Source organism: Amphiura filiformis, chromosome 14 (genome assembly GCF_039555335.1).
Source record: "Amphiura filiformis chromosome 14, Afil_fr2py, whole genome shotgun sequence".
Taxonomy (NCBI): Eukaryota; Metazoa; Echinodermata; class Ophiuroidea; order Amphilepidida; family Amphiuridae; genus Amphiura; species Amphiura filiformis.
Genome location: NC_092641.1, coordinates 53,200,610 through 53,272,698, shown reverse-complemented (window position 1 = coordinate 53,272,698; position 72,089 = coordinate 53,200,610). Strand labels below are relative to the sequence as shown.

At 35.6% G+C, this 72,089-nt stretch overlaps 1 protein-coding gene across 2 annotated transcripts; it reads right to left on the bottom strand.

Moving 5' to 3' along the window:
- Positions 1–12,427: 12,427 nt before the first annotated feature.
- LOC140170294 (uncharacterized) lies at positions 12,428–65,796 on the bottom strand. Of its 2 annotated transcripts, XM_072193664.1 has the most exons (4): positions 65,615–65,796; positions 39,854–40,051; positions 19,915–20,001; positions 12,428–15,399 (listed from the first exon to the last, which is right to left on the bottom strand). In XM_072193664.1, the coding sequence occupies exons 2-4, from the start codon at positions 40,047–40,049 to the stop codon at positions 15,359–15,361; spliced, it is 324 nt and encodes a 107-aa protein (XP_072049765.1). In that variant the 5' UTR covers positions 40,050–40,051; positions 65,615–65,796; the 3' UTR covers positions 12,428–15,358. The 2 variants fall into 2 exon arrangements, with proteins under 2 accessions (XP_072049765.1, XP_072049766.1); XM_072193665.1 differs by lacking the exon at positions 65,615–65,796 and having other exon boundaries at positions 39,854–40,162.
- Between the last annotated feature and the right edge of the window lie 6,293 nt (positions 65,797–72,089).

The window sequence follows — 72,089 nt, the reverse complement described above, 5'->3', positions numbered from 1 at the left end:
AAAATTATTATATTTCATCATGGCATAAGTTTGGTAACATTAATCACTACCAATTTTGAGAAATTTGCTCCAACTCAAAGGTTATCTTTACTACATTGAGCAATACACTGTGTGCATGGAAGCCATGATGGTCCCCGGTTTTTATACTCCCTATGAAATGGACATGGTAGTGAGAAGTGCACGGGGAAGTGCATGATTTGAGATGGGCCGCGGTAGGCTTAAACATTCTTAAATTTCTTAACATCCTACACATTTTGTCTTCATAAATAGTTAAATTTTATGAGTATGTAAGTTTGCTTGTCTGATTCACTCCAAATTCGGAGATAATTGCGTTTGAACACCTGATGCACGGAATGGTGTCACTTCAACCTGTTGTAGTTCTCATCTCATTAAATTTTTCATTAAAAAAGTTGATCTCTTCATGCAGGAAGGTCCTCTCTATTTACTGACCAAACAGGAAAAAGTTTGGTGAATGTTTTCTGGTGGAATCAGGAATTTCTTGAAACACCCTGATATAGGCCTACATTTGGATCAAAACAAGTATGTACGCCATTTAACATGCCTGGGATTTCTTGTATCGATCAGTTTCTCCATAGACAATACGTGTGTGAGTGCACGCACACAGTAAATGAAAAATCGTTCTAGTGGAAACTGTATTGAGAGTGGGCATCCCTAATATTAGTTGCAGATACTGATTTTTAACTTTGGAGAGCAGACCTAAAAACACTCAAAGTAACTTAAATCAAGTATAGTATTGAATTTGGCTTTATCCGGGATTCAACTGTAGCAAGGTTAAAAGATAAAACAAATCGATACTTCTTCAACGAATCTACGTTAACAAAAGCTCTTTACTCGTATTATGAAGCTTATATAGAAATGAAGCTTATTGTAAAACAAGTTATTATATGCGCGAGTTCGGGTTTCATTTTCTTGCGGATACGATGATATCAGCCCGGGACATCAGATCCAATAATTGATAAGGGAACAATGCAAAATTCGTCCGCGCTATATATCGAGGTCAGTAGCACCACTGACCCCATTAGTTATTGTTAGCTATAGCTCACTATTTTGACTGCATCCTGATTACTTTACTAGAGCAAACATAATGATTGAAGACATATAACGTCCAGTTGCAAATATCATTTTCACTTAAAGCAAGAACCGGGGCAAGAACACTTCCACAACAACAACAAAAAATTTGATGTTTTGCCCACAAAATGTAAGTTTTCACTATCAAGATAATAGTTTTAATTTCAATCTGAGCAAAATGGGGTAGCACAAAAAAAAAATCGCTATTTCCGTCGATGCATATATCAACTCGTCGATCGTTACTGAATCATTGGACTATTCCATTTAAAATCCTCAGCTAAAGACTCCCACAGAGGGAGTATGAGTTTCAAATAGAATGGACATTTCGTCGTCCGTATTCCATAGTGGCGTATAGTGGGGCGCCGCGAATAAACACCTTTTCGAGAAAATCGGGTTTGAAGAAATGCCAATTTAAAATCGAGTTGTGTAAATCAGACATTCATTATATTTTGTAAATGATGTGAAATTTCTGTAGTAAACTAAATAGATTTTATTGTTATATATTTTTCAAAAGAAATAAATACATACTATTGCTGGCAAACTGACATTAAAACTATACGTCACTATGGAAAACGAACAAAACGCAATACCCTAACCTTACGTTAACCGTACGCCACCTCGGTCGCCGTGTAATCCATATGGCGTTACTTTTCGTCATTCGTATTCCATAGTGGCGTATAGGTCCGATACGCGTACGCCACTATGACATACGATGTTTTTCATTTTTGCCGATATTTCATAATTATAAAATGTGTATAAAAAGTGGCGTATGGTCGATACGCCACTATGGAATACAAAAATGTCACTTTGTAACTATACGCCACATTTAATTAATTAATTACTAATTAATTAGCTAATTATGACTGACGAGACTTAGAAAAAATGAAAGAGAACATCATTAAAATCATATGTGCCAATTTTCAAAAAAATGACCAAAAATCACTATACGCCACTATGGAATACAGCCGACGATTTGGGTAACTTCCATTTAAAATACTCACTCCAGTTGTGGAAGATATAGGTAAAGCCATAATACAGGGGGAGTATGGGTCTCAAAATGATTAACTCTGACCAATTACATTTGTAAAACATACTCCCCCTGTGGGAGATATTTCCAAAAATCTTCCACAGGGGTAGTGTGGATTTCAACCGGAACCGGGCAATAACCCATTTGTAATTAAGTAAATGAGTCGTAGGTAGCACCCATGTCCATTTTGTAATATATCACCGTTTCAAAGTACCTGTCTTATTCTTTCCGAATAATTTAATGAGAGGAATAGATGCGATGAGTTACTTTTTTACGCCACGTCGCGTAAATTCAATATTAAAATGATTAATGTTAAAAAGACTATTAATATCATCATGAAACTATGCAAGTGTAAAGCATAGTCTGGGTGTTAAAGGAGCTTTTACAGTTTTCGATTGTATTGATAACTTGGTCATGGAATGGTTTGAACAGCATACACTAGACACATACCAAGGTTTACTCCCACGACTATGGATACGCTAGGTAGATGACACCTTTGTTGTCATAAACAGACAAGAACAGGGTAATTTCTTCTCGCACATTAACAGAATTTAAGACATGGTTGAACAAATTCATCAGGATCCGTGGAAAAACTCCAAGGAACTACTTCACCCGAAAGACAAACGTGACCCCAACAAATGTACCTAGGTGTTTACAAGATCCCCTGCATGAACTGTGATCTATCTTACATCGGGAAACTGGGAGAAAGTTTGGTACACGGCTTCAGGAACACAGAAAGGAAGTTGAGAAGGTCAACAGTACAGTGGCTACCAGAACAGGTAGAAAAGAATCCCTGCCAGTAGGAATAACTCATGATCAAGTGTTGACAAAGGCAAAAGTGTTCTGAAACGTACACAAGTGCCATTTCTGGATTAGATACAACGAACTTTGTTTACTGAATATTAGCGACAATATTAAATTAAAAAAGAGACATGCACGCACAACAAACTCGCATTCCTTGAATGCCATGTCCAGATTACCAACGAACGTAAGTTCACCGCAAGCTAGACTATACCATAGTCGAATTTTGATAAATAAAAATATGTTATTATTAATCATGAACGCATTCTGTTGAACTCAAAATTATACTGTTTATACAGCCTGTCAAATGCCCACTTGGGGGTACCCACACTTAGAGAGGGCTTCAGTGATGTGCAACTTCTCTTCGTCACAATCTACCGGATCGGATATAACTATCTCTGCGCGATGAAAATCCGGTAGATTGTGACGAAGAGAAGTTGCACATCACTGAAGCCCCTCTAAGTGTGGGTACCCCCAAGTGGGCATTTGACAGGCTGTATAAACAGTATAATTTTGACAGGCTAAACAAACCAAATGACACAAGTAAACCACCGAAGGACAGTACGAACACCAACAAAGGACAAGTCGTTATCCCTTATGTCAAACGCATCTCCGATGCCTTAAAACGCATTTACAACTCATATGGCATAAGAGTGTGTTTTAAGCCAACGCGCACACTGCGTCAACTGTTAGTTGCGCCTAAGGACAAAACGGAAAAAAAGGACGTCATGCACGGGTCACGTATATCTGATTCCTTGCCAGGGTCAGACCACCCGGGGCCCCTGCTCGGAATCATACATAGGAGAGACTCTAAAAACACGGTTCCGTGAGCATAGGCGGCCCAGCTCTACTTCGTCCGAGGTATCTCAGCATATACACATAGAGTCCTCAGGACAGCACGTGGACCTAGAGAAAGTGCAGATCCTCGACAGAGAACCTCGGTACTTCGAAAGAGGAGTCAAAGAGGCCATCCACATCCGGGCCAACCAACCTTCTCTGAATAAGGACGGGTGGGGGGGGGGGGCGCTACAACTTAGCAAGAGTCTACGATCCAGTTCTGACGTCACAAGTCAAGAGTCGTCAAATCGATCAACGAACTGGATCATTCTGCTGACGAAGGTTGTAGTAATAACAACCGAAAATTTCAGGTGAGCAACTTTATGTGTTGTGAACAAAAGTTCAATTCTTCATTTATAAGAAAATTAATGGTTTTTTTTTCATGTAGTTGGTAAACTAACGCTACCGCTCTGAAATGTGAAGTCCATATGCACAAACGAATACTGATCTTTAAGGACTTGGATAGCGACGTTTTGCCGTATTTTTTGTGGGACCTGAGAGCACATCAAACATATCGAACTGCATATTAAAAACGAGGAATGTCCTTCTGATACCATGTACCAAATAATTTAGATTTTTGAAATTCGCGATATAGTACACATTTCATGGCAAATAATTAAAAATTGACATTTTTGATATTTAACAGTCCTCGAACTTAAATTTATAAATCTAATAAAATGTACTTAAAGTGCATGTAGATGGGATGAAAAGCCGACGATCAATTGAACATTTTGACCTTTCATATTGAAGATGTACATTTTTTCCAAAAAGATCTGAATATTCTGGGTGTTTTTTTTAATATATCCTTTAAAAAAGCCAAATTTGTGAAATTTTGTCCACATTTAAGTCGCAGGTTTGGATTTCTATTAGCATGAAATTACTGTATAGAGTAAGTAAGAGGGAAATTGGAGCACCCAGAGAAAACATGGGGGAGCGAACCAAACTCCTATGTAGCAGCACGGGGAATTGAACCCGGGCCACAGTGGTGAGAAGCGAGTGAGAAGACCACTAACTCATCCTCCCAACTCATCCTCCTCCCGTCAACCCGTATACTCATTAAATGATTACACTTGATCACAAAAAGTACTTTATTACAATGTTTTATTTGCAAAAAATAATTCATCTTTATTTGTGATACATGCAGTTACTGACATTATTTGCCATTCTGTACAATTGTATATGATGATAATGTATTATTGCCAGCAAAATAACGAAACCAATTAAAGAATCCTATAAGGGTTCCTTAAGTAGGGAGTGTTCTCAATTTGTGTTGGTACATATAATTATACTCTTTCTAGGACTTCTGAACCTGTAGCCCTTTAATTTAAAGGACCACCAACAGACCTAATCAAGATTAGAAGAGATTAGCTTGAATCTGATACCCAGGAGTTGAACCCTAGAATCATAATTGACAATGGTTAGCATTGGCTACGCACAGTGTCATCGCCCCGATATCTTCACGGCAAAAATCGCCATGGTAGGTTAAATCCACCGCCACGCATAGCCATTTTATATCGACCTGTTTAATAGTTTTGTGTCGCATAAGAGCCGAAGGACATCTGACTAAGGCTACTGACAATAGCCCCGATTAGCCCGTTACTGTCCTCGCTGTGTGTTAGTCAAGCATGGTACACCATAGGTCATATGGTTTTAGACTACCTTCACGATTGGCCTATACACTGCACTATATAATTCGGCACATATAAATCAAAATTATTGTCAGTTTTTGACTCAAGACGCAAGCTAGTATCTCAAAGCGCAAGCCAGCGACTATCATATCTGTTAAAAATATATATTCAAGTGCAAGGAACCACATCTGGTTTCTTTATACGAAATCATTTACGGGAGATATTCATCATTTTCAAACCCGGTATCCAAAGATTTATCGTCTGAATATCAATCGTGCATAGCACATCCACGTGTATCGATCCCGTGTATTCATTTCAGTGTCTCTTGCTGTATAGTGTAATTATTAACCGGGCGATGTCGGTGTAATTCCTACACTAAACATTGTCACCAATATTGTTAAAGGCCGATATCTCAATTTTATAATACCATAACCTCAATATCTTCGCTTAGGAATGTCCGATTTCATTGGGGAGCATTTTGGAGCTAAATATCTCTATATTTAAGATACGTAAAAATCAAAAAAATTGTACCTGCCCAAAAGTGTCTCCTTTTCACATGACACGTCACAAATATTGCGCCATGGTTAGTAAATTGAGGTTATTAAACTACACCATTAGGGATCATACCATTTGGTCCATACAGGGTAAATGGCTTGTACTAATTTTATTGTCACATATCAGTAATGCTTTCATTAAAGTTCAAATGTGACGTGTATTAGACTTGCTGCATACATCAACATTAATATAAGGTTATAAGGCAACTGTGCTATTCTATTTTAAATCGGCTATACACCTTTCAAACGGAATATTGGATAGAGTTAACTATTTTGAAGCCCATACTCCCCCTGCATATAGTTATACCTATATCTTCCACAAAAGGAGTGAGTATTTCAAATGTAAGTTACCGAATTGTCATAAACAGACAAGAACAGGGTAATTTCTTCTCGCACATTAACAGAATTTAAGACATGGTTGAACAAATTCATCAGGATCCGTGGAAAAACTCCAAGGAACTACTTCACCCGAAAGACAAACGTGACCCCAACAAATGTACCTAGGTGTTTACAAGATCCCCTGCATGAACTGTGATCTATCTTACATCGGGAAACTGGGAGAAAGTTTGGTACACGGCTTCAGGAACACAGAAAGGAAGTTGAGAAGGTCAACAGTACAGTGGCTACCAGAACAGGTAGAAAAGAATCCCTGCCAGTAGGAATAACTCATGATCAAGTGTTGACAAAGGCAAAAGTGTTCTGAAACGTACACAAGTGCCATTTCTGGATTAGATACAACGAACTTTGTTTACTGAATATTAGCGACAATATTAAATTAAAAAAGAGACATGCACGCACAACAAACTCGCATTCCTTGAATGCCATGTCCAGATTACCAACGAACGTAAGTTCACCGCAAGCTAGACTATACCATAGTCGAATTTTGATAAATAAAAATATGTTATTATTAATCATGAACGCATTCTGTTGAACTCAAAATTATACTGTTTATACAGCCTGTCAAATGCCCACTTGGGGGTACCCACACTTAGAGAGGGCTTCAGTGATGTGCAACTTCTCTTCGTCACAATCTACCGGATCGGATATAACTATCTCTGCGCGATGAAAATCCGGTAGATTGTGACGAAGAGAAGTTGCACATCACTGAAGCCCTCTCTAAGTGTGGGTACCCCCAAGTGGGCATTTGACAGGCTGTATAAACAGTATAATTTTGACAGGCTAAACAAACCAAATGACACAAGTAAACCACCGAAGGACAGTACGAACACCAACAAAGGACAAGTCGTTATCCCTTATGTCAAACGCATCTCCGATGCCTTAAAACGCATTTACAACTCATATGGCATAAGAGTGTGTTTTAAGCCAACGCGCACACTGCGTCAACTGTTAGTTGCGCCTAAGGACAAAACGGAAAAAAAGGACGTCATGCACGGGTCCCGTATATCTGATTCCTTGCCAGGGTCAGACCACCCGGGGCCCCTGCTCGGAATCATACATAGGAGAGACTCTAAAAACACGGTTCCGTGAGCATAGGCGGCCCAGCTCTACTTCGTCCGAGGTATCTCAGCATATACACATAGAGTCCTCAGGACAGCACGTGGACCTAGAGAAAGTGCAGATCCTCGACAGAGAACCTCGGTACTTCGAAAGAGGAGTCAAAGAGGCCATCCACATCCGGGCCAACCAACCTTCTCTGAATAAGGACGGGTGGGGGGGCGCTACAACTTATCAAGAGTGTACGATCCAGTTCTGACGTCACAAGTCAAGAGTCGTCAAATCGATCAACGAACTGGATCATTCTGCTGACGAAGGTTGTAGTAATAACAACCGAAAATTTCAGGTGAGCAACTTTATGTGTTGTGAACAAAAGTTCAATTCTTCATTTATAAGAAAATTAATGGTTTTTTTTCATGTAGTTGGTAAACTAACGCTACCGCTCTGAAATGTGAAGTCCATATGCACAAACGAATACTGATCTTTAAGGACTTGGATAGCGACGTTTTGCCGTATTTTTTGTGGGACCTGAGAGCACATCAAACATATCGAACTGCATATTAAAAACGAGGAATGTCCTTCTGATACCATGTACCAAATAATTTAGATTTTTTGAAATTCGCGATATAGTACACATTTCATGGCAAATAATTAAAAATTGACATTTTTGATATTTAACAGTCCTCGAACTTAAATTTATAAATCTAATAAAATGTACTTAAAGTGCATGTAGATGGGATGAAAAGCCGACGATCAATTGAACATTTTGACCTTTCATATTGAAGATGTACATTTTTTCCAAAAAGATCTGAATATTCTGGGTGTTTTTTTAATATATCCTTTAAAAAAGCCAAATTTGTGAAATTTTGTCCACATTTAAGTCGCAGGTTTGGATTTCTATTAGCATGAAATTACTGTATAGAGTAAGTAAGAGGGAAATTGGAGCACCCAGAGAAAACATGGGGGAGCGAACCAAACTCCTATGTAGCAGCACGGGGAATTGAACCCGGGCCACAGTGGTGAGAAGCGAGTGAGAAGACCACTAACTCATCCTCCCAACTCATCCTCCTCCCGTCAACCCGTATACTCATTAAATGATTACACTTGATCACAAAAAGTACTTTATTACAATGTTTTATTTGCAAAAAATAATTCATCTTTATTTGTGATACATGCAGTTACTGACATTATTTGCCATTCTGTACAATTGTATATGATGATAATGTATTATTGCCAGCAAAATAACGAAACCAATTAAAGAATCCTATAAGGGTTCCTTAAGTAGGGAGTGTTCTCAATTTGTGTTGGTACATATAATTATACTCTTTCTAGGACTTCTGAACCTGTAGCCCTTTAATTTAAAGGACCACCAACAGACCTAATCAAGATTAGAAGAGATTAGCTTGAATCTGATACCCAGGAGTTGAACCCTAGAATCATAATTGACAATGGTTAGCATTGGCTACGCACAGTGTCATCGCCCCGATATCTTCACGGCAAAAATCGCCATGGTAGGTTAAATCCACCGCCACGCATAGCCATTTTATATCGACCTGTTTAATAGTTTTGTGTCGCATAAGAGCCGAAGGACATCTGACTAAGGCTACTGACAATAGCCCCGATTAGCCCGTTACTGTCCTCGCTGTGTGTTAGTCAAGCATGGTACACCATAGGTCATATGGTTTTAGACTACCTTCACGATTGGCCTATACACTGCACTATATAATTCGGCACATATAAATCAAAATTATTGTCAGTTTTTGACTCAAGACGCAAGCTAGTATCTCAAAGCGCAAGCCAGCGACTATCATATCTGTTAAAATATATATTCAAGTGCAAGGAACCACATCTGGTTTCTTTATACGAAATCATTTACGGGAGATATTCATCATTTTCAAACCCGGTATCCAAAGATTTATCGTCTGAATATCAATCGTGCATAGCACATCCACGTGTATCGATCCCGTGTATTCATTTCAGTGTCTCTTGCTGTATAGTGTAATTATTAACCGGGCGATGTCGGTGTGCTATACGCTGGGTCGATCCCATGTATCTCCCAGAATTTAGTGGAATTATTTAAGGTAAACCTCTGATGTGATGCACTAACATGTTTAATGAGTAGTGCATGAGTAAAGCATCCAGACCCAGATTTAGATCAAGATCCAGATCCTGACTTATACTTTGGTGCATGGCTGTCGAATTTGGCACCCATATGAATTATCAATTTTTCAGAAGATTCGTCCAATAGTTGAAACGTTGAATAAGTATATAAGAAAATGGTATGGAAAACACTGTAAGCCATAGATAATAAAATCAATCAATATATTAAAGGTATTTTGTTAAACAAAAACTATTTTGATGATAAAGAGTCGGCATATATATAGACCACTTTACATCATTGTTTATCAACAAAGGCGAGGGATTGGTCTGTCGATATGCCCGAACGAACCGCTTCACTGTTCAATGGCTTTCTTGTACTATATGAAATGTGGTGGGAGATTTAAAATACACATGCCCTGAGCAGACTACGATGCGCACGCAGACTGCAGGGCAAAGAACAATGGAAAGTACCATAATGCGTGCGCATACTGCCGGGCAATGACGTCACATGTCAAGTGGTCTATATGCGGCGCGGCACAGATATATCACTGTCGCGCGGAATAGGGAGCTTACTATCCTTCTATGATATTAGTCCCAGTTCAGACCTGCCTTCCTAAGGAAAAACACTATATCTGCTATAGCACATAACACATAAGATACTCTCTGACTACCTAGGGCGTAGTTAGTTTGGAATCAGTTTCTCCCAAAGTAATGGACTATATACAAGCAAACAACCACAGACTACTACAGACCATTCGCAACCAGTCAAAGTCCCAGTGCTGTGAATTCTCGTATATTCATGAGGGCCGATTGTTCCATCGTGCCGTGTCTAACAATCGCGCCAGCGTTGTGTGCCTTCGCTTATACGCGATAGAGCTTCGCTGTCTTAGCGTTTAAGCGAAAGACCGTAAAAATACGAGGTATGATGCATTTCATGGAACAAACGGCCCTCATTATCGGGTGATGCCGAGACTTCGACTGGTTGCGAGTGGTCTATAGTAGTCTGCGCAAACAACATTGCGGATACTGTTTTTGTCGAGAGGCAAATATGGTTGAATCAGCTAGTCTTCTACAAAGCAACAGACAGTATCTAATGGTAGGTATCAAAACAGATACATCGTTTTTGCTTGGGAGGACAGATGTGATAAATTGAAAATTAAACCGGAAATTGTGACGTCAAACTAGTAGATACATTTTATTGCTTCTATTTCTACTGATCGATATTAATGCGTAATACAGTTTATTTGTACAATTTTTTTAATTTCCTTACTTATTAGTTGATAAAACAATATTACGTAAGGTAGTTCCATTATGACAATATCGGGGTTTAAAAATATCATACCACTTGCCAGTTGAAATTGATTATTTGTAATTTGAAAAAATTTGGCATTGCATGTTAATCTAGTCTTTCAACATGCTGTAAATGGTCTGAGTACTGGTAATTGATAAGCGCCAATTCATCCAACTCAGCACAGATACTAAGAAGTCACATTACATTCATATTGTAAGCAGTACAAGTTTGCAGTCGTTACCCTTTAAAAAGTTAGTTGAAGTTGAAGTTTTGATTAAATTTAAAATGTGATATTTTGAAAATTTACTGACTGTTCTTAATAAAACGCAATTCATCAGTATGTAATTTTAACATATCCGTGGGCTGCGCATATAAATAGCGACATGAACATGAGTCCCCGTAATTGCTATCAATTTAAACTTATATTGATGATTAGGGTTGAAATATCACTAGAATCCAAACATACTAATCTATCAGGGCATAGTTCTTTAACCCTAATATCATTGTACTCTCATCATATGACCGATGAGTACATCAGGGGAAAAAAACTCATCCTTGACAACTCTGAACTTGAGGTCAAATGTGTTGTGTCATGTGAGACACTTTTGGGCATGATGATAATTGGAGAAATAGCCAAAAATCTGCCCGGGGTTGATTTTTTCACAATTTGTGTTTCTTGCGACTTGTGATGTTATTAATGTTTTAAATATTATCTGATAGTTTCAGACAGATATATTAAACTGGCATCTTGTATTTTTGAGACATTTTTCAAGGTAATTCCTACACTAAACATTGTCACCAATATTGTTAAAGGCCGATATCTCAATTTTATAATACCATAACCTCAATATCTTCGCTTAGGAATGTCCGATTTCATTGGGGAGCATTTTGGAGCTAAATATCTCTATATTTAAGATACGTAAAAATCAAAAAAATTGTACCTGCCCAAAAGTGTCTCCTTTTCACATGACACGTCACAAATATTGCGCCATGGTTAGTAAATTGAGGTTATTAAACTACACCATTAGGGATCATACCATTTGGTCCATACAGGGTAAATGGCTTGTACTAATTTTATTGTCACATATCAGTAATGCTTTCATTAAAGTTCAAATGTGACGTGTATTAGACTTGCTGCATACATCAACATTAATATAAGGTTATAAGGCAACTGTGCTATTCTATTTTAAATCGGCTATACACCTTTCAAACGGAATATTGGATAGAGTTAACTATTTTGAAGCCCATACTCCCCCTGCATATAGTTATACCTATATCTTCCACAAAAGGAGTGAGTATTTCAAATGTAAGTTACCGAATTGTCTATTCTATTTGAAATTGATACTTCTCTACATGTGAAAGACTTACGCTAGATCTCCCACAGAGGGAGTGGGGATGTCAAATGGAAAAGTCCCATTAGACTTTTGTCAAAATTGGGTTTTAATTATTTGATAAGTAGATTTCTTACTGATTGTAGACACATAGGTTCATATATTATGAAACATTACCTGCGCATACATTTCCTTTTTTCAATGGACAATAATACCTGAATTTTGGAATATATAATCCACAAAATGTTTTGATCCATTTTTCTTCCTCAATATTCACAAGACTCATGGTAAGCCTATAGAAGACACAGCTGACATTCGAGCCCCACAAAATTAGCACTTTTATTTGAAATTGAGATCATTTACCATTAATTTATTTTTATAAACATGAAATTTGAGTCGTGACATAACACCTCCAGTGGAATTATCTATTGCGCTATACAGAATAAGGCTTAATTTATGAAACCATATATATTCACGGTTGATAAAATCTCAAACCAGATATTGTCTTGGGACTACATGTTAAACTGAACAGTTACCTGTTAACCCCATGATTGAACTACCTTAAGCATAATTGTTGAGCACCATGTGAAAACACCATGTAGCTAAAACTTCCAATCTGACGTTTTGTTAAATTTATTATATTTTGTCACTCAAAAAACACCGTATGATCTAAGCTTTTTCTCAGACCACAAATAACACTCAAAGAAGTTTAAGAAGTTTAAGAAGAAAGCAAATACAGTTACAAACTGCGCAGTGTTTCATTTCATATTTACCATTAATTACAGGCATCACTGCAAAATCTAAAATTATGTTCAAAAGTGTTGAATACAATTGAGCGTCAAATTGGAATACAATAGAACGTCAAATTGGAAGTATATTTAGCAATAAATATTATGTAACAAGGTACATTAAATTACACTTATAATAGTTATCTTACAAATTCATATTGCAACACGACAAAAATGTACCATTCGAGTAAAATAAAATTTTCATCATATCACCCCTTACGTTACAGTTTCATTCAACAACTGGTCATATTTCACCAAATATTGCTTGCACAATGACACCTGTTACGAACTGTTAACAACTATTTATTTCAGGTCAGTTTCTGGAAACCTTAATTTAACAAGGTCATGTGATGTAACTAGCACATCTGCGTCACTGCCCGTCACTGTATGACATGGTAAACACGTCAACTCTGTAGCAGGGAAGAGTTCCTTTAGAAACTATGGACTTGGTTAGAAGTTGAAGAAGGGACATGTAGTGGTGAGTGGTTCATTAGTAGATGAACTGCTGGTTTTTAACAATTGCTCCAATAATTTGGTACAAAATATTACATTCTACACTACACTTCGATACGGTATACTAGTTGAGCAAAAACACAAATTGGGCAACTATCTTTACCCGTTTGGCTGAATACAAATGACTTGACAATGTAAAAACACAATTACTTTTAGCATACGTAACATACACATAAACTAGACATTATTAACAAGAAAATTGAAATAACATGAATTATATTATGAAAGTGATTTATTTTACATTGACATCAAAACAAAGGCTTGTATCATCTTATACTGTATTATCGCTATAACGTTTTCAAATAATTATTTTTATTTTCAGAAATATTATGTTACCAGCACATATGAACTTGCATTGAATTATGGAGCAGCGTACATGTATAACTTGTTTTGGCGCGAAAAATGTTGGGCAAAATTATCCACAAGCTTACTTTTTTATTGCTTTTAGAAGCTTTTGAGGCCACGTGTTGGTAAAGCTGACATTTGGCTTCATGGATATGCAGGACTTACAGGGGCCACCTAATTCACATCCGTCAAATGAACTTCGTCTAAAAATAATGACGTCTAAAACACCCTATAACAGGTGCCCATTAATAATTAATTCAGGTTAAACTTACACTTCTATATCATCTCACAGTGCAAAAACTATCAGCACCGACCTCCTTATCTATACCAATCAATATTACTTTCTACATCATCTTAAACTTGAAATAAAAAATTCACAAATTACGAGACATAACATGATTTATAACTTTATAGTATATTCATAACATTATAGTATTGAACCAGTTTGGAGGTCACGTTTTGTAGCTTTGGGAAAAGCGTAATACCTCATTGGTCAAAACCAATCGCTTATCAGCTTCATGGTGTATATTTTTTATGCGTTCCCAAGTCAAAAAGAAGTAACTGTAATTGAACAACATAGTAGATACTACGTTAAAAGGAGGTAGGTGTTTTGAAATACATTTCCCTTAAAACACAGTATTAGTAGATATCATATCAAGCCGATACTGTGTTCTAATTTGGGAGGCAGATGCATTTATAATCGCAGACAGAATTAAAAAGACTAGTTTGCGTCTGACGTCACTATCAGTCAAACGCCCCACGATCCTTGGTTGGTTGGCTCATCTGGTGCCGATCAGAAAAAACAAACAATTGCAGAAAATAGTGATAAATTACGGTATTTTTTACAGGTGAAACAACTTTTCTAGGCATTGTTGACATGGTGCCATCAGGAAAGAGGGTTTCCTATTACCTACATTTTGAGACGGCTTGTATATTTGAAGGTGCAAAATTAACCATAAGGCCGCGTTGTTTTAACGCCGAGTTCAGAAACTCAATCATAACCACACTCGTAAACAAACAGTGCCGGAGTTTGATTGACAGATGACGCCAGACGTAAAAAACAACAACTAAGAACTAAATGTAAAATACAGTATTGATCATTAACACAGCAGACACATCGTTTTTACATGAAAGAACCACGCCCTGCTTATTGGACTACATACAAAACTTTAATACTTTTTTCTAGGGGATGTGCAGTAATTATGAGCCGGGTTTTTATAATGACATGCCAAAATTGAAAGCCTCTCTCGGCTGCAAAATATTGCTTGCTCCCCCTCTCGCCTTGCCAAATAAATCATTGACCCTACTTTGCATATGCCAACATTTTAAGAACACAATTTGAAACCCTAAATGATCTATTTGATCATACGAGTATAGCGAGACGGACATTTTGGCCATTTTGAACGTGTTTCCTTAGCTCGCATAAATGTGTGCCAAAAATCGTTTCCCCCTTTTGACTTACCAACAAGTGCTTCCACCTGTTGGTTTGCAAAAACAATTCCCCAATTATTGCACAGCCCCTAACCAAGGTTACATTCAAACAGGAATTATAAAATTTGGTCTTTATAGTCCATAAAATTGAGCACTTAAAATGAGAGGCTAGAATCTGGCGTATCCTGGATCCACGAATGGGTTTGATTCTGGAAGAAACAAGAAAAAGATGGATACAAAGGTTATTAGTGATTATTTTTTATGAAAATTAGATTAAATTAGATTTGCATAAATCGATTATGTTGAGAGCAGCGTGGAAACATTAATTAAGATCTTTAACTTTGCATGCTTACAACGATCTTGTCGATTGGACTAGATTTTTATGGCACAGATGTAGTGGATGACAATGACAAAAACCTCGAAGGCAGTTCTGATTAACATGATTAAGATAACGTTTGGCTGTTTTGTACCTGCATATCCTTGAGTACAAACGGAAAAGAGTGTCAGAGCACTGATATTGTATAATACTTTTACACTTTCACTGTGGTCACTAATATTGTTTGTATGCCTTTCATGTGGCTTCTCGTAGAACAAGAGAAAATTATTTTCCTGAACTATATACACATCAGATCAAATATAGTTACCACACTATATTTACTCGAAACACCAAACTATAATATCCTTTAAAATCTTGAAATTTTAATAACTTTGTGACATTATTATGGTTCACTGGCCGGTAAGAGACGTTATTATCCCTACTATGGCAAACATTATTCATATTGTTTTTCACATGAACTTAAGTTTGGTAATTACCCTTGAGGATTATGTGATACATGCTTGACATGATTGCATCTGTACTGAGCATCAACTGAAGCCAACCGTATAGACTCTTATTAAGGTTGACCCTTCGTGAAGCAATATTGACTAAAGGAAAGTAAAAAAGTTGATTTATTGATGCACACTTACACCTACACTGCGGATTGATGGATGGATTAGGTTTAAGCCTCTTAGTCCTCCATATTCATTTTATTTCCAGCGTGAGCAGTGATGCACGGACTATATTGGGGTTTCTTTTTTCGGGAGGGGGTGGCATGGGGACTAAGTGAATTTTAAGGCCGTGGTAAATATCAACAAAATCGCACGCAAAACTGGATCAAAAAGTGAATCTTCGTAATTTTGAGTTTTTATAGGGGGAAAAGAGGCGATAGTTCTGACTTGGGGTCATTTGGCTCCCCCATGCCCCCTCCCGTGGCACCGCCAATGAGAGAGGGGGAAATTAGATTAGACATATACATATCCTTGCGGTACGCCATCGGGCAATAAGGGGGTTATCCACGTTTATTGGTCCTCTAGAAAATTCATCCATTTTTGTATGGGGGCTAGCTTTGTGAAGCTCCCTGGGAAATGTAACTCCTAGCATCAATCGTGTCTTTTAAAATAATATTAGCATGATTAGCGTTTCCTTTTTTTAAATACCACAACTAGTCGTTGACCTGTTTAAATTCACCTTAAACCAATAACCAACATTAATCAGAGGGAGACCAATGATATCACATTTTGAAATACTAGTAATGGGAGTAATTCATTTGTGTACGGTAACACTATAGTCGTGTGTGGGATGTTCCTTTCATTAAGCGTGACATATCCAGTGATACAATTCACCACTCAGCGTGTCAGGTGAGGGCAGGAAAATTACTCTGGTTTACAAATGTGTCAGTACGTAATCCTGTAGTTGTATTAAGGTGGTACTACACCCGCTTATAAATTTTGTGACTAATTTTGTCTCAAACAATAACTACACACTGGTAACAAAGGTTACATTATAGGGGCAAGGAATCCAATTACTTCACTGAAATTCAGTTATTAAAGACAAGTGGTTCATTATATTTGTTAAGAAATCAGGTACATTCTAGCGGTACCTCTTTTCTTATCATAAATAACATACCGCTTTTCTAGTGTCACTGAAATTCCAGTGTAGAAACTGGATTCCTTGCCTCTATAAAGCAAACTTTTGTCACCAGTGTGTTATTATTTTTTGAGGAAAATAGTCACAAATTTATCAAGGGGTGTAGTACCACCTTAAGGCGTATAGAAGATAAGGGGTAGGCAGGGACGCCGACGTGATTATCATGAAACCACTAGGCCAATGCAGTTAAGGGGCTACACCCCTGCCCAATTTTGTGCCCATTTTTGCATTTTTCTCAAAAATTATAGCGCATTGGGGACAAGTAAGATATGTATATTATAGGGGCAAGGACTACAACTACCGCACTGGAAATTTTATTTCAGCCCTGACAACAGTTGTGGAGTTACAGTCAAAAATGAGGGAAAACCAATATTTGATCAATAAATATATAACTACTTGATTTGAGTTGCTGAATTTTCAGTAGAGTAGTTGTAGTCCTTGCCCCTATAATATACATATCTTACTTGTCACCAATGTGCTATAATTTTAGAGAAAAATGCAAAAATAGGCACAAAATTGGACAGGGGTGTAGTACCCCCTTAAGATTTAACCCTAATTGAACAAAAAGGTTTGTTGCTATCGCCGCAAACGCTCAAAACAAACCACCAAACGACTCTATGTAACCCGGTTATCCTCTGCGCCCATTATACCGAAATCAATTTGACACTACTATCTTACGCGGGGTTAGGATAGGGCGTTAGGCCGTCTAGCTTGGAGGGTATTGAGGCCCGTATTTTCGTCCATTTGTGCAAGATATTTTAGTATTATAGCCTGAAATCCCCTATGTATTATGTCAATAGTAGTTTTGATTTTAATGTGATGGCGTCTAAATAAAAAGTGAAAGTATTTGGTCAGTATCAATTTTACATGTTTGAACGAAGTGTATACTGCCATATAATTCCTTTGAAAATGGTTTGGATTCATAGACAGTCCTTTGTTGTGGTTATTGTAATCTTGTATGTCATATTGGCCTCTTCCAGAAAGTAAGTGCACACCATTATGCAGGGCTCGGAAATCCATGTTGCTTTTTATCCACTTATCTACCTCCAAATTTAGGATAGGAGGCACTAGAAAATGCCTACCACTTACAGTTTTACCTCGAAACAGCTTTTGCATATTTTGAAGATATTTTGCCATATGCACAAGATGTACGGGTGTTGTATTAAACCAAGCACGCGTTGAAGATCATGTTGCAGATCATTTATAAGATAAATTCAAATACTAATTCAAAGCACATATCCTTAGACATCATATCAGTACACACCCACTCATTTAAACTAAATAAATGAAGATCGTAAAGAGATTTCTCCCCGTTTTATTGAAAATCAGTGTCGGTTAAAGTAATTACGGTAGTTTTTGCAAGTCGGCTAAGATGGTCGAGGAGGCAGCAAATTGGCGAGGTTCAATATGAAGAAAACTATTGCGAAATAGGTGACTTCTCCGCTAATATTGCACATTGCCAAAAATGGATAACTATACTATAAGGGACGGCTTCAAAACTCGACCGCCGGTTGAACTGCGATTTATGGCGGTTGAACCGCGTTCTATTGTTAAGAACAATACAAACCGACTCCAACCGGATGAAACCGGCAAACAAGCGGCGGTTTAGTTTTGAAGCCGTCCCTAAGTAAATAAACACCATAATTTGGAATATGCATTTGATCAGGACACAAAAAACGTTGTCTGAGCGATTTTGATGAAGAGTTTGCTATTAAAACATTAACTATTTGCAGCGTCGTCCATAGTTTAGCTGACAATAGATATTGTTATTGCCACTCAAGGATAATGTATAGCTTTAATACTGTATACTCTATAAAAACATTACAATACTGCGCACAAAAAGTATCAGAACTCTAAAAAAGAAAAGCAATTTCTTAAAAACACTAAATCCAGGTAGATGGATCATTTTGTTACTTGCTACCTTTTTAGGCGTGATGAGACTTCAGTCAACTAAGCGCATTTGAATGTCAAAAGGTACAGTTTCAAAAGTTCTAAATTTGGATATTTCCTCCTTCAAGGCGGTTACTGCTGCCTATTGTTACGGGTTCAATCCAACATGACAGATCAATTAATTTAGATTTAGTGTCTTTGAGAAATAGCATTTGTTTTAGGTGTTTGGATACTTTTTGTGTGCACAGTATATAACTGCTAATACACATACTATTCAGCTGATAATAAATATTGTTCTCACTGGCACTCAACGCCAGTGAACATGGAGACCCCAGGAAAACGGATTCCAGTATTTTGATAACAAACGCTTCAACTTAATCTCTATAAAACAATTTCTTTTGAATATCTATACTATAATTAAAGACAGAGATAAAAAGAATTTATCGCGTCTGCCGTCATCTGTCAATCAAATTCGAGCACGGTTTGTTTACAAGTGTCGTGATGATGACTTGCTGAACGCGGATTTATAACCGGGCGCCTTATTGTTAATTTTGCACCTTTCGACATGCAAACCATCTCAAAAGTTAGGTCTTTATAGTAGGAAACTTTCTTTGGCGAAGGCACCATGTCAACAATGCCTAGAAAAGCTGCTTTTGCCTTGTAAGAAAAAGTACGTATTTTTCGCCATTTGCTGCTATTCCTTTTCTCCGATCAGCACCAGATAAATCGGTCTTCCTTTTACGCGTTGATTAACCTGTGTAAACCAATCAAGGATCGTCATTGACAGTGACATCAGACGCGATAAATTCTTTTTATCTCTGTCTTTAATTATAAGAAGGTATTATATCAGTCTTTATTTGATACTTACTACAAAATCTGTATCGCTTATGGTCATATTTCTTGTATTTTTTGTCACATTTCCTGCATTTTTTGCCGGTTAAGATGTCTATACATGCTGAAAAATAATAAGAAAGAAACAAAGGTATATATCAAATTAACGGCAAGTTAATGGATATTTTGTGATTGCATCGTATTAGGGTATAGTTCAATAGATATCAACGGAACAAGCTTATTTCCAAAATTTCAGTTGATTCGGACATTGAGTTTCAGAGTTAAACTTTGACCAGCTCGTAATCGGCGGGAATTTCACCAATACGCCGACAAGTAGACCCACGCTTAGAGTTATATAGTAGAACTGTCTGGTCAATATTGCGCGTGTTAAATAAAATAGACAACGTATAGGACTTCAATCAATAATGGGTGATGCTTCTGGCGAAATGTCACAAGGCAATTCTCAAAAAACAAAAATTGATATTAATCCGCGATGTTATAAGGCCCGCCCATTACGAGTTGATTACACTTTATATATAATTCCATGTAATAGCCTATTACAGCGCTTCATACATGTATGCTACTGTGTTGTAATTTCGGGCAGTTGACAGCCCGAAAATACAGATCGGACAATGTATATTTCAAACGACCACGATGCAGTTTTGTCTGCAGTAGAATTCACCACGACCATTAAAAGCTATTAAACCAAGATAACACTCATTGAAAACAGCTCAACTATGTTAAATCAGATCTTCTCTGGATAAATCCACACTACACATGTTTCTGTTTTACCTCTGCGATATTGCAATGAGCTGGTATTATAGTTTTAGTTGGGTGAACGATTATAAAGCAAACGCAAGGTAACAATACTGTGTAGACCTTTGTTTCCGAAATGAGACAATAGTCTGCATATTGTTAACCAGCATTCTTGAAAATGAGAAACATAATGGTTGTAGACTTAACACGGTTTGGAAATAATTTCTTCATTTTTTGGTGTTATCTGTCGTTTACATATCCTTCCTAAACCACCAAAATGAAAATATATTTACAAACACCTAAATTAGCTAAAAATTTAGGACAAGTTACAAAACTATATTTTCTAGAATTTCAGAGAGTACTTTAAATATTGGCTGGTTATTTTACACACAGTGACGTTAATTAGGCAATGCCCTAATACCTATAACATACACTAAAACACCAAAGTGCGAAAATTTCCAAACACCTAAATTAGCTACAAATTTAGGACCTGTTACAAAACTATATTTTCTAGAATTTCAGAGAGTACTTTAAATATTGGCCGGTTATTTTTCACACAGTGACGTTAACTAGGCAATGCCCATATATCTATAACATACACTGTTTGTAGAGGTCACGTGTCAATGGTGACTGTTAGAGTACTGTGCATTTATGTATAGGAAAATGAACAGTAACTGCAGTATGCAAAATCTGCAAGAAAAGGTTTTAACACAATTATGGCATATAGTAGTTTCTGATGGTACAAAAACCTCAACACTTTGAATTAATTTGGGATGAGGCTTTGGGTCCCGACGTGCACGAAGTATTCCTGTAATAGAATATGATCCATATTTTGTGTAAACCCTACATACACATTTGTCACGTTTATCATGAGGGGATGATATCATTTTGACATTCACATGAATCAAAGCTGATGAAAATATTATCGGATCCATTAAAGCCATATTACAACATTTGCTGAGGAGGACGCCCTCACTGAATTTTTTTAATTCATTTTTTTACACGATTAAATTGTATTTTATTAAACCAATATACCCTGCAAAAATCAAGACTCTAGGTGCTGTAGTTTTGTCAAAATCAGAGATTTTAAATAAAAGGCTGATTCAGCCATTTATTATTACGATGGAATCATTAGTCGAACGCATACACGATGTTCATAACACACAGTATGTACGCGGCGTGGGCGACGGTGATATACACAACAAAGGATCGTACCACAACATGACCGAAGGAGTGGTATGTATTGGCGACACGTGCGCTGGTAGTAAATTCCAATTTTCTTTGCTTTGCCGTAGTTGTTCGGCTCAAAAATAAAAGGGATATATCTGACAGTAAAAGCTAACATTTTATGGCAAAGAAATGCTAATCTATTTTGTTTGAAAATGTTATAATATTGCTTTAATTTGTACAATGCAATGTTCTGTCAAAATGACCATGTTGTTGCAACTTTCATTTGTGCGATCAATCATGATTGTACCACCTCATGAAGTCAACATATTAAAAGACAATTTACAACAAAATCAGTCGACCACTAAATATGTGAATGTGCCTTCAAGATATAGAGGGAAAATGGTCTTCCATTAACTAGTTTGAATCCTGGGGCTAGAACATAATAACATGGCCCAGGTAAGCTATTGGAATTTGTAATCAACCGTTGGAATTTCAATGCTCGCATACCCCTGTCAATAGCCTGAAATATGAAATAGTTAAGAGAATGACGGCTTCTATATACCATAATTTCATTTGCCTTGTTAAAAAGTATTAGAAGAAAAAATGTTTTGTACAAACAATCTTTAAAAAAACCCACAGAAAACAATATTGAAAAATATAAAAAGTATAGAAATAAGCTAAAGTCTCTTTTGCGGTTGGCTAAGCAAAACTATTATTGTGAGAGAAATAATACCAAAAATACTTGGAAAGTCCTAAATTCAATTATTCGTAATAATACCAGTAAATGTTCTGAAAAGTTTGTATCAAAAAATAGTTCCTATACATGCCCATCAGCGATTGCAACTGAATTTAATAAATATTTTGCAAATATAGGTCCTTCTTTAGCATCTACTATTAAGCAATCAGGAAATGATTATTCATCATATCTAAAGGAGGCAAATGATAAGACCTGTTTATTTAAACCTACTAATGAAGATGAAATTGTAAAAATTATCACCAAACTTGGAAGTGGTAAAAGTCCTGGTTATGATGGTATGAAATCTGATTTAGTAAAGCAAGTTGCAAATGAAATAGCCTATCCGCTCATGCTTATTTTCAACCAATTAATTTATTCAGGAGTTGTACCCGATGTATTAACGATCGCAAAAGTTGTGCCAATATATAAAAAAGATAATCCCGAAGTTTTTGGTAACTATAGACCTGTATCGGTTTTACCATGCCTGTCAAAAATTCTTGAGCGCATAATATACAATAGGTCATATGACTTCTTACAAAAATATAATATTTTGTATAAAAAACAATATGGTTTCAGAACTAATCATACAACATATATGGCGGTTTTGGATTTTTTTAATGATGTTACTAAGGCAAGTGATGAAGGCATGAAGACCTTAGGTATCTTCATGGATTTATCAAAAGCCTTTGACACTATTGATCATAATATTTTATTGAATAAATTGTATCACTATGGTTTTAGGGGAGTATCTCATGACTGGTTTCGAAATTATCTTTCTAATAGAAAACAATATGTTTTATATAACTCCTGCAAATCTCCTCATGAAATCGTTTCTTGTGGTGTTCCGCAAGGATCAATACTAGGTCCTCTTTTATTCATTCTGTATATGAATGACATCAGCAACACATCACAGATCTTAAATACAATTTTGTTTGCAGATGATACCACAGTTTTTTATTCTCACAAAGATGTGTCTGTATTATGTAAACGTGTAAACACAGAAATTCAAGAGGTTTCAAATTGGTTCAAAGCAAATAAATTGTCATTAAATGCAAAGAAAACAAATTTAATGTATCTTGGTACACGTGCACAGACTAGTAGTGTAATAAATAACAAAGAATTTGATATCATCTTGGATGGGTGTAAATTAAGTCGAGTTAGTGAAGCAAAATTTCTGGGAATTACTATAGATGAAAATTTGACTTGGAAAAAACATGTTCAAAATATTTGTAAAATATGTACCAGAAATATTGGTGTACTAAACAAAGTTAAATTATTCCTGCCAAGAGACGCCATGTATAAATTATATTGTACTCTAATATTACCTTATCTTAATTATGGTTTATTATTGTGGGGAAATGCAAATAGAGAACACATGAATAAAATGTACCGCCTCCAAAAACGTGCCATAAGAGTAATCTCCAATAGTGAGTATCTTAGTCACACTGAACCAATTTTCAAAATGTTTAAAGTATTAAATATCTTTGATATGTTCACTAAGGAAGTTGCTATATTTATGTTTAAGTATAATAACAAAATGTTACCTAGATCTTTTGAAAAGTTCTTCCAGACTCATAAAGAAAATCATAACTATAATACACGTAATAGGAATGATTATAAAATACCTATCCACAAAATCAACAGTATCTTAACGGTTGGTCCAAAAGTTTGGAATACATTGCCAAAAAATGTTAAAATGTCAGCAACCTTAGGTCATTTTAAGTCAAACTTGAAATCTGTTTTTGATATTTACAAGTAGAATTATGTTTATTCATTGATATGGTAACATTTGGTTAATACTTCTGAATTTGATATGTATAATATTTATTATATTTAATTTTATGTGTATACCTTTTTATTACATGCCTATGACATTGTGGTAGGGTGTGCGGGTGTGAGTGTGAGGTGAGCAATCAAGTGTATTTTTTTCCCTTCAGGTTTTGGTATATTGTATTTTTTTTTCATTTTGTGTATCTGTGTTTATATATTTATGCCCTTCTTTTAAGTGTTTCAGGGGGCACAACATTTTACAGGCTTCTGCTTCTAGTTGTGTCTCCTCCATCGTGTTTTATCATGTTTTGTTATTTGTATGTTTTAATTTTGATGGAAATAAATTTGATTGATTGATTGAAATAGATTCGTCTCAAGCTTTGTTATATTAGCAAAGGAGTTCGCGTCTGACTACACTATATTACTATAGACATAATGGGAGAAATATTTCCATGTACAATGTTGATATATAATTGGATTGATTGACCCTATATTTATTGGTAGAGCTAGGAGTTTTGAAATATTGGACGGACATAGTCGAGTCCAATATTTTAAAACTCATAGCGAGACCAATAAATAGTGGGCGTAAAACATTCAATTTTATCATTATTATGTTTTGGATCCAATATTTTTACACACTTGGATATATCAAAACATAATAATGCATATTATTGGATACAGATCAATAGTCCGATTGGTTCCAATAGAAAAATTATAAACCCTAATCCTTACCCTATCCCTAAATTTAACACTAACCCTTAATCTAAGCCCTAATCTTAACCCTAATCATAAATCTTAAAAACAACCCAAATCCTAACATGACCCTAACACTTAACATGACCATAATATAACCCTAACCTTAACCCTAACCCTAATCCTGACCTAAAATGCAATAAACCCAAACATTAACCATTCTCGGACTAATGACCCTTTGGATTAATGGGTTGTTCATATATCAATCAACCCCAATTCATTTATTATTTTTTTAAATTTTTCCAACCCGTCCGTCTGCCACAATTGCTTCATCTCTTGGATATTTATTACTGACCTCTAGCTTGATTATGCCACCACTGAAGTCTTTTTAAGGTGTTATCTCTAAATTTATATCGCCACTCTCTATAAAACATTCAAATGGTCACCAAAATGTATTCAATTAACATGATATTTCCCACGATAATTTTAACATTTTAAAACTAGGGCGGGTTGTGTGCCCTTTGGGTATTATGAATCTTAATGTAACTTTTTCTTTAAAGAGCAGTACCTGGATTAAGGTCTTAGGTCCAGCATTATATGCGCCAAATATCGTTAGTAAGATAATTGCATAAATTGTTATGCCATGTGGAATAACTGTTGACGGTCAGTTGATGAAATAACTCAAGGGCATACTTGTTGAATATTCGCCTTTCAGGTGCTTTTCTGTACTCCTGGCTAATAGCTGGATGATAAAAATGCTTCAAAAATAATTGATTAACCCACATTTGTATTTTTAAATACCAACATTATTTCACTGAATCCTACTTCAGCCAGCCATAAGTACAAAGTTACCGTGTCTAACATTTGTAACTATTTATGCCTATTATGTTGCTATTAGAAGAGAAATTCGATTGGTCACTTGGTTTAAAAATACAAATCTAGCAAATTGTTTGTCCCACTTCAGCAATAGTAATAGCAATATAAAGTATAATCATTTAAAATGATATACTTTGTAGACACAAACTGCTTCAGAAATTTGAAAAAAGGAGTAAAATGTGAGAAAATCAGTGGAATTCAAAGTCGCGTTTACTTAATATCAAATCTTCAGAATTCTGACGCATTAGTGGATAAACAGTTCTAGCTAATATGCCTAGGAGGAAGGGTCAAATGATTGCTTGCAATTTAAGCACTTTCAATCCTGTTCCAAGCGTCAACATATTTTCCGCCGCAACCCGGCTATTACAACAGCAACTCCAGCAACAATTAAAACGACAACAACAGCAGCAGCAGCAGTAGCAACAACCACACTAATGAAGTTTAATAATTATTTAGAGAATAAAAGATAGGATTTTGTCTTTTGCCTATCCAATATCGTATCATATTCTCATTCTTATACAGTTTTAATGTAATTTTTGTGAGAAAAACTGTCTTTTTTAGAAAAAAATAAAGTTAATTTTGTGAGGACATCCCCGTTGTTTTAAATGAACGAAACCATCACGAACATCTAAGCCGCCGAATCGCGTTTTAGTTCTCGCACGTGTATCACGCGAACGTATTATCGCGCGATCATTGAGGAGCAACAAGCGTGGCGTCGCGCGCCCTGACTAATATCACTATATCAACTATTGTGAGATATTATATACCAGAAAACCAATCAAATTACGTGAATTCTTTACAAGACGCACCCATTGAATAAGAATATCCTTTATTTGGCATTTAGAATTTACCACTGTCCTTTGTCACCAAGTAACATCAGAATTAGTAAACGAAATGAGGTCTTTATCAGACTTATAGAGAAAGATATCTAGACAAGCTTAATACCAAGTTGATGCTGGGCGTGAACAACAGAAGACACGAATTTAATTGCTGATATTAAACAGATGCATGTAATAAGTAAGTGCAGACACAAAATAAGTAAAATTGGATTCACAAATGCAAATTTCTAGGCCAGTCATATTAGTAAATGACTGAAAAACCCACAAGGACCAACAGTAGTTAAATAGAAAACACAAGAAAAGAAATGAAACCGATTATGCCCAGTACAGAATAACTGGAACAAATAATCAGAAATGACGTTTGCAAAATATGTACTGTTGCCATATGGGAAAAAAAAATGCTATAAAACACATTCAAGAAATTGAATTAGTCAATTAGGCTAATTAGTTTTTCTAAGTTGATTTTTTTTTCTACTTTTCAATTTTGTGGGAGGCTTTTATACTAATTAGTCTGTGTGCGTTTGCCTTGAAAATCCGATGCCTGAAAATTGCACTTTATGTATAGTAGATAATTTCCCTAAAAACATAAATGAAACTAAATAAGTAGATTTCTAGACCAAGCACACTTTGCGACCGACATCAAATAGCTGGAATCGGATATAAATCGTGTCAGTGAATCATGAAATGGATTGGTTCAGGTCATCTGTATTTTGGTGCTGAAACTCAATCACACTTAATCAAGTATACATTGTAATAAGCAGGTAAACAATTGACAAACTTCTCAACACAAAATTAAAAACAACAACAACAAAACAACAAACGGCGTCATATGTTTTCTCATAATTTCATACTGAATAAAATACTCCCATTGCTTTATACTGCTTCAAAATCATAATCATATCAAAATTGTTGGAATTGTACACCTTAGAACTAAATCAAATATGGTGAATGTTTTTATTTTTACACTAAACATTCACTTTTTAAAGTTTGACACTTTCACTATTTGGGAGACTTTTTTTACTCTTCTGGTAAATAGTAAAATTAAGTTTGATTGGACTTCTGTTACAATGACTATGTTTCCAAATGAAGGTTTCCCCTTAAATATTCAGGGAAAGTACTACTAACTGAACAAGTACAGGTTGTTTGAACAAATTATTATATCTCGAGTCTGAACACCAAGTTACCACTACTGTGACGTTATTCACAAGCGATTGTGAGGGTTAATAAATGCAATGCTGTTTGGTTAACATATCCTTCGAACCCGTCATTGTGCACCTTTTTTCTAATAAATGTATTACACTGTAAAAAATATCTTACTCAACACTGAGTAAAAAGGGCATAGCTCAACAGTTGAGTAAAAATTACTCAACATGGAGGTCATAATAGGTCACAACTCAACTGTTGAGTAAAAAATTATTCAACATTGAGTAGTGTTTTACTCATTTGTTGAGTTCTGACCTATATGAGCTCAATGCATGAGTAATTTTTTACTAAACTGTTGAGATGTGACCTTTTACCCAGTGTTGAGTAAAATATTTTACAGTGTACCGCTAAATTGTGTCAAAGATGGTTGTGATGATGATGATGATGATAATGATGATGACCGATACTATAAATCACCTGCTCTCAATAACGCGATTAAATTGTGTGTCGTAAGTTAAATATCATATGATAGGGTTCTCATGCGAGATGACCCATTTATCATCAGTATCTATAACCAATGTATTTAGCCATCCCATTGAGCTTTCAATCACATTAGGTAATAGCTTTGATGTTGCAAGGGACGAAACTGATATATGTGACGCAATCAAGCAAAATCAGTCGGAACTCGGAAATATTAAATTTTCAGTTTCTTATAGGTTAGTAAAACGCATTTACAAAGCTGGATTTTGCAGAAAACCCTATTGAAATTGAACAACCAGTTCCAAAGATATGAGCAATTAAAGAGTTTCTAAAACAGTCGGAAGCCAAAGGAAATGTTTTCTTTGTTTGGCTATATCTCAAAATCAATATTTCCGAGTTCCGACTGATTGTGCTTGATCGCATCACAATTATGATGTTCTTAAGCGATTGAAATCTAGTTATCTTTGCTTGACTGACGCTTGACTTAAGGCGGGTAGAAATGAAGCATGAACTATATTGCACTCAAAGATTGAGACAAAAAAAGCAGACATACAAGAGGAGTGGTATGGGCTCTATAAAGGCGATCAGAAGGTTTAATATAAATGGTCTAGATGCATGTGGCGAGCGCAGCGAGCAGGAAAATTTGCATATTTAAGGGCTGGGGTATGAACGTTTGGACAATATTTATTGTGGGACATTAGAGCACATCAGACATATCGAATTGCATTCTGAATACGAAGAATGTCATTCTGATATCAAATATGGCAAATCATTAAAAATTGATATTTTTGATATTTAACAGTACTTGAAGTAAACTTTAAAATCTGATGATTTATACTTAAAGTGTATGTAGGTGGGATGAAAAGCCGACGATCAATTGAAAATTTTGACCTTTCGTATTGAAGATATGGATTTTTTCCAAAACACCAAAAAAAATTAGGTCTTTTGGGAAAAAAATCCATATCTTCAATATGAAAGGTCAAAATTTTCAATTGACCGTCGGCTTTTCCTCCCTGCTACATACACTTTAAGAATATGTCATTAGATTTATTTAATTTACTTCGAGTACTGTTATATATCAAACATTTGAAAAATATCAAATTTTTATAATTTGTCATAAAAGTTGTATTATATTGTGATTTTCAAAAAATGAAAATTATTTGATATCAGAAACACATGCTTCGTATTCAGAATGCAATTCGATAGGTCTGAGGTGCTCTCATGTCCCACAAAAAATACTGTCGAAACGCAATAAACGCTCATTTTAGATCCCTTAAGTGTTTCCGTACTATTTTCCAAAGCCATTTTAGAGTGTTTTATTGAAAAGGTGCCCCATGAATGTGTGCTAAAAATCGCTTGCCCCCTTCTCGGCTTGCCAAAAATTGCTTTCCCCCCCTTTCGGCTCGCCAATTTTTTTTTACCCTCCCACCAGGGCTCATGATCATTGCACAGCCCCTAACTTGTCGTAAATCGTGTCTGTGAAAAAACATTAAAAAACGATACTTTTAGGTATTGTTCTGAACTGGTATTCCTTCCACATGCTATGTTCAGGTAGCTAAACGGAATAGAGGCTAGCAAACACGCTCCCAGCAAACACAAAACGTTTTTAAAGCGCAACAGGTTATATTTTGGATATTTGGTTCAGGTAAAAATGTTTTAATAACATTAAATGTCTGGTTGTTTAAAGGTCAAGAAAACGTGTTATATGGTTTTGTATGAAAAAAACACTACCACAATTATTTTTAAAATGTTTTTAAAATGTTATTTTAAAATATTTTAGCAAAATTATTTTGCCAAATATTTTGTCAAGACTTTAATAACTTTTATCTTAGAATATTTGCAGTAAGTTGCCACAAAACATTTTTGAATGTTATGAAAACGTTATATTACCCTTTATATATTTAAACGTTTTCTGGCAAACATTTTTAATCTTTTGCGAATGACTTCGAAAATGTTTTGTGTTTGCTGGAGCTATGCTTTATAAGAGCATTACACAGGTTATATGGCAGGGGTTGGATATATCTCAAGCTATTCGCAATAGAGCTTGCATGTCAAGAATATCCGCCGGTAACAATCAACATTATGACTGTATTCCAGAGACCTGAATAACCAACATTCAATGTTTTTTACACGTGTATTCTTCAAGTGGTATCAACTGTATTGGATATTTACAACCATAAAACATACATCTTACGGCAAAGCTAATTATCGTAGCCAAGAAGTGTCATTGTATAGTGATCCATCATCACTTTATATAATATCATGAAGACATCGTGTATGGTAAACCCCATCAATCAATCGGTTCCACGGTGTTTAAATTTGTACTCAATGTTCATTGCAATAGGGAAACCACCCAAAGTGACATCTTGTGTGTGCATCATATATGACGCTGTACTTCCCCCATATTCCTTGCACTACTTGCGCCGCATTTAGATAGATTTAGCAAAACGTACAAACATCCTAATTTTCCCGTATGTGATTTGTAGGTCACTAAGTGGTATTTTATCAGAAACAAAAGTCAACCCCGATTTATAAAACACCTGCAGGATATACTCACGATGTAGCTTTTAAACAGCAACAGTTAGATTCAGGTTGTTGCTTTTGAGCTTCTGACACTTAGGGTTAGTGAATAGCACAGAGGGTGAAAGTGGAATAGTTATGAAGCAATTGCGACAGCTTCCTACGGCTACGGTAGCAGATTGAAGGATTTAACATTAAGGCAAGTGAGATAACAGGAGCTATATCATTTTCTAAAGTTAGATATTTAACTCAACACGTGCAGTACATTTCTTAATTTATAGATAAATATTAATACGACCTTAAGAAATGGGTCAATGAAGCCAATATATTTGAATTTATATTTCCACATATCTTGCGGTTTTTTTTAAATTTAAGAGCAATACTATAATAAAACGAAAGTTTTGGGTTCCTTCGAGAAAATTCGTGCACATTGGGAAGAAATTACATCCACTATATCAAACCTTGGGATATCCTTTATAGAACCCATACAATTACAATCATCTTGTGCGTCAGCTTTATTTGTCTTAGTATTTGAGTCCAAAGACACGGCTAGGTCAGTCTCGATATTCTCCAAGTCCAACCTGCCTGAAGTGGTACTGTTGCCCGACCGCGTGTGCTTTTTAACAGATTGTTTCGGACTGTTAAATTTAAAAGTTAAATATGAGTATAATGATCACTGGGGTAGCATATAAATGAAATAAAGTCAATTATAATAGAAAAGTAATTACAACCATGGTGTTCTAATTAACCCTAACGTCTTAGGAGTGGTTTGGTGAGAAGCACTTCGTAGGTTGTGGCCTTTTAGTTTAATGGCACGTTAGAGTTCACAGGTTGTGAGAGCCTGCATTCACTGACTACCAGGCAGTGATCATTTTTAGTTATTTTGGCGTTCCCTAGCCAATGGCGTTCCCTAGCCTAAGAAAAAATATGAAAGCTAATTCGTATTACATTTGTTTGCGACCGGGTTTGTGACATGCAATTATTGTTATTAGTGATAAATGAGCAGAACCTTTGTTTCATGAGCAACAATATACAATCCACCTTAATGGTTGTAATTCTGTCAGATTTCAGATAATCGTACCCATAAGGGGGCAAGCTGGGTCACTCTAAATGGGAAATTTTAGACATTGTTTTGTATTGTATCTTGTAAAGTAATAATGATACATAAGTACATAAAAGTATACATTTTCAGAAAGAAATTAATGTAAGAAATCCAATTAGAATGGCAGAAATTGTGAGAAAAAATTGAATTTCCATGCCAATTTTTGTCCACCACAGCAACTTACCCTAAATTTCCAAATCAATGAAAATTGATAATTTATGTTATGAATTTTTGAATCAGGACCTTACACTATTTTCAAAATCAAAAGTAAACTTTTGAGCCTTTTTTGACCCATATTTTTAAAACAAAGAAAAAATTCTAAAATTTAATTAGAGAAATGTGTCTTCTGACATCAAAATCATTATTTTGGTGCAAAATAATCAATTAACACGGGGAACCATGTTGTGTTGTAAATACAATCAGAAATTAAAGCCATATTATAACATTTGCTGAGGAGGACGCCCTCACTGATTTTTTAAAATTAATTTTTTACACGATTATATTGTACTTTATTAAACCAATATACCCTGCAAAAATCAAGACTCTAGGTGCTGTAGTTTTGTCAAAATCCGAGATTTTGAATAAAACGATGGAAGCGGCGTTTTATTATTACGATGGAATTATTAGTCCAACGCATACACGATGTTCATAACACACAGTACGTACACGGCGTGCGGGACGGTGATCTACACAACAAAGGGTCGTACCATAACATGACCGAAGGAGTGGTACGTATTGGCGACATAATGCGCTTGTAGTAAATTCCAATGTTCTTTGCTTTGCCGTAGTTGTTCGGCTCAAAAATAAAAGGGGATATATCTGACAGTAAAAACTAACATTTTATGGCAAAAAAATGCTAATCTATTTTGTATGAAAACGTTATAATATGGCTTTAAAGTGGGTGCGTAATATCAGTATATAATTAGTACTGACTTGAGTTTGTTCGTATCTTTCTTCTTAAATTAATTTTTAATCAGTTGATATCCTAGTGAGCTCATTCATCCGTCATTATAGAACAGCTGTAGAATAGATCTAAGAGGAGAGTAAAGTAAAGAGGGTTCCTGGTAACCTGATGAAGACGTACACTAGTGTAAGCAAGCGCTAAATGCTGTATATTATCAATGTTAGGTCATTTATCTACAAAGGCGTAGATCCGGAGGGGGGGGGGTTCGCGCTCATTTGTACTATAAGCTTATTCTGAGCTAAAAGGTGCTAGATGCACTATACTTCAAGAAATTTTTTCCAACCCCATCCTCCAATGTCAAAAAGAAATCTACGCCACTGTTATCTACTGATGAGCGTATGGTGGCTATTATTTGAAGACGGAGTTTGAATTATTATGTTCCTTGTAGTATATCTATGAATATTCTCAATCATCCAGGTAGTTTAATAAAGTTAGACTAGTTTATAAATCTTGTAGTAGTTTCAAACAATAGAGTGGTTACTGACATGTATTTAGAGTATTGAGGCAATCCTGTGTGTAATTTAGGTTAATTTTGATGGACATGATTTTAAGATATGACCTTGTGAAAAATTATAAGTTTCTTTTCTGGCTTAGTGTAGTTTTAAATCCAACATAAAAGATTGAAAGCGTTGTTTCTTACAATATTGTGCGATTTAAAACACCATTTATAAGGTAAAGCGAATAGAAAGGGAAGCACTTTTTAGTCTTCTAATGTAATCTCACTGCATTCCATCATATCATTGTTTACTGCTTTACAATGTAATCTGTTCAGTGCGTCTGTTTTGTTCAATAACCCAATGATATGTAAATGTTAACTCATATTATTTTTTATCAGAGTGGAAATGCGTATAACACTTACGGTGTTTTGTAAATGAACAACAACAAAATCTATTGTACAACGTACATTCTAGATGAACTTGTGCGAGATAACAGCTTTACAATCATAATGCCATTTGTTAACACTCTTGAGTAGTTTGCTATTGAAAAAAGTACACATGCCTCACTGTCACTATTGTGTACACTTTTTTATCAAGAGATCTGTTATCTTCAATCTGTCCTCTTCAATGTGACCTATTTTCAAAATAACACAAACTAACCCGGGCCCCTGGTTGAAGGTGTATGAGGGTGAACCACGGTTTCGGGTTACCGTTTCAGTGATTTTGGTATATCGATTGTTGGGTTTTTAGTGAAGACAAATGTACTCAATTGGGTCCTCTTATAAAAGTAACATTGACAGCTTTGGGTGCTTTTTTCGAACAAAATGGTATATTGATGAGATGTAAAATCAGCAAAAAGTAGCTGGAGAAAATCAGCATCCAAACGTCAGCGTGGTACATCATCTTACAAATGGCAAGATAACAAGCAACTTGTAGTTTCTTATATGAAATAGACTAAAAGTAGATTTTTGCTATTGTATACACATGCTATTAGCAAGAGCTAATTTGGAACCCTTCCTTTCCTTTTCAGTGACCTAGTTTCAAAATAACACAAACAAACTAGTAAACCCTTTCCTCTTTTTAGACATTTCTCATGTAGTCCAACCAATTCATGTTTACCATTACTCACTGTTTTTGAATGGTATCCTCCCACAAAGCCATGCCATTGCTTTAATGCAAAGTGATATGGATTCAGCTGTGGATTGACAATGCCTCGCAATGCTTCTTTTGTACTTTTTCAATACTATTGATACGCATGTTGCTACAAAGATAATATAGCCTCACCTCAACATCTGAAGTAACCTTTGTTCAAGATCTCGCAAAAAATGTTGAACTAAAATTATTATCTCGTAGTGAATAAATAGAATGTGTATGTGTATTTTGAACGAAATACCATTTACTGGAAATATAAAGAAAAGTAGAGTGTGCGCTCATAAACTTAGTTTATCATTTGTATCGTCGTTTTCTGTAACTGTTTATACACGTTTAAGTTCAACACTTTACATCCTTTATTATTTCTGTACAGCTGAAAAATTGGGTCCGGTCAAATAGCCTCTGTGGCAGATTGTGGTCTTGTGACTTTAAATATAACGTCATGTGTATTGTTTAGTAACGCCTCTGCGGCAGACTGTGGTCTTGTGACTTTAAATATGACGTCATGTGAATTGATTAGTAACGTAAAAAAGATACTGTGATGTTGCTCTGCCACCCCCACCCCCAACTTAAGATTATCCGAAGTAGGGATTTTATTATGACGTCATTAAAGACTTTACATGATTTCATAATTAAAGGGATTAATCAGAATTTTGTTCGTAGATGGGAAGTAGTCACAGTACTACTATCTGCTGAAGACGCTCGTCGACCTAGCAAAAACGTTCAGTGTTGAGGTAAAAACTTTGATAAATTTGAAATGCCAGCGAACACCAGTATTAGAAGCACAAAGTGTACCCATTTAACCTTACTATTAGCATTTACCTGAATTCTAAAGCGACCCAATCCTTTGCGTGGTACATTATAGTATCGATCATTACTCTATTAAGAAAATTGGCGTACTTATTTTTCAATAATGAGCATTTTTGTAAAATGAATTGTGTACACCCTACGACACGGTAATAATATGAAGTGTCAAATGCTGTCCGGCAATTACAATATAATAATAATAAACAATGATAATGATAAAAATAATAAATATTGAAAAATAATTAATAAAATAATTTTAAATAAATTTTACAATTCTGCGCTACTTTTTTATGCACTTGTAAATACAAGGAATGGTTTCAATTGGTAGCTTTATTGATTATATTGCCACAGTGATATATTTAATATAAAATTATGGTATAACATGAGTGGTAACCGTAATAAAGACTGAATAATTTTTAAAGAACGACAAAACGACAAAGAAGTTTAATATTAACATGATTAAAGTACTTCACGTAATAAAATTTGCATTAGAACAAGATTTTTGACCGACTCGACCTCACTGAAATATCCATACCACGTAATAAACAAAATATCCGAAGTAATGAAATAAAAAATATTTGAAGTAATACAATTGTTGGAAAGAAGCTGTGTTCCTACGAGACTTTCATTAGAAGCAGATTAACTATAATGAAACACAGTATAAATTTTACAACTATATTGGAATTTACGCATCAGGAAACGCGATTTTTGGCCCTGTAGAGAAACTCGATGAAAGCGCGATGTGTCATAATTAATCAAAATTTGTGGTTATCATTTTACAGAATTTCTTGAAGGAGTTCACACAATGATTAACACAGATGTCATGGTCATGGGTACTGAAGCAAGAATTTTGACAGATTGTCAAAATTAATTACATAGTTGTTACTTCACCCACCTTAAACTTACGCAGCGGAACCGTTTATTTGTGACGTGGCACCACAATATACTATGTGATAACTTGAGTGTAAATAAGACACTTTTGAGATATTATGTAATATATTATACTCCCTACATAAATCTATTGCCACCTGTGCTAGAATTGTAAAGAGGATTAAGATACATATTTATTTAACCTTTGCCCTACGACACAGTTTTTGATGTGATTATTTTCTTAATGTCTTAATTTTCAATTCATGACCTTAAAAACATAATCAGCTTTCACAATAATAATACACATATATTTTCAGCTATTTTTAATAATATTTCCTTTTATTTATTACATTTTGCACTTTTCTGCCCTTTTGTGGTTTTGTTTCTTATGTTTGTGTACATATTGAGGGCGCCATTTACATCTGTTTTAAATTTGATTTAGCCCAATAATCATGATAATATGAGTTATTCCTTAATTTCATAATGAAAAGTAGTTTGAAATTTGTTTGTTATATGTTATGCACATATCAAATGCAACCCCGGCCCCTGGGGACCCGGGGATGGTCCGGGACTTGACATCATGTGACCCGGGATTTGACTCGAAATGTGTCCCGGGGGGAGCCGGGTGTTGGCCGGGACTGGTATAAGACTTGACGTCAGCCAAACCCCCGGGAAACTGGGCTGGGATTTACCCGGGGGAGGGCCGGGATTATGTCGTAACTTACCCGGGGTTTTCCAACCAGTAAAATGGGCCGTGAACATGGCTGTGGTTTGCAAGTAAGGATGCCCACATTTATGGGCCGGTGAATCCTATCACTTGGCCGTACTTGAGCCGTGGATGTATATTAATAATCCACTGAGTCGTCACATTAATGTTACTCATATATATAAATCCATTCCAAAAACAAAATCTTGGCTGTTGTTTCCATATTTTGCAGTAGGCTATGTATCTGCTATAAAGTTTAGCATGTTTAACCAGACCACACTGGCTTCTTGACATGCACGTGAAAACTGCTAATTGCTATATGCTTATTTATCTAAATGTATTGGTTTCTATTTTTTTACGTTAGTTTTTAACCACCAGCCGAGAGTAAAGTTTTAAATTGTTAGGCCTACACTCAAAAACAACACTGACCGTGATAATAAAAGAATCCATGATACTTTTGTGACATCTGCAATCGACTGCTACATGGCCATAATACTTAATAGAAGGCTATCCAGGTAGTGTACGAGTCATGTTCTTTATAAATTCTAGAGCTGTTTTTTTTCTTCTTTAAAAACCAATTATAGGTGTATGATATAAAAATTGAATTCAATGTCTTGTGTTAATATACAGATTTTCAAAACTGCATTATATTTTCATGTAGGAGGGTTTAACAATATCATTATTCCCAAATAGTTGAAAAGAATGTTTTGAATAATATCCGCCCATGGCAACCTCGTGAAACAAAATATTAATAACTAGTGCGCCAAAAGTTTGATAGATGGTCATTTGATTTTAAACAAGATACAAGGTAGGCCTATTTGGATGGGGTATGGGCCTTTACAGAATAGCCTCATTATAATTGAAGTTGCATTTTGGATTGACATCAAAAAAAATCATATATAGGCCTATAATATAATGTTTATGCAAAGATCGAACATTCGCCACTCCCGTATCCTGGACAGATATAAATGCAGTGATTTGTTACGTTCATATCTTTGATGTTTGTAAACATATAGACCTACATGTAGGCCCTATATCAATATGATATTCCTACAAGCATGCATATTGAAGACATACCTGCCGAATTTTGAGCCCGCATGACAAGATTGCCGCGATATTAAAACCATATTAAGATCCAGGCCTATATCCAATGCTCAGGGCCGGGAACTTGGACCGAGGAATACCGGGGTTTGCATCGGTTTGCATCGGATATTCGCCCGGGGGGGCCGGGGAGTGGCTGAGAGTGTTGCCCGGGTGGGTCCGGGACTGGCCAGGTGTTTATCCGGGACTTGAACTTTTAAACCCAAAATCCACGGCCCACGACCCGGCCATCCCCGGGTCCCCAGGGGCCGGGGTTGCATTTGATATGTGCATTACTCATTTTAATAATGTTTTAATGCCATTATACAAATGCTTACACTTTGTATAGATTTAAGATAAATAGCGCCATCAATGTTCAACTTTGCTTCAAAATGAATACAGTTCTACATGTCATCAAACGACCGTGACGAAGGATGGGTGGTGGTGAGGGCGCTTGTTCGCTTGTTCCAAACATCTAGAGATTTCGTCCGGCATATAAACGCTCATATTTACACCCAAATGGCTCAAGCTAATTGCAGATCCATCCTTTCGGTTCATTTTAGTGATAACCAATTTACACCCCACACCTTACAAGGGGTAAAACCATCAAACAGACCATCAAACATCGAGTGTAGATGGAGTTGTGGTTAAAATAACAGAACATCCGGGGAAAATCGAACGTTAGTGGGATTTTGCCGAAAGCTTTTTCCATTTGTACTTTTGTACATACAGAATGTCCCAAATTTGTTGCAGTTGGTGCATTGTGATCAATGCAATGTCACAATTTTGTATTAAAGTTTTCTGTTCCAGGATAGAGTAATTTTATCACCGTTTAAATTATTACGATCAAAACTTGACAAATTATGATTGTTCAGAGGTTTTTTGCCTCAATTTGAAAAATTGAACTAATACGTAGTGTTACTACTAGTCCTATGCAAATACTGATAACTATAAAGCAAAAGCGATCTAGAATTATTAAATAAGTAAATAGCAAAATATATGAAAGTTCTAATTATTATTTCCAGCTAGTGTTGTAATAAATATAAGTCAAAGTCAAAATTAACACATCCCACACAAAATAACACATAAACAAGCACACCAGCTAATAAGCTTCTTTTTTTTTCAATTCTTGTCTCCTATTGTGACCATCCATCACATATGGGCTGTATTGTTGACAGAGCTAGTTTTTGAGATATGTTCCATTGAAACAATAGAAAACAAAGGATTTCAAAACCCATTTATTGAATTGTTACTCCCTTGCAAACAGGCAATAGGGACACGTAATATATCGTTGTAAAGTTATTTTGTGGAAAACTTGCTTGTCTAATATTCTCAACAAGTGAATATGCCGATATTGCAACGGACTTGTGGTTGCTTTTTGTGAAGCTTATTTTGTGGAAAATTTGCTTGTCTAATATTCTCAACAAGTGAATATGCCGATATTGCAACACACTTCTGGTTACTTGTTGTGAAGCTTATTTTGTGGAAAATTTGCTTGTCTAATATTCTCAACAAGTGAATATGCCGATATTGCAACGGACTTGTGGTTGCTTGTTGTGAAGCTTATTTTGTGGAAGATTTGCTTGTCTAATATTCCTAACAAGTGAATATGCCGATATTGCAACGGACTTGTGGTTGCTTGTTGTGAAGCTTATTTTGTGGAAAATTTGCTTGTCTAATATTCTCAACAAAATGAATATGCCGATATTACAACCCACGTGTGGTGGATGGTAACTTATGCTCACTGGTATTTACAACTCAATTATTGCAATAGCTCACAAATGTTTTATTTTATGTCCGTGAAAAGTCGTATGATTCGCTGGAGAAAACGACAAAAAATATCATAATTTAATTGAATATTTTCGATCTACTTACGTCCATATCCTCCTCGTTTTTCCATTTCATATTGTAAATCTACCATTGCTCGCTTTACATATGGGTTAAGCATATTGTCCAATTCATAAGCGTCATCTTCTTGTTCCCAATCTTCTGGATAAATAAATGCTGCTGTTGTTACTGATATTGTAATCGTAACAATAACTAGTAAAAAGCACACTCTGGAAGTATTCATGGCTGTAAGTTAAAGTCAGATAAAAACACAGAATCCAGTTAAGAAATACGTATATCAGGAAAAACTCATAACAAGCCCTGGATGAAATACTATGTTAAGTGCACTTGGCTGGCTACCGGCGTACTACAATTGACGGGAATATTGTGTCAGTCAAATCGTGGTATTGTTTGCACATGCGCAGTGAATCAAAAGACGAAGGTGTTTTTTTTTAAAGTCGTGTCTCTTTTGTTTTTCATTTTATAGTATCTTGTTCATCATAATGAGGAAAACTTTTAATGTACACAGTCTTGGTTAGTACCAAGAGGATGGTGGCACATAAGTCATACCCTAAAAAGAATAACACTGTCCATAATGAAATAAATGTGAATCACAAACATGCAGGGAATGTATGAAAACAAGTTTTGTAAAACAGTGGACACATAGAAGATGGTTCTTATGGCAAGCCACATCATTCATAAATGCGAGTTTTGCCCGCTATACTGGTCGAGGAGCCCGCTATACTGGTCGAGGAGCACGCTATACTGGTCGAGCAGCACGCTATACTGGTCGAGCAGCACGCTATACTGGTCGAGCAGCACGCTATACTGGTCGAGTTTCACCACGCCGAACGGCGAGTTTCACAACGCCGAACGGCGAGTTTTCACCACGCCGAACAGCGAGTTTTTCTGACGTCGATCTAAAATATTCACGTAGTAAAATAATAATAGGCCTACACGTAGTATAATAATGTTTAAAAACAATTTTGCAATATGAAGGCAATATCGTGTTTTACAACCCACTGTTTTTGGTTCCAAAGTTGGACTCACTAGCTTACTGAAAATTGGTCGCTCTATGAAAAATGACAGGCCCTACATGTATATATCAGGTGTTGCCCTTTGAAAATGTGATTGAAGTTCTGTTTAATGTGTAAAAATGGAAAATAAATTGTAAATATCATAGATGAAATTAAAGGAAAATTGTGCTGTGTTTTATCTTAAAGGTTCTGATCTCTTTTCTTTTTCATATTAGGCCTATAAATTAACGTAAAAATGTCCCCGTTCTTTTCTAGTTACCGGTATAATTTCCTCTTATCATTCTTGACCAGATAGCTCGTGATTTTTATTTATGTGGCCCTTTAAGTATTTCTTTATTTTGGTTTTAAGTGTAGGCCTATACGGTATAAGATCATATAATATCATCATATACATTTCACTTGTTTATGATTTTTCATTATTTTATTTTTAATTCTTAATTGTGGGCATCCTCTCTGATATGGTCTAAATGTTTATTACACAATAAAAAGTGCTTGTCAGGAATGTGCCTTGAATTATTGAAGTAAAACAAATTTTTTGGGAAAACTGGATTTTTCCTTTTTTGAAAAGAAACATAGACTCTTAATTTTTGGATTAAAAAAAAATAGGCGTAATAAGCCTACATATAGGCCTATTATGGGTCGGCCCTGCATATTAGGATCGGTCGGTGGAGTAGGCCCTACAAGTAGCCTACAACCACAGAATTAAACCAGAGAACCAGGACTCGACCGCCATCTTGATACAGGCATGGAGCAAAAATTGGGGGTATTCGGTTTCCCTCGGAATGCGCTCGAGGCATTCGTTGTCATGCAAGCGCGACATGGATGATGGGCGCATTTGAGAGATGCACTTAACCTTCATGCGACCTGCACGCGAGTACCAAGACGCTTCAGATGAGACGCAGAATTGTTTTCGTTCGTCTCCGCGCAAGGACCCGAATACCCCCAATTTTCTCCCCATAGCTGACGGCTCGATTGTAGGCCTACGTGGCGGTATAGGGAGTCCCGGTTCTCCTTCTCTAATTCTGTGCCTACAACCAAAATTTTTTTTGGTCTTTGAATGCGGCTTTCCTTGTAATACTGCAGTACTATCCGGGGAAATAAAGTAGGAAAATATATGAGACTAAAACACATTGAGACTAAAACCATGGGCGGCACATCCCCGTATATATACATGTGAGTACCGGGGGGAGGGGGGGGGGGGGTTAAAGGGCAAAAGAGTGCGCACGTAAAATGAACAAATTTCAGAGAATACCGGTTGACACTTAACCCGATCTTCAATAAATAACATTAATAAATAACCTGACTGATTGAATTTGCAACTAACATTGAATTAGGGGTTCATTCATAGGATTTCGCTTGAACACTCGCATAAATCAACGATCATGTCATGCCCGAAATCCTATGAATGAACCCCGTTCATACCATAGACATATCCACCTTGTTTGTCTGGGGTTCATACAACATTCTGAACATTGTTCAAGTAGCAATACAAATAATACATGCGCTTGTAGGCCTGCGCAAAACTAGCAAATCGTGGATCGCGTTAATTGGGTTAAAACTCTGCGTGACGCAGCTTGTTTAAATGCCCTGTGTAGGCTTAAAGCCTTAATGTACGATCTTTTTAAATTTTTAGATTTTTCTTTTTTTCTTCTACAATGATAATATGCAATCATTATGAAAGTTCCCAATACATTTGGACGCGAAAAACATTGGGAATTTGCAAAGAAACAACATCATAAACATCACCTCTACACTCGCGAAACATCTCGCACTATTTGGATTAGGACAGCGAGTGCGGCTTCAGAGTTAGTCTCCTACGCGGCCAGTTTGGTTACGCTCCTTCTACATGTGGAGGGAGCGTAACCAAGCTAGTTTTGTAGGAAGCTAGTACGGTTTGCGATCGTGGCCGACATAAAGTCATAATCTAAAAAATTATGACTTTATGTCGGACCAACAGAAAATCGTCCGTTTTACTACAAATAGGACGAATTTGACAGTTTGCTCATAGATTTAAGTTAGAACATGTGTAAGTATTACAAATATGCCGGTTTTGAAAAAATAAAGGTAAATTCTGAAAAAGATCGTACATTATGACTTTAACGGCTTAAGTCCAATCAGAAACGAGAGCAAGAGAACCCCGCTTTTAAAACTTCCGGGCACATTGATTCGTTTTTTATAAGAGATATACCAAAAAAACTAGATAAAAGACCCACCCCCGAAAAAAGTTTACCAAAATTGTTTTTAAACATTATTATAATCCTGCATGTAGTATTTTTTTCGTGAACTATAAGTATTTTAGATCGACGTCAGAAAAACTCGCCGTTCGGCGTTGTGAAACTCGCCGTTCGGCGTGGTGAAACTCGACCAGTATAGCGTGCTGCTCGACCAGTATAGCGTGCTCCTCGACCAGTATAGCGTGCTCCTCGACCAGTATAGCGTGCTCCTCGACCAGTATAGCGGGCTCCTCGACCAGTATAGCGTGCTCCTCGACCAGTATAGCGGGCTCCTCGACCAGTATAGCGGGCAAAACTCGCATTTATGAACGATGTGGCTTGCCATAGGCCCGGGGGGGCCACTCGAATGGTGAAGGGGGGTATCAGGCGCGTCCATAAATTCACGTAAAAAGGGTATTTTTCAGACTAGGGCACGTTACGTGCGTAACGCGAATAGGGTATCAAATCCATGTAAAATTGGTGTAAAAGGGTATGTTTTTGGAGCTCTTACGTACTTAGGGTAGTTTTACCCCGGGGTTTTGCCAACGGACTCAATTCTTTAGATGCTAGACACTTAAGCCATACCAAACTGGCAAAAATATACACCATTTTTCTCCCGACTTTCGTTGATGCATGCATATTAAAAAATTATTTAATAGGCCTATGGAAACCATCTTGTTGTAGCCTACAACAAGATGGTTTCCGAAATAATTTTCTCCTGCACATTAATATTTTAATAACCATCTAATACTATGTCTTCTGAAGGTATTCAGTTAACTATTTAGCTCTAGTGGTGCAAAAGAATAAGCCTACAAGATGGTTTCCGACTGCGTTATTCTCCCGACTTTCGCATGATGCATGCACATTAAAAAAATTATATGGCTAGGACTTCAAGATGGTTTCCGAAATAATGTTCTTCCGACTTGCTGATTTTACTTAACCATCTGATGCTATGTCTTCTGAAGGTATTTAGTTAACTATTTAGCTCTATCGGTGCAAAAAAATAAGCCTACAAGATGGTTTGGGACTTTGTTTTTCTCCCGACTTTCGCATGATGCATGCACATTAAAAAAACTTTTTAGGCCTACAAGATGGTTTCCGGAATGATTTTCTTCCAACTTGCAGATCTTTCATGCACATTAATATTTTTTATTAACTATCTACCTGCAACACATGCTTTGTCTTCTGAAGGTATTTAGTTAACTATTTAGGTCTATTTGTGCAAAAGAATAAGCCTACAAGATGGTTTTCGACTTTGTTTTGTCGTGACTTTCTCATGGTGCAGCACGGGCACATTAATATATTTTCTTTAACCATGCATAGACAACTGATATCATAGTATTCTAATTGACTTTGACACTTGACTGTTTTAATGATGTATTGATCAATGATTTTCTGAAATTTGTGGGTTGCCAGTCCTATTCATTTAAATTAATAATTGATAAATACCAAAAAAACGATGTTTGTCCACTTTACCGATGTCCTATTAACTCCAAATTCAAAACCTGGTTGTTTGTTTTTCGCAATTTAGCCAGTTGCCAAATTGAATAAATTAATAAATTTAGGACTTACTTTTTTAGGGATTTTGCCAACTCAAATTTTGAGAAAACATAGCTGTGCATCCTTAAACTATTGTTTTAATGGAGGCTGCTACTACTAGTACTATAGGTAAGCTCTGTGAATAAGTGACTTGTGATTAAAAAGCAAGCTCTTGGAAACCTTAAATTTCTCTGTCTACGGCGGAGCTCTGTCCATTTTTTTCAGAAAAGCTTTATTTTAAAGAGCTCTATCTCTTGATACAGTTCATATGTACGTAGGGGACTCAGTTTTCAAGTTATGAACCTTTGAAGTTGACACTTTTACATTCAACATGTTCAAGCTTTTCATATTAACATGCATTTAATTAATAAAGTTATTTCCAAAATTGACCAAGGCAACAGCTTCTTACTTATTTTATGGTTAAAAGCACCTGTTTCTTAGTGTTGTTTAGGGGTAATAATTGCATCAATTGTTTAGGGTTAGAGAAAAGACAACTACTTGTTTAGGGTAGCAAATCACGCTACTTATACTTGTTTAGGGTGCAAATTTCAGTTTCAGCAATACTTGTTTAGGGTCCTTTTTGTGAGTCCACGGACGCGCCTGATACCCCCCTTCACCATTACAGTGGCACCCCCGGGGCCATAGGTTCTTATTTTCAATAAACAATTATAAAAGATGACACGATTCCAATTTGGATAGACTGTGTCTGCCTTCTTTAAAGGGGCACTTCGTGATCCACTGCCTCATTACCCAAGACAGTGGGAGGTGTTATACCTTAGGATTTCTTGCAGATTATGTCGTTTGACAAAGACATCGTCCAATTTGTAGTTTCGTCATGTCGACTGACAGAAATAACAATACATATGGTTATGATGCACTATAACACAATGCAATTATATGTAACTCGCATATTCAATGTTTGAAGCAATTGGAATTTTACAGAGCTTTTTTGTGTGTTATCTATATTGCACCATATACAATTTAAAAAAGATACTGGAATGACGAAATGCCCTTACATATTTAGTATTCTCGCATGCAAACTATGGATGTTGCTGGGCGTAATGTAGCAAACTTGCAATAAGACTAATTTTTATAACCGGAATCTTTAATAGCAGCGATCAAGAGCTATTTCAATAGACTTGACAACATCTCTAGTTTCCTGTTCGACTTTTTGTGATGATATGTCAGTCTCTACGCAGGACAACCAATTCTTTTGTTCAAAGCTCACTCAGTCATTTAATGAGGCAATACAAACGATCGAATTTGGTGTTGAAATGAGCAAAATTTTGAGTTACACCTTTTCAATGTAAAATTAATTTTATCGGCCAAATGAAAAGCAATAATTTTCATTTTTTCAGTAAATGTCATGAAAAACTGTAATGCTTGATACTGTATTTTTTTTCAAATCCTAGTGTTAAATTTAGGCGTGAAATTCAGTCATTTAGTGTAAGATTTTCGATTTTGATAGGCTTCAACTCTGCCCGCGAGCCTTTTTTTGGATCATCCTTTTAGCATTTCAAAGTAATATAGTTCGCTAAAGAAGGATTTTTCCCAACTTTCTAACGCACATCACCGTGAGCGATATATCATAGAATTTCCGTTTTGATTCCACAATTTTTTAACTGCCGGCTGAAAATCTTAGGCTAATACTAGCATTAGCTAGGAATGGAATCCATAGCCCCTATAAATTGAAATTGCAGGCTATCACGGGAGCAAATTTCCAAAATTCACCCCATTTACCACAACATCCAATTGGGGATTTGGGCTACCAAATCGCTGGTCAGGCAATCCTGGTTTTCAATGGAAAAGGGACCTGGTTGACAACAATTGAAATATCGAATATTTCTGCTGGTTGCTCTCGAGATGAAGTACTGAGTTTGACATTTTTGGAGCATGAAGGGAAAAAGGGTAAAATAAAAACGGAAATTCTGACAAAACTATAACATATAGACCCACACGATGTGCCTTACAGAGGTGGGAAATATCTTTCTTTAGCAAACTATATTAGTTTGAGACGCTAAAAATGAATTCCGTAAAAAAGCTCGCGTGCGAATTCAAGGCCTATAAAAATCAAAAATATCACACTAAAAGACAAAATATGATGCTTGAATTTTAACACCAGGATTTAAAAAAAAAATGTATATCCAAGCACTAAGTTTTTAACTGACATTACTGAAGAAAAAAAAATATTGCTTTATATTTGACCGAGAAAATAAATTTCATAGCAAAACGGTGTATCTCTGAATTGTGCTGATTTTAACATGTATCGATCCACTTTTAGCGCGACTATGCATTTCTAAAGAATCGGTTGTCGAGCGTAGAGACTGATGTGATAATGGTGGTGATGATGATGTTGCTGATGATAATAATGTTGTTGTTGTTGATGATGATGATGATGATGTTGTTGATGATGATGATAATGATGATGATTATGATGACGATGACGACGACGGGATTCTAATTCTTCTTCTCATTTCTTCTCTCATTTCTTTCTAAGCACGTCTACACTTTTTCTTTGTCTTGGATGTGACAACGCAACACCTTCGCATCATTCATTTGGTTTACATTAAGGACAAATTAATCAACCTGTTATTTTTATCGTTTCCAAGTAACGTCCCAGAAGAGGAATATTGCTAAAATTAACACAACTACTACTTGCGTCACAAAAGTGACGCAAGATGTGTTGATATTTTGTTTTGGTCATTGGTACTAATCACAAACATTATAAATACTACCACGCCAACAAATTAACCCCCAGCGAGTCTCAATGTTTTGCTGAGTTTAATAACAATAATCATTATCTATAGTAAAGAAAGAGCACCAATGATGAAACTCTACACTCTATTGCGAATTCAAATAAAGAGTAATGTCAAAAATCAAATGTCAATCTGAAAAAATATTATCCCACTTGAGACGAACTAGACACTTAACTGTTCTATTAAGTCATCGAGCGAATGATATTCTCGAGGACTCCTGATTGTCATATTCCCGCGGCATTTAATAATCTGCCAATATCAAGTGAAAAGCCAGTCAAAATCCCGTAAAATTTATTACATTGTCGTCAATTCGTGCGTGTACTCGATGCTTTTTGTTACTCCTTGAAAATGATATTTACTTCACTTGTTGTGAAATAAGGTTACTTGCCATTAGCACAAATAGTAGCTTTTAAAGTGGGTTTGTGATATAATGTATTAAAAATCACACATTTTACGGCTAGGTTAGAAATTGAATAGGTAAAAGTAAATATTATAAGTTGGTTTGAGCCTGGTCTGGGGTTCCATTCTTAGCCACGAATTTTATAGCATTTCAGTTTGTAACCTGTTAACCTTTTGAGGGAGTATAGTAGTATCAATATTAACACGGTGAGGGCTTGGTCTTGGAGTAGACAAATATTCTGTTCTCTGTTTTGGACATTAATCAAGGTCCTGTGCCCTCTGACATTTTCCTACAAAAAGTGTGAAAGCTACAAAAGAACCCTGTTAGAACAACATCGCTACCGTATCCTTACATACAATATTGTAAAAATTTTAAAGGACTTTATGAAGCTCGGGCAAACTGGTATGTAATAAATAAATTGAGAGAGTAGAATCGGTAATCTCACTTAGTCATGATTACATACTCTCTCACTGTATCGTAGAGGCCAGCTATTTATAGGTTAATTAACGCGTATCACTTGTTGGGAGTGAAATTGTACAAAATAATGCCCGCGTACAGAAATGTTGAAGCGTCTAATGTACGAGCCCCGAAGGGGGTAGTGCATTAGACGCATCAACATCTCAGTACAAGTGCATTATTTTGTACAATTTCTCGAGCAAAAAGTGATACGCATTTATTAACCTACTAACAAAATTGTCACTAAAAATGTTGGAAAATGCAACCTATATTAAGTGCATCCACCCGCAAGAAAAATGAACGCATCCGAAAGCACTGCGCGTACTACGTGGAGTGCGCGCCCGTGCAATTATACAATATTTATGCACGGGTAGTAATTTACTAACGCTTGTTCTAATTGGTTCTCACTATCTATATATGAATACAATTTAATACGTAAACACCGATTTTGGTCTGAATCTACGATTTACGTTTCATAATTATGTGCAAAGGTGCATAACAGATGAAAAATATTGAGATCAAAATACCAAAAAGCTCAACCGGTAATAAATTACATGATTGAATTTAATGCTCGATGTAAAGTGTTTATAGATGCTTATTAAAATCGTAACTTGATAACCTCTAACAACATGAACAAGATGTCTTTTATGTTTGTATTATGTTTTATTATTAAAAACGTTTAGAAGAAGATCATATATCCCCCATAATGCGGCGAAAAAAGTGTGATTGTATCAGATATTATGCATATGAACGGTCCATTTCTGAAAGCCTTTGCAAATTCAACCGATATTACGATTGTGGTCGATGTCACTGCGCACATCATTTCTGCGCAGTTCAACGTGCGCAATGACGAAGTGCACATCATGTAGACATCCTTTGCAAAGGATTATGTGAATTATTGAAAAGGTGAATTATGCTAGCCAAAAGGAATATACGATAGACAAAACAGCGAATAATCAGGATTGACTGGAACAGTTGGAGCAAAATAGACTATAAAACAGATGCACAACATTAGTTATATACTAGTATTCTGGACCAGTTTTGCAATTAGTTGCAAATTTACAGGGTTTCCGAAGTGATAAATTAAAGATCGATTGTACGACTTTGTAAAACGATCACGGTCTGGTCTTATCACGGTCTAGTCTGGTCCCAAGTGTCGCTGCAAATAAGAGATGTGCAATCTGGCCTGTAAACACAGGCATGCATATTTACCTTTAACTTTATCAAAACTATTTGAAATTCACACTCCTAATGTTTTTTTATAGAGGGTTTTTGTGAAACTTTTTAATAACATTAAAATGGGTTGTATATAATAATTTATAAACAAAAAAGTCATACAAATGTTTTAAAATGTTTTGAAATGTTGTCAAATGCTATTGTAATATATTTGTTGCAAAATTACGCCAATATTCAAAAAGTTATGTTCAAATGTTTTATGGAACCTTTAATGCCATGCGCTTCAACGGAAAAAAGTTGAAGTTTTGAAATATTTTGTCCTCGAGCCATACTTGAAAAGTCTACTTTAGCGACCTCATTCTTACCAACCATTTTGATTTGAATAGACAATGAAGCCATTTATTGTCATCAGACAATCCATTCTAATAAAGCTAAACTCTAATAACCTTTTTAATACGGTTCCAGTAATCTCCTAATGTACTTTTAAGTAATGCTTTCTGTAATGAACATCGAGTAAATATTTACTGAGATATTGTGACGTTTTACATGTCTTAAGGTTACACGAAGAAACGTATAAAAAACGTATAAAAGACGTATAAAGTTGTTCTCTAAAACCGCGTTTTCTCAGCAATCAAATATCGCAGTGAGTCAAATGTTGGTGCATGGATGTATCTTAACATTATTTTTGTGTGTTTATACACATTTTTAGAATCCGTTTGAAAATCCTTCGTTTAAATCATTTTTACGCACCATGTTCACAAGATCAAAAACACGTTCCATGCAGTTTTTTTCAAATATTCGCTCCGTATAAAACTACGCCGGGTGATTGTTTTCTCCTTTTTTGTATTGTACTACAAATCGACCAAAGAAATAATGTTGCCATGGGGAAGAACCAAAAACAGTACCGATTAAATTTTATTAGCCCGTTTTAAGGAACAATTTTCGAGAATCTTGTACCACAAAACACTGCATACTGCAGTTACTGTCCGTTTTCCTATACACAATGCACAGTGCTCTTTCCCATTGACGCGTGACCTCTACAAATAGCCCTACGTTAAAAGTATGGGGATATGACTAGTTAACGTCGCTGTGTGAAAAATAAAAGGCCAATATTAAAAGTACTCTTCTAAAGTTCTAGAAAATATAGTTTTTTAACATGTCCTAAATTTTTAGCTAATTTAGATGTTTGGAAATATTCGTACTTTGGTGTTTTAGTTAATGTTATAGGTAATAGTACATTGCCTAGTTAACGTCGCTGTGTGAAAAATAACCGGCCAATATTAAAAGTACTCTTCTAAAATTCTAGACAATATAGTTTTGTAACATGTCCTAAATTTTCAGCTAATTTAGGTGTTTGGAGAGGGTCGTACTTTTGTGTTTTAGGAAGGTCAGGTAAACGACAGATAACACCAAAATATGAAGTAATTATTTCCAAACCGTGTTAAGTCAACAATCATTATGTTGCTCATTTTCAAGAATGCTGGTTTACAAAAAGCACGCCATTGTCTCATTTCGTGAACAAAAGTACACATACCATTGTTTCCTTCCGTTTCCTTTATAATCGGTTACCCAACTGAAGCTATAATACAAACTTTATTGCGATATCGCACATGAAAACAGTCACATGTGCACAGCCAGAGAAGATCCGATTTAATCAGTTGAGCTGTTTCAATGAGTGTTATCTTGGTTTAATAGCTTTTAATGGGGTTAAGTCCTGCAAAGGTCGAGATGAATTCTACTGTAGACATGACTGCATCATGGTTATGTTACATTATCGATATCTGGATTGTGGAACATTAATTTTGATTTCTAACTGCCTACATTATTTCTCAAAATTATGTCGATTCCTTTACCATTTGAATTTCACTCCAAATTTAAGCTACTTTTGCAAAAATTGAGGTTTTTCGCCATCGATACCTCCGACATTTACAGCGGTGATGAGATTGTTTATGATAAGAGCCTGGTATGCACTATTCCATAATACTCAGTTTGAGATCAATCGATTTCACAGATCACTCAGTAGCTCAATCGGTTAGCGCGCTGGACTCACGTTCGACTATAATACTATGGTTTTGAGCTGGAAAACTGGTACGTGTTCGAGTCCCTATGTGGTCTATTCCATCTATTTTATTTTATTTTTCTCTCACTTTTTTCTTTTTTTCTTGTTCGTTTCTTTCTTTCTGACTGCAGCGATTGATTGTTTTTGCCCGTTTTTTTCATTATATAATTCAGGAATTTTTAGGCTATACTAGTCTAATAGGCGCGGCCTATGAATATATTTTTACAAATTAGATTAACAAAATATTGGTTGTTGGTTTTGTTACTGTTGTTGTAGTTATTGTTGTAGGCCTATATATTGCATATTCAGGGTATAAATAGGCATACTAGGCCTATTACAGCCTATAGAAGCATTGATTTATTTCACGACAGATATCATCCAGGATAATTTTAAAAATTGAAAATTTAGAAAATCCAAAGGAAAATTGCCGAAAACGGCTGCCCACAACCACACCCCCCCATCAGCCCATATGGTCCTATCATGGTCGCCTCTTCCCTATCCCTGCAACATATAGGATGACTCACGAGCCGCGATTTGTCCGTGGCCCTAGGTCAGATTGATACACTATTGTACGCGTGAGTTCATTCTTTTCTGCATGGCTGTTTCCATTATTAACTTACGCCCCTCTGGAATCAAGCCTTGAAAATCAATTGTATTTAACCTTTAAAGCTTTTTGTCATCCAATTACACCACCACCTACTCCTCACGGTTTTATACGCAGCATCAAGGACGAGGTCCATTAAAGACTATAATCATCATAATAGCTGCCTCGGGTGTTATTGCGTTTTTCGTAAGACCAAATGTTTTTCAGTCAAAAATACATAACTACAAGGAAATAACACATAAGATACGGTCTTCTTACTTATTTTAGGTTAATTCATATCAAGATATGACAGCTTACTGTTACTTCTTCACAGAAATGACAATCTGCTGCCATGTCAAATGATGAATTAACCAATCAAGGGATCACAGACTTCCAGGCCTCTTCTTGGCCTTTCCTGTGATTCCTTCACTCTCACTTGTATTATAATTTTGTATGTATTCTATGTTTTTTGCTATTTGATGAGTGAAAAAATAAATGAACGAATGAATGAATGAATGAATACTTCGGAAACAAGTGTTTTTGAATCAGTCTGCCCACAAAGTAAAGAGGCAATAACTGCAAGTAAATTACATAACATGTACTTCATTTTAGTTTGATAGGCAAATATTTTGAATCAGTCTGCCTCAATGTAAAAGGCAGCATTGCGAATAGATTTACGCTAGAACATTGTTATTGATGTAAATAACAGTATGCAGCAAGGATATAACAATCACAATGTATAACAATATGTGGCAAGTTATTATCGATTACAAATGAAACAGATGGAATTTGTGAAAGGTACGTATAATTCACATTAAATGAATGATTCGATCATTGTCACAACAATATAAATAGATGTTGCTCTGAAATAATCAAGACAGTGCCTTGCGACGGTGATGAAGAGTATACTTCCAAATTTCTTGAACTTCAGGGAAACCAGGTCTGACATTAAATATACGATTTTTTATCTGCAGTAAATCTAAGCGTACGCGTACAATGGTAATCGCTTCTTCATTTGACTTCATAGAATGACGAATTCTCTGAATATGACATCGTCAACGATGGATTTCTCTAATGTCTCAATGGCACCAGAGGAAGAGATGTCAGATAATACTAGACCTTTTCCACAAATTCCCAAAAGACCGACTGGCTGCGATTTTTTCCTTTACGCTTTGTACTTTTCTGAAGGATTTTGCATTAAGTTATTTGTGTATAACAACTTCGAGAAGCTCATTATAACTGTTCTATTTCCCATTGTTCTTGTTCTTGGATTCATCGGTAATGTTGCATTTTTGTTCGTAATTGCTCGAGTCAGAGAAATGCATACATTGACCAACATTTACTTCGCCAATCTAGCAGTGGCGGATCTGGTCTACGTTACACTGACGTCGGTTAGATTCTCTGTTCAGTATGCGATATCCAACGGCATGAGAGACTCGAGCATTTTTCGAACAAACGCCCAATGTTTCATTGGGACTTGTATCGAATATGCAACATTTTATGCTTCGTTGTCGCTGGTAACGCTTGTGACTTTTGAGAGATTCCTGGCAATTTGCTATCCACTAAAGCTTCGCGCGGTTAACACCAAGAAACGAACGATTACTTTGGTAGTCATGTCATGGGCTATCGCCGTTGTAATGTCCGCAACATTAGTAGCACCAGGAGGTGGAAAGGTTAGAAAATTCTGTATTAAATGGCCGTCAGAAAAACGTTGGCAAATGTTTCCAACTGTCAAATACGCGTGCATACGCATGCATGAAATGTATAACGATATCGGTCTTCTTGCAACGCCTGTACCGTTTATTACAGTGTTCTTAATCAATGTCATACTCTATGGCAAAATCATTGTACGGCTCAGCAATCGTACTGTCACACAAAATCAAGAACAAGCTGGACAAGATAGCACCAACAAAATTCGCAATCAAATTGCCAGAATGCTAATTATCAACGGCATCATTTTCTTTCTGTGTCTTGCACCGTATCAATACTACCAGGTTTATATTTACCTCATTCGATGCACTAACATTCGCAATGACGGCGCTAACACGTTGGCTATAAAATGGGCTGCAAGATGCTTGTTATTTCTCAATTCCGCAGTTAACCCATATGTGTACGGCTTTACTAACCCAAGATATCGTTCAGCATTCATGAAGGCCATCGGACGTGAGGAGATTGATTCAAAAGAGAAAACGAAAACTTCATCTATTTCGCAGAACATTACGAAGTGAGACAAAATACGAACCGAGCAGTCTTTATCTTATCATAACCAAAAGATGTCGAGAAAGACTGGAAGAGACTGTATATATTTATATAAAAAAAGAGCTTAATATTAATAAATTTCAAATTGTAGAATTACACAATAAGCATGCCCGGCTATAAAGTTTTAATAGTTAACACGTCGCTGGTCATAAAGGACTATTTGTCGGCATATAAAATGCACCGCTCTATTCAGAATATGGGAAACGTTGCACAGGTCCTATTTCAACATTGGATTTGCGTCGGATTTGCATAACTCTTCATAAAAAGTCGGAAAAATATGAATGTATCGTATAGAAAATGTTTCTGTGCAATTATATAATATAAGTTTATGGGATGCTCTCACTGTATTTGCACCATCAGTATCACAGAACATCACGCAGTGATGCGGTATGCCTAAAACGAATACGTAACTCTCTTCACGCGGGTGTCGACTGCAGACGACAAGTTTAAAAAAATTCAAAATTCAAAAAATTTCAGAAATGTAAATTTTTATGACCATATCAACATGGAATCAACATGAAAGATGCATTAAAATGAGAACAAACAAGCCTAATATTGGTTTAGTAGTTCTTAAGATAGCTCTTGGTATTTTGAGAAAATATTTCAAAACTTGAACTTTTTCCGTTGAAGGGCATGGCTAGCATGCAGAGTATCGTATCGTAGCAAAAATATGTATCGTGGGAAAAACCCTGTGAATATTGCTATAAATTAAATTAATATAATTATGTACTGTTGAAAATAAAACCTGTAAATATTGCTATAGATTAAATTAATGTGTATGTGCCATCGAAAAGAAAATCTGTAAATATTGCTATAAATTAAAGTAATGTATATGTACCGTGGAAAAACAAAGTGTAAATGTTGCTATAAATTAAATTAATCTGTACCATGGACAAAAAAAAACACACACACACACACCCACAAACACACACACACACACAAAAAAAAAACTGTAAATATTGCTATCAATAAAATTAATGTATGTACCGTGGAAAACAAAGTCTAAATATTGCTATCAATTAAATTGATGCATATGGACCATCAAAAAGAAAAACTGTAAATATTGCTATAAATTAAAACAATGTAAATCTAACGTCGGAAAAACAACAACCTGTAAATACCTAGTCACATAATCGTAATTGTTATAATCGTAGACAGAATTAGAGAAAATAGTTTGCGTCTGACGTCGCATGTCAATCAAACTCAGAAACGATATGTTTAAGAATTCTCTAGATGATTGAGTTTCTGAACGCGGCACAGCGTGCATTATGGTCAATCTAGCACCTCCAAACATACAAACCGTCTCAAAGGTTGGGTTTAAATAACCAGAATTGGCTTAGAGAGAGAGGTCTGTTTTGGGGTCAAAAGAGGTGAAAGTTGATCAAATTTGAACGAAAATTAGTACATGTGATCCTGATATGATTAAAAATTATGATGGAGGTCATTTCACGGTCAACCAGAGGTCAAAATGGGCAAAAAGTTTTAATGTTGATATGATTCAAAACACGATGAAGGTCATTTCAAGGTTAACCAAAGGTCAAATTAGTTTATTAGATATATTGCTATCGAACTTAGTGCCGACATTTTCCACGATGTTGACAATTTTGTCCATAGTAATTTCAAGGTCATCAGAGGTCATTCCAAGGTCACAGCTGGATTTCGTGGCCTTTCACGCTAGCGAAGTGATGTAATAATCGGATTAACTACCATAGCAATATATGAAAACAATTTTTGAATAATTTCATACCGTGCTGCACTGGTACGTTCACGTGGTACCTTTGCATTGAACCATATCATATGCTGATCACTCGCACCTGTAAGATTGGTATCTTTGAAAAGACCTCTATTATATTCAATCTATGATTGCAGACAATACACAGGTGATGAGTGCAACCTGCTTGTAGTGCAGCGCGATGTATTCAAAATTGTTGTGTAAAGCGTCCAGAGGCTGTTTGCGTTTGGCGCTATATTAAATATCTCTTTATTATTATATTATTATTATTATTATAAATTAAAGATCGATCGAAAGACGTTGTAAGAGGATCACGGTGGCTTAGCGGTAAAGCGATTGAAGCCGTAATAATAGGGTCGCGGGTTCTGTCACATGCTGGGGACGTAAATATATTTGTTGTGCAGGAAAAGTGGCGGACCCTCACAACAACATCATATAAGGCTGAATCTGGTCCCAAGACGCTTCGAAGGAGATAGCAATCGGTCTGTATGCACTTTTATCTTTTACCTTACCAAAAACAGCCTCCGGAACATGAAAATATCTAAGTTTGACGTATCATTTCTAGATGGCTTAAAACTAATTGATATCTTATTTCACAGAGGAGGTATATTTTAATGCTATATGCTCATACAGATAAAAAGAAGATGGAAGTTTGTTTCGTTGCGACACTTTGTCTATCTTCTATTTCCATGTTCAGTTTCATGCTTAAATCAAGATACATTCTGGAAATTACAATGGATTAATCCCACATAATTTCCGTCATGCTAATGCGTTTCTTTCTATATGAACGTAACGAGATCGTGTGATGATAGATACTTGCTTCTTGCCTCAATTCACAGAATAACAAACGCGATATGCTATTGCAGTATTAAATTTTTTGTTTGTTGAAATTATTTGTCTAGATTGAACTTGACGATGCATCTGCAATGGTATCATCAGTTCCTTACACCATGCATACGGCGGGACTCTGACAAGGGATGATGGATAAAGTAAAATTGAGGCATCGTCTACATATAGTGCTACTGGAGCATTAACCTTAACCGTAAACCTTACCCAAACTTTAACCAGTACCAATGTTATTGTACTGCTGGAGCACTGTGTTCGAACGTTGGGTCAATGCGGCCACACATCCCGTCACGAGTTTTCGGTGAGTGGCTTCCCCGGTCCCTATAGCTAATGGTTAATCAAACTCACCTTTTTTAGACATTCATAAAACTTAAGCATGATTTAGTGTCACTCCAAAAATAGGTTAAAAATAAGAACGTGTTAATCTTCATCCAGCTTTGATGAAAATGTTAGAGGTGTGAATAGTGCCATATTGAGATAAGGGCTTCAAGGCGTTTATGTTAGCACTCAACATTACACAGGTATTATCGCTTGTAGAATGTAGTCAATCGAGTAAGTTGCCAATATGACTTCACGCGAGTAAATGCATATCGCATATCGGCAAATGCGAATGTCACCCTATTATGCACTTTTAGTGTGCTCTTTCATCTGGAAATATGTCTTTTAATTGGAAACCCCCATTCAAGTTAGCATATTTAAAATTCACACTTCGGGTGTGGAAGATGAAGGTATTGTCTACCATAAGGGGTGTATGTATTTCAACTGGAATAACCCATTATTTTGTGACTACAGTTTGTCGACTCTGAAGTACAGAGTGACAACGCGCGAGTATACATCGCGTAAACAGTGCGCAGTGCTGCGTGCCTTCAAAGTCTGCACAATGTGTGCGTCCGCATCGGTACTTTGTACTTCAAAGTAGACTGACTGTACCTAAATGTTATAAAACTCGATAATTGGAAAAAACGTTTTAATAACATTCAATTTCGGGGTATCTATAAAGGTCATAAAAATGTTTTTGAACTTTTGTGTGTGTGAAAACACAGTGCGACAACATTTGTAATATATTTGTTGCAACGTATTTTTTCAACATTATGCTTTTAAGGAACCTTTAGTAATTCTATTACTCATAATATTTCAGACAAGCTTTTTCAAACTTTTTCAAATGTTTACTGGGTGTTAAACCTATATATAGATGTAAGTCAGGTGTCAGAATACTGATATATCCAAACCTCTAGTTTCTAATTTCCGATAAGAGTCATTTTCTCGCGTTGGGCCACTTTTATTTAATTGTTATAGCGCAGATGGCATGGTGAAGATCAGATGCAAGATATCCCACTGATTAATATAGTACTTCCAAGTAGAAAGGTAATCATCTTCTTTCACCCTAGGAAGATAAGGTATGGCAAATTAAACCAAATACGGTATTCTTTGCACTATAATACTTAATAAATTAACTTAAGAAATGTACACATATGATTCTTCATATGTGACCGTCCACAACGAATGAGCCGTAAATTCCTCCCCGGTCAATTTTGTTTTATTTCGTGTTTAAAAATAAACATCATAAACTTAAAAATGGTATATCATTTGACTTCAAACGATATCCAGAAGCGGGGTTATGGTTTGTTAAACTTTGCTCCTTCAACAAAATTATAGCTTTTTACGTTTTATAGTTGTCTCTTTTTCCACATTGCTGGCAATAAATATCAAACAGTCATAATTGGCGGTGATTTCAAATCATCCCCAAGTCAACGAGGTTTAAGAAAGTTCTCTCATTGTTAATTGTTAGTTATGCATACCTGTACAAAATACAATGCCTGGTAACCCACCACTTGAACAGGATTTAGCAAAAGCAAACAAAGACCAGCGCTATTAAAAGTTCTATAGCCATCTAAGGTAGAAGCTTATTATCCACTTCAACAATAGGATTATTGATTAGTTTTTGACTTTCAAAATGAGTCAGATGTCGGGCCAGCTTAAGTTACCGATGAATACGACCTTCGTACACATTTTACACCATAACTCGGAATACAATTTAGGGAATTTACGGCTCATTTGTGCTGCCGGGTCACATATAGGTTAAATAAAAAGTAACTTTAAGTGATACAAAAATACATTACATAAAGCTAAATAAAATTGATAAATAAAATTTCTAATTTGAAAACTCTGTATGCATCAGATGTTACCAACAAGAATAGTCGCCATCTTGTTTCCCAGAAGTCATTGTGACCGAGTGACCGAAATCCTTCCCACAATTCGATGAAACCGACTTCCGGTATCGAAGCCCAGGATCCACATATGGATGACGAGGAAACCAAAATGCACGGTATGCTACTTTCCAGCTGAGCCAAATCTACTTTGGGCTAGAAATATCAAAACCCGAGTATCGCCAAGTCTCAAAATCACAGTCCAAAGTTCGTCATGTTTTACATGCAACTTAACGCGCGCTTCTTCAACATGAAATTGAAAGGAGCAATAATTGTTAATTTCAGATCTTGTCCTCGGGCCATACTTGAAAAGTCTATTTTAGTTATATTTTTCTTTCATAAAATTCATAAAACCAATATTTATAAACGGCAAATTTGGGTTGTCTTGGGTAGACAATGAAGCAACCAATAGTCATCAGACAATCCATTCTAATAAAGCTAAACTCTAATAACCTTTTTAATACGGTTCCAGTAATCACCCAATGTACTTTTAAGTAATGCTTTCTATAATGGGCATTATGTAAATATTTACTGAGATTTTGTGATGTTTTACATGGCTTAAAAGCTTCTAACGACATCCAATTACACCATTTTCCCAACAATTTAAGACACAGCATCAAGAAGGAGGTTGTGCATTAAAAACTATAATCATGATAATAGCTGCCTCGGGTGTTTTTGTGGACTTCAAATTTGTGTTTTCGTAAGATCCTTGTTGCAAATTGTTGAAACCCTGTGAATATTAATTTTCTGTCCTTCCAAACTAAAACCAAGTATATTACACAGATACCACATTTCACAAACACTACAAACTTTGCATTTCTCTACATATTAATCCATTTTGGAGCACAGTTTAAGCAGGTTTTTTAGATGAGGCGACGCGTGAACTAGCCATCTGTCGACAAAGGATTATGTTCTATTTATCAAAGAGTAGTAGTAGTAGTATTTCCTGCGCCAGGCTCTCGGCTGAGTAATTGCGACAATTTGGTGGGAAGAACGTGATACGTAATGCTGCAATTGGAAGCGATTATTAAATCATATTGATGTTCATATTAATACAGAAATATGACAAGTGTAATTACTATCAAACTATTATAGGTTCATCATCAATAATTTTAGGTAGCAGCAATCTGACTACCAAGTAAAAACGCAGTATGTATGAGCACATTACAAATTATATACCGCCTTTTTATTTGTGTGACAGGTGTTTTGACTCAGAATGATGTATCTTCAAGTAAGTAACATAGAAGATTGTATTTTGGTTTGGGAGACAAATGTTTTGAATTTTTGCAATTATCAAAGCAATTAACCATCTTTTAGGCAGATTAATTGAACCACATTTAGAAGTAGATCAGCGTCAGTGAATTCAGCGCTAATCGGTAATCCAACAGCTTTCGCAGATGCTGCATTCTTACCTGAGAGGGAAGCATTATCTGGATACTATAAGATAAGCAGGTTTTAAAGTATAAAGCTACAGATTGACGGATCACAAAGCGACTTTGGTTACCAACATTGTCTATATATATTAATTGTTCATTTGTAATGTATTGATGAACACAAAGGTTCGTGCATCTTATTATTGTCTTAAAGTGTAGGTGAGCTGTTTATAAAAAGTGATTCATATGATTTTATACAATACTGAAGCATTCTCTTGTAAACATTGCTTTCTTCTTCATAATAAAAACAGAAAGTTCTCTATTGGGCCTTAATGATGAATCATGATGGCAAATTTTCAATATTATTGTGAGGGTAACATTATCATGCCATCAGACGTAGGGTTGTAAACCGAAATGCTATATGTTGACGGATCACAAACCGAATTTGTCTTTCTAAAATTGTCAGCACTTTTATAATGCATGTTGATGAAAACGAAGCTTCGTGCATCTTATTGTAGTCTTAACGTGTATTGGAACTTTTCTATAAGGACAAAAGAGCAAAAACACTCTAATCAAATTGCTGTTTACTATATGGTTAACATGAAGACACTGCCCAAGAACGTTCACTATTGGGCCTTAATGATGACTCATGGTGGCAAATTTTAAATATTATTGCGAGGGTAGCATTATTATGCTATCAGACGTAGGGTTTTAAACTGTAATGCTATATGTTGACGGATCACAAACCGAATTTGTCTATCTAAAATTGTTCAGCACTTTTATAATGCATGTTGATGAACACGAAGCTTCGTGCATCTTATTATAGTCTTTTAAGACTTTAAAAAGTGTATGTGAACTTCTCTAGGAGGACAAAGGAGCAAAAACATTAACCAAATTGCTGTATTTTCTAAATGGTTTACATGAAGACACTGTCATTAGAAATTTGACAGCAGAGTGATTCTAGAACATCTGTCCCCCAAGTAACAAGGCAGTATCTATTTGGTATTTTGTTCATAGATATTGAGTTTTTACGTTGGAGGCAGATTGAGTCTACCTAAACAACATTACAACATATGTATGATAGTATGAATTCCCCCGGAGACTTCCCATCAAACAGATGAAACGATATAGTTGTCAAATTTTGTTAGTGATATGCACTCGTCACATTTCTACACAAATGATTGAATAGTCACTTCCAATTGTATCATTATTAGTACCATGTTTTTTCTTGTCACAATTATTCTACGGAGAACCTGACCAAGGAAAAACTACTTGTACTATGTGTAAAAGGAACTTAATCCATTGTCGACAGTTGCCTATGTCACGCGTCGCCTCATCTGAAAATTAGTTTAAACTTCCCGCTCCAAAATTGGTACAAATATGTACAGAAATGTAGTAGAAATTAGTAGTGTTTGTGACAGATATCTGGATACTATCAAGATAAGCAGGATTTAAAGTATAATGCTACAGATTGACTGATCACAAAGCGAATTTGGTTACCAACATTGTATACATATTAATTGTTCATTTGTAATGTATTGATGAACACAAAGTTTCGTTCATCTTATTATTGTCTTAAAGTGTAGGTGAGCTCTTTATAAAAGTGAACTCTCTCTTCTCCATAAACGGAAACCCAATATAGTCTGATTGTTGTTCGTAATAACATTTATCAACATCAGACCATTTTTCATTGCTTTTCATATAGATGGCATTATCATACATACAGTGGCTTCAAAAGAAAACGTGTCATAAAAAGTGATTCATATGATTTTACACTTACTGAAGCATTCTCTTGCAAACATTGCTTTCTTCTTCATAAATAAAAAACAGACAACCAAGAATTCGAACGTTCACTATTGGGCCTTAATGATGAATCATGATTTTAAATTTCCAATATTACTGCATAGGTAGCATTATTATGTCATCAGACGTAGGGTTGTAAACTGTAATGCGATATGTTGATGGATCACAAACCGAATTTGTCTATCTAAAATTGTTCAGCACTTTTATAATGCATGTTGATGAACACGAAGCTTCGTGCATCTTATTATAGTCTTAAAGTGTATGTGAACTTTTCTAGGAGGACAAAAGAGCAAAAACACTAATCAAATTGCTGTATTTACTATATGGTTTACATGAAGACACTGTCATTAGAAATTTGGCAGCAGAGTGATTCTAGAACATCTGTCCCCCAAGTATCAAGGCAGTATCTATTTGGTATTTTGTTCACAGATATTGATTTTTTACTTGGGATGCAGATTGTATCTACCTACAAAATACAACATAAAACGATATATGTATGATAGTATCAATTCCCCTGGAGACTTCCCATCAAACAGATGGAACGATTTAGTTGTCAAATTTTGTTAGTGATATGCACTCGTCACATTTCTACACAAATGATTGAATAATCACTTCCAATTGTATCATTATTAGTATCATGTTCTTTCTTGTCACAAATATTCTCCGGAGAACCTGACCAAGGAAAAACTACTTGTACTATGTGATAAAAGGAACTTAATCCTTTGTCGACAGTTGGTTAGGTCACGCGTCACCTCATCTGAAAATTAAATTAAATTCCACACGATGAGTGGTAAAATCTGCATCATATGTGCTCCAAAAATGCTACAAATATGCTCAGGAATTCAAAGTTAGTAGTGTTTGTGACAGATATTGTTGAATATAATATACAGGTACCTAACGTAACCACGTGCGCTGTTTTAAACTGATTGTTGATAGATAATACATTTTTTATACATTATCATTATACACAGATAATGCTTATAGATTATACATTTTGATCATTTTAATTTAATTTTGCTATTTCGAGCCAGTAGTTTTGCTAGTACGTCAGTACACATCAAATTTCTGCCCTCCAAAGTAACCTAGAAACACACCGCCTGCTTTGTTTAGTACTAACAGATGCTGGCTTTTATATTGAGGTCTACATGATTCAAAATATTTGCCTTCCAAACCAGTTAAAAGTGTATGCTATTTTATCTACTTGAACATACAGCATTTTGGCTTTGATGCTTAAACACATGTCCGCCTGATACGAAGGTATCACCTTTGCAGTTTGTTCACATATACTTCGTGTTTACGGAGAGATGGCATAATACTTTGATGCAACATGTGGATGTTATCAGCCACGGGTGAGATAATGTTGTATATAGGTGACAATTCATTAAACCAAACAGGATTGATTAAATTCCGCCCATGTCATGTTACATCTGTAATGGAGAGCATTCATGATCGGACACGACAATTTTAGCTGGTAAAAGTTTTCAAATGTCTAGTATATTTACTCTTAACACATCTCAAATATGGGCGATTAGATTTAAGCTCCGGGTAGAGATTTCTAGACGAGTTTGATGCCGCTCGAAACAACAGTTTAACATTTCCATAAGATCTGTTATTTCCACAATATCATATGTTAGCTTTTACTGTCAAATATGTTCCCTTTTATTATTTTTTACACCAACAAATAAGCTAAAGTACAGACAATTCCAGCACCAATATGTGCATCAGTCCCTAGATCGTTGATAAGTTTGATCGGCTCAAAATATAAACATCCCTTATATTCACGCATGGACGTATAAGTATAACATAAAGACGCATAAAGACACATGATAATATACAAATGGACGTCCATGCAGTAGGTAAATAAATATATAACATGGCAATATGATTAAAAGGCTGTTTTTTGTGTCTATTGCAAATTTACGACTATTTGCAGAAAAATTGTTTGAAGCATAACAATCACTAGACTTGATTCGTTAAATAATGTATCGACTGCCCTGGAATTATTTATCACTAAATAATAACAATAATAATAATAACAATAATAATAATAAACTAATCAATTTAAAATAATATAATAAAAGGCTGTTTTTCGGATATACTAGACTATAACGCACCATAATTCATATTAAATAATCCATGCATTGACTGCCACGGAAATGGTATTGAGAGTGCTCTTTGTTAATTAATCCAATCACGAATTTGACTTACAGTAATAGAATAATTTTCCTGCACTAGAGGCACATGATAACATAATGCCATTGTGACAATGATAAAACTGATACTAGTTGATTAATTTGATACAATCAAACTTCGTTTAAATAAATGACACTTGTGATTAATCAATTAGCAATACATTGCAAGACCTGAGCGCAAGAAGACCTTAAGTCCACTTGGCCCCTCAACATGTATACACTAAAGCTACGTATAGTTTCTTAGAGTTTTATAATGTTTAATACATGTTTCAGGGTGAAAACATCATGAAAGGTTGTGAAAGATTTGTTTTGGCCCCTGAACATGTATAAAACATTACCAAACTATACGAAACTGGGTATCAAATAGCGCTACATGTAGATGTAGAAGCCATAGAAGGTTTATAAGTACACTGTAAAAATATATGCAGTAATTTTAGGAAAGTTGCGGAATTATTTCGATCTGCAGGAATATTTACCTATCCGAACGATTATGGACGATTCATACAGCATTGTTACATAGCATTACGGAAGATTTTTACCAAACAAGTGCCCGTCGTTATTACATGGGGATTATTATTTTTACAGTCATAATTCACCTTCTTTACGGTTGATATGGCATTTACTACCATACTCACATTTAAAAAGTGGCATTTTAAATTTTAGTAAAATTAACTATTTTCAAGTCTTACCCCAACTCTGTGTTATTGGACACTATTATACTACAGTAAGCCAAAGAATTAAGGAACCAGTTATGTTCACCCCCTGTATATCCTAACCAAAGACAGATATGTTATAATTGGAACCAGCTGCCAATAGCCCCATCTTTTAGCTCAATTTTAAGACCCCATTCGTAAATAAAGATACGACGATCCAAAAACCCACGGAAGATGTCAATTTAAATGTTGCAGTTTGCTCCATTGCATGCCCAATTGATTTGATCACAAATTTGGTGCAACTTTTTGATTTTGTTTCTTCATTAGGTTTTAGATCACCGTTCAAAAAATCAAATATCACAACAATCAACGTTAAATTATACCTCATTGTTACCACAATAGCGTATTTAGTTTGTTTACAACACTCTACCTCCACCCGGAGATGATTATTCTATCTATAGCCCACATTGCCCGATACCTCAATAAAATACAAGAATATAAAATAGTAATAAACAAATCCCTTACCTTGTGGTGGTTTCTTATTTATTGCTTAATACAACTGCCCGTAATTCCAATAAAGTCTCCAGTACTGATGCTTCAATGGTTTGTCTTTCCGTTTTATATAAAATAAACCTTACAGAGTGACGTGCTTGTGATGTGTGTTTACCCCCGGAACCAACACACCTCCTCATTTAGGGAATACACCCGCTAGGGGAATATCCCACTTAACGGTAACCTTCTGCTCACCGTAGTGCGTAATGCACGTCATAAGCAGACAGTGTAAGAATTCAAAATATCATCGAATTTTCTGGATTTTTTTTATATTAATCAACAAAAAAGGCACATTTTATTTAGTAAGAACATGGCTTAGCATTGATGAATTCGTTTAAGCAAATAAACATTGTGATAATACAAAAGCTATCGACGCTTTTCTCCGAATTGGTGGGGGTATATAGTTCATTGTTTATCACTAATTGAAAAATAACGTGGGCAGGATCTTAAAAGTCATTTAACCAATACTTCTAGATTTGTACTGGTTTGATTATTTTTCTTCTACGTGTCAGTTATGATAGCCGTCATAATGAAAATATCTTATAACATTTCCGAAATTCCGTGTTGTCTTGTCAATGTTATTGTAAATAGTATTACGTGACACGACATTAATACTTACACGTTGCAGATTCTGACCACTTATCCTGCTCTTGGATCATAACTCGACGACATAATTAGTATAATGGAAATATTATTTGCTGTAGAAGTGAGGATGTAACGGGAGATAACAATATGATGAAACAATTTTTAATTGATGGCACTGCATTAGTACGTTGTCATAGAATAGGGATAAAGACCTGGATCATAATGCTATAGAATAATCATATACATACATTAATTTCTTATATATGATCAAGGCGCCATAAAAAATACAACAAACAATACCACATGAAATATAACACAAAGCAAAAATACAAACTCAGATTAAAACAATGAGTTTTCAGGACTTATTTGAAAACCGGCATTTCTTACATGCTGCGGAAGTGAGTTCCAAAGTGATGGGCCTGCAACAGAGAAGGCTTGTTTACCTATACATTTCTTACTAAATGGAATTGCAAGAAGAGTCTTGTCTGTTGCAGACCGTGTAACCAAGTTTACAAGTTTTACAAGTTTTATTTGTCTCTATGCCCCAAAAACATTTGGTATAAGAGAGTTACAATAAGACATAATTATCATAACCTACAATATCATACAATATAACAAAAGTGTCCAAAAACAAACAAACATATAGACCTATCGCAATGACATCTATATCAGAATATGAGTCATAATTGTTCGTACTTGTTCATAATACAATGACAAAACTTTACAAGTTTTGATAACTCATTACCTCTCTGGCTGTTAAAAAGAGTGTTCATTTTGAGAGTTTTTGGTCTGGAGATGTAAGATTGTTCTAGGAACAGCATCCTCTCTTCAGCCAGAGACGGACATTGGAAAAGATAGTGGAACTCGTCCCCAAGTTGAGCATTTGTACACAAAGGGCATATTCTATTTTGCCGTTCAATGCCCTGGTAACGCCCTGTAACGATCGGTATTTTACTGTTATTACATCTAAATCTGCAGAGTCTGATACGGTCGCGTTGGTTGAGGATAGTGAGATATTCTTCAAACTGAAGTTCTGTCTTAAAAATTCTGTAATTAGTACAAGAACTTTTGGCATTTACTTCAGCATTCCATTGTTGTCTAGAGATATCGACAAGCCTTTGACCAATAGTATTCTTAAGCCAAGATTAATTAACCATTTATATGAGAGACCAGTGTTGTCAAGAACAGACTTAAGTTTTGTCAGCCACGCTGATTGATAAATTCCCTTGTCATATAAAGCTCGTGTCAGCCTGTACACCATGCTTGAAAGCTTGATGTGTTTACTATTGGCTAGTTTATACCAGAACATGACCATTCTTTTGCCGATAACAATACTCATTCCACACCTTCCCAATTCACCATATACCATGCAATTTGTAGTATTTCGTTTGAGTCTTAATATTTGTTTACAAAACTTCAAATAAAGTTGTTCAATTTCAGAAATGTCACCAACCGCCCAAATCTCACAACCATAGAGAAAAATGGGTTGGACAAGTTGACCAAACAGGTCAAATTGAATATCAATAGGAAGGTCGAGTTTGTTAGCTTTTGAAATCAAACTAAACATTGCTCGTCTTGCCTGAGTAATCTGTTTGTTAATGGACTTCTTAACATTGTTGTTGTAGTTAAACCTAATTCCAAGATAGTCAAAGTTATCCACATTTTCAATTAAGTCCTTACCAAATTTGAAGTTACAACACTTTCTCACTTTGCAGCGTGAAAACACAACTATCTTCGTTTTGCTAGTATTAACAGTAATATGCCATGCTTGGCAATAGTCAAAAACGGCGTTTAAACCACATTGAAGTTCAAGTTCGGATTCTGCATAAACGATGGTGTCATCGGCATAGAGAAGTGCAATTAACTTCAAAAGTACTTCTACATCATCATCATCACTAACATGGGTTCTTATATCCTTCTCAATATCTGTAAGTCCCTTAAAATATTTGCTTATGAAAAGTTCAAAATCATTTAAATACATTGCAAATAAAAGTGGAGATAAGTTTTCACCCTGTCTTACGCCTATATTACAATTGAAATAATCAGACATTTCATTGCCATTCATAATACACGATTTAGCATTACTATACATGTTGTAAATAACCGTAATGATCTTTTCATTGATACCGTTTGAAATAAGTTTCAACCAGAGAGACGTTCTGTCAATAAGGTCAAACGCCTTTTTGTAATCAATGAAAGCACAGATCTATAATAGAGTATAAAGTGAAGACATGATCTGTAGTTGCATATCCTTCACGAAATCCTGCCTGTTCCTCACCAAGAATCCCAGCAGCTTCGATATAATTGGATAGTCTACTATTAATAACGGAAGTAAAAAGTTTTCCCAGGCAGCTCAGCAAAGTTGAAGGACGATTTATGTGAGCAAGTAAGTTGTATTTCCTTTGTATATGCTAATCACTCGCACCTGTAACATTAGTATCTTAGTATCTTTGAAAAGAGCAGTATTGTATTCAGTCTATGATTGTTGACATACACAGGTGATGAGTGCAACCTACTTGTAGTACATGGCGATATATTCAATACTTCCAAGTTATAAATTATGCTTCAAGTTGGTTTCATATTTCATCTCCTATAACCTAACATACAACGAATATGGGAAATGCTTTCACGAGTATAACTCAGTCGCTGTACGAAGCATCATTATCTTAAACTTTAGAAAAAATAAATAAAAATCAGGAAATGCCATCGAGGCTTGAACCACTAACCTTAATGGATTAAGGGGAAGCTGCACTGAAAAAAAGTGATTTTCTAAAGTATTTGACCTGTGCACTTGTAAATTGGTGGGAATGTGTGTGCTGATCAAACTTAGCGATTCCAGCCAAAAAATGATCGTCGTTATAACGGTTGCCATGGTAACGGCGGCCATGTTGGATTTTCACATGATGTCGTTGCGCGTCATTTTTCTCAGTCGTTCTTTGGTATTTTTTTCTGAAATTTGTTTTATTTGACAAATTTAGGTCTAATTAAAAAATGTATAGAGGGAATTTTCAAAAAAGGTTGTACGGTTACGCTACGGTGCATTAAAATTGGTAAATTTGCGCATTTTGGCGGAAAATTTACAAAAACGGGTCGTTTCCATGGTTACCAGATGTTTTTCAAAATTTCCTTCTATAAATATTTAGATACAGGTATGTTCAACATACTTGCCAAAAATAAGCTCAAACAGATACACCATTACCAAGAAAAGTGACGCGCAAGGTACAAAATGACGCGAAACAACATCTGGCAGAAAATGGCATTTTAAGTCTAGAAACACTTAATATGTTAATTAGGCAGCAATTATGCATATCAAATGTTATAAAATCATGTTTCTGACAACAATAACATTTATACTAATTATTAGCACTCTTTATAGACAATAAACATATTACATTATTCAGAAATTAATTTTAGCTGGAAATTCCTTAAATATCGCCCCTTGAAAACAATACAATACATAAGAAATACATTACGTGTATTAGTATAGGACAGAATTCAATTATGACTTTTTCGCGTCACGTTGTTCCTTTGATTACTTGCAACTTCTGAACCAAATGTCCGATTTGAATCAAATAAAAAGCAAATAAAGGCCCAAATTCTATAGATTTTTAATTTAGAAAAAACATAAAAAGACTAAAATACCCCTATTTCACAACAATCCTGGTACAGCTTCCCCTTAACGAGTACAAGTCCTTTACCATTACACCATTCAGTTCAAGTCACAGGATACTCGGTTTTAGTATACACTAATACGATAGTCCCAAATATGCAAATGAAGATAATGTTTATGAACTTGGCATATTCGCCGTAGAAGTAGTTACGTAACTTAGTTATGTATCGCCCTGCACTACATGTATATAAGCAGGTTGCACTCATGACCTGTGTATCCCTGCAATCATAGATTTAATACAATACTGCTACTTTCAAAGGCACTAATCTTACAGGTGGGATAAGCATGATATGAATATTCAAAGATAGTGTGTGCCCATTGCTATTGTAACATAATTAAGCCCGATATCAATAATAAATAGCGCCGCGGCCTCGATTCAATTCATTATGGTCCAGGAGCAGGATAAAGGGACAGAATCTTTTAAGCTTATAAGCAATCCCCTCTGCCACTGCGCAATTAAGTCTCTTAAGAATTAATACACCATGACGTAAACCCGCGCGCTACTTTGTCAAGATCAACAACACAGATGGAAATTGAATTACTGATTAGGAAGAACTGGGTACCACTAATGTATTTAGCATATTTTTTTTCGATAGGGGGATTACTATGAGTGTAACATCATCCTGTAATTGTTTGATTGTTTCATCATCATGCCCTGAGGTTTAAAGGGCAGGTCTATTGCAAAAACAACATCATATCATTGGCAAGCTAATATTATTTTGAGGACAATGAAAATGACTCCAATTGTGACATTGTGACTGCCAGATCAAAGGTTACGATACCCTAACACCATTTATTGCAACGATATTTTATAAAGAAATAATAATTTGATTTTTTTAACCATTTTCCATCTAAGAAGAAGAACAAGTTCTGTTCGATAGCGTCTGCAGATATAGGGCTATGTCTTGCCGTTGTGTATAGCAAAATACAGCAAACAGGTGCGTAACATATTGCAGGTGGTCAATTCTATTCCGTAAACATGGTTCAGCACCAACTTTAATATTTGGTAGTTATATCAGATTTCATATTTATGATCCCATAAGCAACACTTCCCATGAATCTTTCATCATTGAGAATTATAGATATCTGCTATACAGGAATTGACGTACGACGAAACCCCTGAAACTGTAAAATCTACTCTTTAATAATACATGTAGGACAATATTTTCATCCAACTGAAACTATAGCATTGCAATATACAGGGATATCAGACACATGAGTTTGTGGCCTTAACCGGGGGGGTCACTCCCATTGTGGCCTGTACACCATCCGCAATAATGAAAACACGTAAAAAGGGTAGTTTTTCGTAGGTAAGCACGATACGCGCGTAACGCGTTTAGGGTGTCAAAAACATGAAATATTGGGGAAAAGGGTAGCAAAATTGCAATTGCTAAATACGCGGAAATGAAATTTAGGGTATGAAATTTGATGCAAGGAATAAAATCCTTGTTGAGGGTATTGTTTTAGCCAAGGGTTAAATCCTTGTTTAGGGTGCTTTTCAAAAGTTGATTATCGCGGATGGTGTACAGGCCACAATGGGAGTGACCCCCCGGGAGCCTTGTCTAATATATAAAAAAGAAGCGTCTGATTGTATCCATATGTTTAAAAACCATTAAATTTGTAATACTTAATTTCTGTGAACAACAACAGTATACGTTCTGTCCATTGATAGCGTTTATAGTCCCTTTTCTCAAAGCGGGCACATCTAGTGATATATTCTTAAAGTGTATGTAGCTGGGAGGAAAAGCCGACGGTCAATTGAAAATTTTGACCTTTCATATTGAAGATATGGATTTTTTTCCCAAAAAGACCTTTTTTTGTGTGTGTGTTTTTGGAAAAAAAATCCATATATTCAATACGAAAGGTCAAAATTTTCAATTAATCGTCGGCTTTTCATCCCGCCTACATACACTTTAAGTATAAATCAACAGATTTATAAAGTTTACTTCGAGGACTGTTAAATATCAAAAATATCAATTTTTAATGATTTGCCATAAAATGTGTATTAATTTAAAAATTGCTAATTTCAAAAAAATCCAAATTATTTGATATGAGAAGGACATTCTTCGTATTCAGAATGCAATTCGATATGTCTGATGTGCTCTGATGTCCCAAAATAAATACTGTCCAAACGTTCATACCCCTTCCCTTAATCTGAAACATTTGAAAGCTCTTTGCATAATAAGTACTCAC

What these genes read in the sequence shown, in the direction of transcription:
- LOC140170294 (XM_072193664.1), bottom strand. Translation starts at nt 40,049, where the DNA reads ATGAATACTTCCAGAGTGTGCTTTTTACTAGTTATTGTTACGATTACA. An exon ending in AAAACGAGGAGGATATGGAC is followed by an intron (nt 20,002 to 39,853) that starts GTAAGTAGATCG and finishes ATTATTTTTCAG; the next exon opens with CATGTATAGACATCTTAACC. An exon ending in TAAGCGATACAGATTTTGTA is followed by an intron (nt 15,400 to 19,914) that starts GTAAGTATCAAA and finishes TGTTTCTTCCAG; the next exon opens with AATCAAACCCATTCGTGGAT.